General features: G+C 45.3%; 1 protein-coding gene across 2 annotated transcripts; it reads left to right on the forward strand.

Moving 5' to 3' along the window:
* Window positions 1–1,646: 1,646 nt before the first annotated feature.
* On the forward strand, window positions 1,647–60,449 carry MGLL (monoglyceride lipase). Of its 2 annotated transcripts, none has more exons than XM_030956928.1 (8): window positions 1,647–1,962; window positions 3,014–3,152; window positions 22,533–22,639; window positions 47,520–47,656; window positions 49,160–49,270; window positions 53,213–53,302; window positions 59,061–59,276; window positions 60,201–60,449. In XM_030956928.1, the coding sequence occupies exons 2-8, from the start codon at window positions 3,028–3,030 to the stop codon at window positions 60,324–60,326; spliced, it is 912 nt and encodes a 303-aa protein (XP_030812788.1). In that variant the 5' UTR covers window positions 1,647–1,962; window positions 3,014–3,027; the 3' UTR covers window positions 60,327–60,449. The 2 variants fall into 2 exon arrangements, with proteins under 2 accessions (XP_030812788.1, XP_030812787.1); XM_030956927.1 differs by having other exon boundaries at window positions 1,845–2,428.
* The last annotated feature ends 8,175 nt before the right edge of the window (window positions 60,450–68,624 follow it).

Raw genomic sequence — 68,624 nt, forward strand, 5'->3', positions numbered from 1 at the left:
CCACAGCAGGACAGGAGCCTGTTCCTGGCATCAGATTTCATGGATGGCTGTAGGGAAGCAGTAAAGTGTTCCTGGCAGATAAACCCTGAGTGGGGGAAGAGGCTTCTTTCCTTCTTTCTTTTCTTCTTAATCCAGTTATTATCTGATCGGTATCATTTAAATAATTATATATGTTCTTGCTTCTTCCAACTCTGGAGCTGGCTTGTGATAGCTCTTTAATTCCACCCATTCATACTTAGATAGTAACTGGCCTAGCAAATGGTACAGCTCCAGGTACAGCTCCCAGGGCTCTGCTTAAGAGCCATCTGACCTAAATCTCACTCATTATAAACAATCATAAATGTTGGTTTTGTTCATTTTTTCCCCAAACAACAGCAGTTACAGGAACATGTAATTTTGCTTTTGCCATTTATAACTAACACTCCCCCTAGGCATTTAATATAAATGACACTGAAAGATGAGTAAAATAAAATATGGTTTTGATTTCCTTTTTGTTTTTTATATGGCCCATCTCTGAGGTTTTGCATTTACCGTTATTAGTGTTAGCATGTATTTCTTTTCTTTCTTCAACCTTTGTTCACAGATTTACACTTGATGAGCACATTGCTTTGCTTCAAAAATAAGGTTAATAGCTGCCTCTTCTTAGAAAGGCTTGAGATCTCTAAGCATATGCAGGCATGTAAAAATGAAAGGAGCTGATGAAATGTAAAAGGCATGAATCTGTGCTCAATCAATGCTAACCACTTAGCAGTATTAAATGACAAAATTCTCTATTGGGATAGCTCCCCTTAAAGCTGGGGAGCTATTTTGGCTTCAGGGAACCTTGCTGTGACAGTTTTTATAAGCAAGTATCACATACCACCGAATAGATCTCACATTACAGAGTAGCAGCACATGTATTGCATATAGTCTATAGTGACATAATGATTTATGTGATTATAAATCATATGCTGTGTTTATATATGGCCTTTACCCTGAATGAGGCTGCAAAGCTTGGGCACTTCTCTGAACTGGTATCTGAGCCATCTCCCCGGAATGGCTTCAAAGCCTGAAGAGGTGCACTTTAAACGCAAACAGCGAAGTTTGGTGCTGGGATGCCAAGGAGCTGTTCGGACCGGGATGCCCAGGAGGCAGCACGGCTCCACGGTGTCCTGTTGAATTTGCGCAAGCCGCCCCCCCCCCGGCTGTCTCCGCTGTCCCCACCGCACAGCTGGCGCCCTGCCGTGCCGCGGCTGTCCTGCTCGGCCGCTTCTGTGCCGGAGCCGCGGCCCCCGGGGCGCGCGGGCTGTCTCCCGCTGTCCCCGGGCTGCAGCAGCTGAGCGGCCGCTCCTGTGCCCGGATGCCGGGGCTGCGGGAGCGCTGCGGCCCCTCCTGTGCCCGGATCCCGGGGCTGCGGGAGCGCTGCGGGCGCACCTGCCCAGCGGGGCGGCGGCGGAGCCGGAGCGGAGCCCCCGCGGGAGGGCACCGGGCAAGGGGCGGCCGTGCCTCCGCCCGGGGGCACCGCGGGGCTCCCCCGCTGCCCGCCCAGCCCGGCCCAGCCCAGCCGAGGGTGCGGCAGCACCGCCCGCCCCTCCATCCATCCTTTCATCCATCCACGCGTCCATGCATCCTCCATCCATCCATCCACCCAGCCACCCGCCCACCGCCCTTCCGCCGCTCTCCCTCTCTCCGGGAGCAGCCCGTGCGCACCGTGCGGTGGAGCCACCGCGCTTCGGCTCCGCGGGCGGACGCGGCTGGAGGATGCGTGCGCGGGGCTGGCGACCTGGCATCGCGTCGGTGCTTGGATCCTCCCTCCTCCCTCTCCTCCTCCTCCTCCTCCTCCTCCCCTCCCTCCCGCTCGCCGCCTGGCAGCGCGGGGCTGGGGAAGTTGCGCTTACACGAGAGATGGCTTCGCAGCGGGGATCGCTCTGAGGAAAGGTCTCCCCCTCCCTCGCCTCCCCCCGGCGCCGCGGCCTCCGAACTGTAAGTGGCAGGAAGGAAGTAAAGTTGCAAACAACCTGCCGCGGCAGGAACTTTGTGAGCTGCTCCAGCTGCATGTGTTCAAGGTGCCTTTGATGTACGTGCAGCAGCTTCTGGAAAGTGGACTGCAGCTTTCCCACCCGCCAGCCCTCCCTCTCCCCAACCCTTCCCAGCCTCCCCTCCCACCACCGCCACTTCAGCCCGCACACGCAATTTGTGTGAGAAGAAAAAAAAAAAAAGTGATGAACGAGAAGTGGTGAATTACCCAAGCGACTTTCCTCAAAGAGCGAGCGAGCCGGGGAGAGGAGCCGGGGCGACCCCCGCGCTCGCAGCGCCGGGAGGGACCCGCGGGGCTGCCGGGCTGCGAACGCGGCTCCGCAGCGAGATGCAAAAAGCCTCATCTGCTTGCCTTTGACTTGCGATGCCGGCTCCTCACTAGAATGCAAACCCTTGCACAGGATGAAAACAGGTTTGTGGCAAATTCTCTTGGAAATGTTTCGCTCCCCGCCGCCGCCACCTTCCTGTCTGAGATGTCAGAGAAGATCTTAATGATGACACGGTGGCAGATACCTCTGCTGTGTACCCACCACTGTTCTTTGGAGATGTTCCGCCAGAGATAAATCTTTTATGCAGCTGTCTTTTCATATCTGTAGCGATTGCTGCATAATTTGCTCTTGATTGCAGTAAAAATATTCTCTTTAGGATCCGCTTCACAAAATGATGCAAAATAAACTCAGATGGGAGAAGTGTGGAATAGAAAGCTGTAAATGAAGTACTGATGATGGATTGCTCTTCCCTTCTTCTTGTTCCCTCCCCCGCTTAATGCTCTACCTCTAAATGTGAGCCTTTTCTGAACAAAAACATTTGCTACCTTTCTGTTTTAAAGCAGTGATTTTGGGGGCTCTTTGGCTGTTGTTTTGGGAGCAGCCTTCCCATCAGTAGTACTTGCCTTACTGATTGACTTTCTTGAGTGTCTGTGGCTGCCAAGCCCATCACCTTTTATCTTGTTTCCACCTGTTTTAAAGTATGTCTTGTTTCTTCTAACACCTTGCAGGTCATTCTTCCAGAATGCCAGAGGAAAGTTCGCCAAAGCGGAGTCCTCAAAACATCCCATACAAGGATCTGCCCCATATCATCAATGCTGATGGGCAGTACCTCTTCTGCAGGTATTGGAAGCCAGAAGCATCTCCCAGGTGAGCACTTTGAAGCAAATGTCCTTTCTACTATCACTAGATCTGACTCTGTTAATGCAATTATTATTTATAGCTTGACTGGCATTACAGGGCCACGTACATGGAGCTTTGTAGAGCCCCTAAGAGAGTTTTCTCTCAACTGAGAAAGTCCCTACTGTAAAAATTGCATTCTCCAAACCTTAACTTGCTCGAGTCAGCCTTGCAGGTATAAAACGTGGAGCTGCTGTCATTCCGTGCACAGCTGGCTTGGTTGGCAGTTCAATATTCTACCAAGTGGCTCTGGCAGGTGGCTGATGCCTATCAGCAGTAAACAGCTATCCCCAAACTAATAGCACAGGCAGTTAGGGAGGGCACGGATACAGGCTTTGGAATGTTCAATCTTGCTGATTTTCTCGGTGTCAACAAACTTAACATCAGCATCTGAGTTCAGTTTCAATAGTAATAGCAGGGCAACAGGCAGAAGGTTTGACCGCATTGCTTTTTGACTGGTTTTAAATTATTTATACTTAGTAAATGATTCAAGGAGCTCTCTCACTGGCAGTTGCAATTTCAAAACTGACCTGTGTAATAAACGCAGACATAGAATCAGATAGAGAATTTTTTCTAATATTTTGTCATAATTTAAATAATCTCTTTAATAGCTTTCTGTGCTAATTATGATCTGATGTAGCTCCCGTAGTTATGATCTTTCTTCTTCCAGTATCTGCTGGCTTGGCATGTATTTGTGCTGCCACTAGTTATGTAGGTATCTACTTCATAAAAATCTGGATATTGCTTAATTGTTTACTTTTTCTGCAAGCCAACAGGAAGAGCTGTGTTGATTTTATATAGCTAGAAAACAGTCACAGGAACAAGTTGTTCAATCTGTAGTAGGGAGTTAAACTTTATCCTGATGACCCAACAGGTTAGACACCATCCTCTGCCCAAACCAGCCTGGTAACTGCTCTGAGAGAGGGATACAGGTCCAAGTTAGCTGGCCTTGGGGTTTATGCCTACGAAACTAAGGGACAGTGGGAATAACATAGGGCTGGGTTAGCACTCAGGTAATACAGAGGGTGGGCAAGCACCAAAATGTACTGGCCCCGGAGAGGAGGACAGTGCAGCCACCCCACCACAGCTCCATGGCCCAGGCTGGGCTGTAGGACGGGGGTCTGGGTCAAGATCTCCTGGTCTACAGAGCAGTTTATAGTTGTTTCTACTCACTGCCTTTCAGAAACAAGGAGGAAGGTTTTTGGCACTGACGCATTACATAGTCTTTGCACCAACTGAAAATTGCCTTTATGGAAAAATAATGCTATGAAATCAAGGTTCTACAGTGAAACCAGGCTGTTTTGTATTATAATGGTAATTAATCATTAACTACCCATAACATTTGTCACCTAGTTGTGGAACTGCTTTTTTATCACATTTAATTTCTTACCAAATTAGTGGTGGGTGGATGGATCTTTGTTCCAGAAACGATAAGGAGCTGACAGTGAAAACTTGGTGTCTAAGTCCTCTGGGTAGTTAATTTTTTTTAGTGGTCTGTGCACCAAGCAGTTAATTAAGAGTGAACTTGTCCTAGTTTTGTGAAAAGAAAAGTGGATGGGATCAGTGCTGCTCATTTACAAGGAGCTCCTGTGTGTGTGTTTGCATGTTTGTGTATAAGGAGGGGGCATTGTTTATTATTAGCTCTTCGTGAATTGTTATATATGAGACATGGTAAGTGACTGAATAACAAGTCAGTGCCTGGATCCTGTGATCAAGATCGCTCTTGAAGTGCTTTGATAGGCAAACCAAAAATACATTACTTTGCCCCCTTTCACTTTACATAAGAAGCTCTGCTTTTTCTTCTTCTGTGTAGAAGCTCAGCAACTTTCATCTAATTTTAAGCATTCAGCAGAACCGATCTCTCTATATATATGTATAGGGAGAGAAAGAGAGACACCTCAGGGGACTTTTACAGGCCTGTTACAATTTATTTCAAATACTGAAAGCAATTCTTTCAATCTTCTGACTCAATTGTTGATTCAGGTTCAAATCTTAACGCTAATGAATGATGCTATAACCGTCAAATGGTGAGATCTTTCATTGATCCATTATGTGCCTAATCCCAGCTAGAGCTGTGGAAATGCCTCTTCACTGCAGATGCCCAAAGATTATCACTGACTTGTCTTCTATTAGAATAGAACTTATCACCCTTGATCCCTCCCCCAGGGAGGGGGAAAACCCAGGATGTCTAGCAAAGGAAATATTAAAAAGTAGCCCTAGCCTGGGCTTGAAGAGCAGACAATGGCCAGGAAGTCTCTGAAAGTGGGGGTGACTGACAGACACCACCCCTTGGAGCTGGTGCTTCTTTTTTATCTTGTTGAACAGACTCATAAATGTGGATGAAAGTCTGTAGCAGATTAATGTGTTATAGCATATTAAAAAAAAACAAAAACCAAAAACCAAAAAACAACCACCAAAAAGCTATTTTTTCAGGAAGATGGAGAAATTTTGAGAGGCATTACTGCTTCATGCTCACAAATACTCAGGCTCTGATCCTGTGTGGTGTTGATCTGACTGATCAGCCCATACTGGTGCACATATGGAAGCTTTGTTATAAGTGCCACTGAGGCCAAGGTTGTCCTGCCAGTGAAAGGCACCTGTTGTGAGTTCCTCAGCAGGGTCTGCTTTGTTTCAGAGAGGGATTTAGGTGATTACTTCGCAGGAAGCTGACACACAAAGGCACTCAGATGTCATAATGATTATATGGGGTAGATGGAGTAAGGAGTAATGGGACTAAGGAAGAAGAAAGACAGTGTTCTCCACTTGTTTTTGGAGTGGGAAGTCACTCCCAACAGCAGAGCTGGGGCCTGGGTGTCGTCTTCTCCTGCTGCCTGCTGGCAGCAGTGCAGGTGCAGCTTGCCTGGCCAGCAGCCCTGCAGGCTGCCCAACTTGTTGAGCCAGCTCCATCTTAAAGTAGGGAAGAAAAAGCATTGTGTTCTGGTGTCGTTTTCATGTTTTGTGCCAGCAGCAGAACTTGTGGACCATGAAAATGGGCAACTCTTTGGCACCAAGTGCTCACTGCTGAATGCAATGCTTAGGATCTGGGCAAGGCATGGCACTTTCAGGACTTTGTAATGTTGTTTGAAGGAATTAAGTCATTAGAACCAAACAGGACTGATCTCATGCCTATAGCGTGTCCCAGTAGCCAAAGAAACTCTACTTAATGGGAAAGCAGTCATTGTGTAAACATAAGCAACAGCTCCATGCAAGGCTTAAACTCTGTCACCACCCTGAGCACTCTGAGACAAAATATGAGGTAACAGGAGGTGAGGAATTAAGAAACCAAGTTCTATTCCCAGCTCTCAGACAAAGCTGCTAAGAATAGATGCTGGTGAGGAAGGGGAAGGAAAGCTGGGAGGAGAAGTAAAGACATTTCCTTTGAGGCCCCTAAAGAGCCTGGGGAACTTCAGAGGTGACCTTCTTCCTCTGTGGTCTATATCCCTGCAGCCTTTTCTAGATGCTTCCTCCATTCTTGTCACTACCTAGATAAACACAAATAGTTTTTTTGTGGGGCACTTTTAGCCCCTCTTCTTGACCTCAAGTAAATCCTGTGAGATTTATTGACTCAGAGTAATTTTTTCAAAGGTGCTCATAGCTGTGCCACTGACTTCAGACGGAATGATGCCCAAGTCTCTCCTGGCAGATCAGTCACTTTAAGCTGGACACTTGAGACCCTTGAAGCTAAAGGATGCACTTGAAAATGTGATTTCCAGACATGTATGAATGTGAGCTTCCTCAGTCACCAAAGAGAAACCATCACCTGGCTAGTTAGCATGGTGCTTGAGTATCTCTCAGTGGTCTCTAGGTGGACTTAGGGGGTTGCCTGGATCCCCTGTGGTTCTCTGCCTGCGGGTCACAGAGGCATTCCTGGGCCATTGTTAACTTACACTGCAATGGATTGGCTCAACTTCAGACATGGTGAGCACAGTTTAAGTAAACAGAGCTGCAATTGTCTGGGTAAACAGTGCCTTTCTAAGAGTTCTTTCAGTTCTACACCTGAGATGTGTTTAAAAATACAAAATTAAACAAACAAAAGGCACCCACTTCTCTATTTACTTTTTACATTTCTTTTAGTCTTTGAAGAACGCCTGCCATTCTTTCTGACTTGTTAGTAATTCAAGGCCAAGCCAATAAGGAGAAAACAGATTTCTCTGTTCTCCAAAGATTTTGCAGATGTGCCTGTGGTGCAGAAATACAAATTGCTTTTGTATTTGAACTGACCCTTCAATTGTAAATATTGCCTGATGGTTTTGGCATCTCATTACCAGCACTTCCATGCCATTTCCAGAAGAATAGTGCAGCTCCCAGCATGAGCAAATGACAAAATTGAATTTGACTTTCAGACCTTTCCAAAGTGAATGAATAAATAAATAAATAAATAAGGCAAAGTGAAGTCAGAGCAAAAGAAATCAAGTCACTGATTATAATGTCTTTAATTATAGTGCATTGTGTTAGTCTCTAGAAATATTTCAAGCAGTTTCTCATTTAGCATCATTCTTGAAGAACGCTTTGTTTGTACTAATGAGGTCAACTCAAAATTAAAGCCAATCTGTAGGATGCAAAGTGACTTATGTCAGCACAGTTCGCTGTAGGACGAATTCAGCCCCCTCTGTTTTTCTGATCCCACTGCACACACTGCAAAGGGAAATGACAATGATCATTGTCAAATCAACATTCCAGGCTTTGCTTGCTGTATTGCTACTGCCCGAGTTTCTAAAGCATCCCTTCTTCTCATCAGCTGTGTATGTGCTCCTTTAATGCCTCTGTTATCTCTGCTCCATGTGACTGTCTTGTTCACTGTGAATGGGGGCATCCTTTTATGATTCCTTGTGTGGTTCCAGAGGATGGGCAAATTAGCAAACAGCTTTGTGTGAGAGAGACTCTGACAGACAGGGGAGCTGCTTTGGTTCTCACTGCAGATACTTCCAGCAGGCTTCTTCAGTATCATAATTTTTTTTCAGTCACCACAGAAATGTCCACCATGAGCAAATCTGCCTTGTATTCTCCAGAAACCAAGGGAAAAGATGAATAGCAAATGGAATAACAATTGTAACTAAACTGTCCCTTTTGCTCATTGTCCTGTTGGGATCTGCTTCAGAGCACAGGTGTACAACTTTGTGACATCAGTGTCTGAGAACAAGGTGACTTTTGGAGTTCCCTGCTGTGAGTCTCAAAGCAGCAATATTTCATCCTGATCCTGAGAGCAGCAAAAGAAAGCAAAATCCGTGTTGGTTCTGTGTGCCACCTGATGAATTGGAAACATTGCTGTCCAGCATGGTGAATATAAGAGGCAGAGGTAGAAATAGGAGAAAAGAAGAAAAATGGTCTAAAGATAGTGTTGTAAAGATAATGTTTCTGCTCGTTATTCTGGCAGAGACGGAAGGATAAGCAAACTTGGCATCTGTAAAACAAACAGTTCATTTGTTTTTAATTGGAATACAAGCGTGATGATCAGTACTGGCTTTGTGCCATGACTCCAATGGATGCCCAAGTTGGTAACTCAGCATTTAGAGATCTTTAACCTGGGCAGACCCTCCACTGACCTCTCTTCTTCAGCTCATCAAACTGGGAATGCTCTGAACCAGCTATTTGTTGGTAGTGACACAACAGCTGAAGCACACAACTCAGTGATCATAACAGGGTTCCAGATGCAAGAGCACTTTAATTCACTGCTACAAGGAATATACAGGTTTAGTGAAAATAACAAAAGAGCTGCACACAGTTCCTTCCTTCAGTTTCTCTAGCACTCTTGGAACATCCCTTGGGAACACACAGCAGCTCTTTTAGATCACTGTGAATACATCTACAAGAACTGGCTGTACAGCTGTTCTGGCTGGAAGAGGCTATTTTTTCTAGATGTCTATAGCAGAGGAGTTGGCCTTGCAAGTTCCCTTCAGACTGCTGTGCCTTTGTCCTTTTTAAAGTCAGGGTGAACATCTGACCTCTTTGTTCTTCTAGGGAAATGGCATTGTTCTAAGAGCTGTCCCTGCAGACAGATTTGGCTGAGCTGCCTTCCCTAGGTTCAGCCGTGTCATTGTCCTAATGTGTTCCCACTTGAATGGAAGCCACCAGAGTTTGAGCCCTCCTATTGTCCCTCATGCAAGAGATGTGACACAGCCCTGATACCAAATGGCTGATTATTCCAGGTATCCAAGGAGATAGTGTTGCATCTTGCTATGAGATCCCTAAAGACATGCTTAGGCAGGTCCTTTACCTCATCCCACCCCAGTTACATCCTTAACTACACCCAGCCATCCCTGTCCTGTCCTCCACAGCACAGACATTCTGGCGCTGTGTCAGTATGACTTATTGTCCATAACAGGAAAGAAGGAAATCAGCAAACATCAGGGTAAGTAAGGTTTTTAGACATCATTAGGATTATATCTCCTCTAGGGTTTCCTCTTGCAGACCAATACAGCTTCACTTATGTTAACTGAAAGAAAAATACTGGTGCAGCAATCCCAAATACCAACCTTGGGCTTGTCCCAACCACAAACATCTCCTAAAGCAGCCAGGCTTGGGGGAGTCACTGGGTGGTGGTGGCAGGAAGGCATCCCCAAGCTGACCAGACTCACTGCCCACACAGTGGTACAAGGTGTGGCCTTGGAACCAGGAAGGGAACAGCTGGTGTGGAAGCTGTCCTGGTGGCCACAGCACTGCAGTCAGATTTACCTGCCTCCAAGCTTGCTCCTATGGGATATCTCCATCACCAAGAGAGGGGATAGGTCTTGGTCTTGGTCTTTTTCTGCTTGGGAATGTGCTCGTTCCTCTCAGGCAGATGCAGCATGTTTGTGTCTGAAGGGAGCCTTGAGTAACACCAAACTTCATGAGGCACGAAGTTTGAGTAACACCAAACTTCCACTGGCATGAGAGTCCCTCCTTCTGTGTCAGACACAGGCTCTGCAGCCAGGAACTATCTTTGTTTCTGTTTGGCAGGCACTCACTTGATGATGGAAGCCTCTGAATCCTTCCATACTGAGTGGTGGCAAAGGCAACTTGCTAGACCTAGAGAATTTAGTGTCAAAAAACAGAAAAAAGGATGCAATGAGGAGCAGAGAACAGGCAAAACATGATCAAGACAATAATTAGACACAATGACCAGTGATTTACAGAATCAGACTTAGAATTTATCCATACTTGTTTTTCCTTGTCTAAAACTGTGTGTAGTCATCCAGTCAAGTGATACAAACTGGGGCTGGAGTGTCTAGATGAAAGTTTCCAGAGAAAGTAAGTTATTTCTTGAGCAGCTGGTGGTTGAAGAATGCTTGATGTTTGAAGAGAGATTTTAAATAAAACCTACTAAGCAATGAATTAGTTGTTCTCTGCTGAATTAGTTTACTTCTGCTGCAAGTAAATTGTCTCAGTGGCAATCATTGAAAAGAAAGAACAGAGAAAAAAGGGAGACAAAATATTGACAACTGGGCTAAAGCCAAACATCCAGCAGTAACAGGGTAGTTATCATTTGCTCTGGTGTTGTGTACAGACAGGTGAGGAGAAAATGTACAAAGTACTATAGATTTGGCGTGCAAGAAAGATTGCTGATCTTTTTGAGATGTCTGTCTGACCTGTGATAAATGTCTTGCTCTGTATGTTTTCTTTCTTCCTTGCTCAAGTTTGAAGCTTGTAGAGTGAGGGAATAAGACCTAAATCGTTGGCCTTTCTTTAAAACAGAATTTGGTTTAGTTTGCGGTACATATCAGCAGGTCTGTTGGTTCACCAACAGCCAAGATGAGCTTATTTTTATAATTTTTCAACATAGTTTTAACTTCTATTTTCAAAACTATCTCAGCGGGCTTTCAAATTCAATTGTCAATTCCAGAAATCTGCAGTGGTTTAATTTGCTGGGTGAAAGGCATTAGGAGTGACAAGGAAGCAGTAAGTAATTAAATTTCTGTAAGATAACATCCAGCCGACTTAATGGTCAAGCTTTTTCTTCATTTTTTCAATTTTATGTGAGAGCTAGTCTACAATATTTGGAGCATTAAAATCTGTATTCTGAGCAGCATTCACAACCTCATGTTATTAAAAAGACATTCAAGCAATCAGCATTCAGTCATCCTCTGTCTGTCCCCAAAAAAGAGATGTGGAACATCTCAACCCAGCTTGTCCTGAAAATGCACAGAGCGTCTCTCTGACATTATTAGATGCCCACAAATTCATTAGGACAGAAAGATTTTTTAAAATTTACTTTATTCCTTCCAGGTTCACTGTGGCCCCCTTCCTGGTAGCACAGGGAGCCCATGGTGATATCTGAACTCTGGTGTTGAGCTCCTGCTGGCTGCTTTAGAGTCAGGTTTTTACTCACACTGTGTGTCCATCCTTGCCTCTGGCATGCTGTGCTGCCACAGGAAAGGCTTTTTACCTCTGTGCTTCAGTTTATGTGGCAGTGGGAAGAAGGGTTGATCCTTGCTTGGGTGGGGAAATGGATCAGAGAATGTCTTGAGGTGCCACTCATCTCTGCCTTGTGTGACCTCTGCAAGCGGCCTGGTTGCACCATTTGTAGAGCATTTTGGGTTTTCTGTATGAGGAGTGTTGTACAAAAGCCAGCTGCTGTTATTATTTATCCTGTTTATTTACTGGTCACATTTCTCAGAGCTGGGGAATGGAAAAAAAAACAAGCAATCAGCAGATTCACTTTGTTTACATTTCATTTCACTTTCGGTGTTTGGGGAATGCTGATTTGTTAAACTCTATTCCTTCCTTTGAAGCCTGTAATTTTGCATAGTGGAAACATTGCCTCGTTTTTACACACAGGTTTACATTTCTGTTCTGAAGCATTATTTAAGGGTCCTGCCCATCAGAGGTTTGCTTCCTGCTGGGCACATTCTCCTCCACACCAGCTCTCACTCTTTCTTTGCCAGGAATCGAAGGAGTCGAAGCTGGTGGGATTAATAACTGTGGTATTGAGAGTATTTGGTCTGGATGTTGTTGAGGCTTTTTGAAAATGGTCAGAAATATGTGGTACAGTCTCTGGTGAAGTGTTCCACATGAAACACAGCATTCCTGCAGCAGAATAACAGCTTGTGGTTTAAATAAATGTTGTTATTTCTGCTCTGCTGTAGGTGTACATGTATGTTTTGGTTCAGTGACTGCCAGATACTGTAAATGAGTATTGATTTCCTTTTCTATTTTAAGCTTTTTCTGCAGAAAAGACATCCCATATGCCTTTGGCTTTCTTTGCCTGTATCTGAAATGATTGCAGCCAAGGATTCATCTAGCTAAATACTCTTTTTTTTTTATTGTTACCACCCATCTTTATTCTAGTAGTTGCACCTCCAGTTAGACAGGTCCCCATTCACATTTTGGAGCTTAAAGCTATTACATCCAGCCCTTTCTGAGAGCAAATCACCAGGGCAGTGATTAAAACTCAAGGCAGGTAGGTTCCTTATTTGTGTTAGCATGGCAGCCCTTACTGAGAGAGGTGAAGCTGCCAGGGTCTTAGAAATAAAATAACATTTTAGGAACCAAGCCTGCAGTAGCTAAAGCCTTTGGACACCCAGATTAGCTCAGTGCAGCCCAGAAATAACACATATTGATTTGGCAGCCATAGGCTGAAGTCTGTATCCAACTCTTAAGTCATCTGTAGGTAAACCATTGCACCTCACCTGTGACTAAAATTCACTTTGGTCCAAAACATGAATAAACATTTCAGCCTTTAAAGCTCCTGTTGCAGGGATCATTGTCTTAGCAGCATTCCATGCCTCATGTAGAACTGCTTACATTCAACTTTCCTCCCTACCTCAGGTCTACAGCAAGCATGGAATAGTAAATTAATTGGAACATGCTGAAAGCCTTGGCAAATGCTTTGCCTGTGACATTCCTAATTTCCCAGAGGAGTAGCTGCTGATATTGATTTTGACAGAGCCTGTAAAGCCTCTTGCTGCAAAGATTCCTCTCATAGCTGGGCAAGGCTGAAGTGCAGCACTGGGATGTGCCAAGATTTCGCTGGAAATTAATGTGTTTAATCTCAAAATATGTTAAAATATACATAAGCCCTTTATGATTAAGAAATAAATCCCTGAGCTTCTAAGTTTATGGGATAATTCCACCCCAGATTTTGGAAAACCATGTGGAAAAACTTGGCAATTTAGAGACCCATGCTACCTCTGACATCTGAACTTATAATGAGTTTGTCAGTTAGTTAAGGAAAACCAATTAAGATCTCTGCCAACACGGAGGACTGCTGACAAAATTGGATCAGGAAGGTAAAAGTGAGGATGGGCAATTGACTCAGTGCAGGGAGTAATCAGGAGTTCCACATTAGGAGTGGAATTGCCTGGCCACTAACAGTACTATTGGGTCTAAGTATTTCAGGGAATTGAAGTCTTTCTTTAAACCATCGCCATACAACTAGGAATTGCACTGACAGTGCTTCATTAAAAAGTTGTAATAACATAGCATCTTGACTTCACAGAACAGGTAAAGTGCCATCTCCTTTCTTGCTCCTTCTTTATTCACAGCTCTCTTCCTGGAAGGTGTCCCTGACCATGACAGGGGGGTTGGAACTAACTGATCTTTAAGGTCCCTTTCAACCCAAACCATTCTATGATTCCAAGCTAGTGAAGATTTGCCCACATAAGCCCCAAATGCCTGATCAAAGTACTTCAGGAATATGCAGGAATAGCTCAGAAATGTTCTGACCCTCTTGTGCCAGGTGTGGGCTTTTCAGTCCCTTCCCTGCACAGGTGCTGGGGTGCTGAGCTGAATTCTTCCTGAGACAACTTTTTCAGCACTGCTGGTCATGAGTTGTCTGTACTACCACTCCCTGAAGTAGCAACTTGAGGCTGGAGGTGATCAGAGTCATGCTAGTCTGAACCATGGAAAAGCCCATTTTTAAGAACCATTGATTTGAGGGGGGGGAATTGACTCTGAAGAACCTCTGGTGCACCTGGGTTCAGAGTATGAGTGATGTCCTGCATAAAAATACCTTGCAAAAGATTTGAGGTCAGAAGAAGCCTCCAGACTTGTCTTACAGGACTTCAGCAGGTGCCACTTAATATTTAGATGTGGTATTCTCTGGAGCACTTGATTATTTGTCTCACACCACAAGCCCTTCTTAACAAATATTTTAAAACAACCAAGCAAGCAGCATGTTCCTAAGGACTTAAACATTACCATGTACTTGTGTGGATCTAACCAGGGGGATGGCTTTACTAAATAAAATAATTTCCATCATTTGGAAGCTACAGGGGCGTATCTAAAACTCCTCACCTCAATAACTGAATACTGCTGTCAATTTCCATCTTCTGTGCTATGCCAAAAAGTGAGATTAAATTGTAAAAATGTGGCTGGGATGCCATGTAAGGAGCACTCTTGCGTGGCTTGAGCTCATCCCTCAATGAAACACACCTTGTTCCTTTCTAGGAAGCTTCCCTTCTATTAGGGTTGAGTTGGATTTCAGGCTATGAACTTTCAGCAGCAATAATGACTTGTCACTGGAGCAGGTTCCAATGCTCTGAATATGCCAAGACTTCAAGGGAGTTCAGTAAAAAGGAACTGGTTTTGCACAGCTACTTTGAAACAGAGACATACTTTTATTTTAAAACCCCCTTTTTTGTTCAGAGAGCAGGTGTAGTACTGAACTAGTGAGTAATGCTGAGTTTCAGTGATAGTGACAGTGCAGAACATTCTTGCCCTTCAGCTGCAGCTTTCTCATGCTTGGAAAGGACAGTCCATCTCACCACACAGGCCTTCCTATTTCCAAGGCTTTGGCTCACTAGGCAGTGTCTGCATTTTGATTTCAAGAAGAAACTGCTACACGACTGGCTAAACACTCATTTTTGTCCCTTTGGAAATCATTAAACATTCAGTGCAAGTGAAGAGGAGGGAGAGTCTGTGAAAACTGTTCTTGCTCTTACTCCCTGTCTGTTGGTGCTCCATTGAGAGTGGTGGCCCTGCAGTGGCTGTGCTTCCAAGTCAAAATAAATTTTTAATCAAACTAACCAGAAGTACTTTATTTTTCCTGATTTCCAAGGGGATCTGTGCCAGAAACTCTTTCGTTTCTTGCCATATTCTCCCTCCACACCCTAAAGCTAATCTAAAAAATTTGGGAGCGGTTTCAGGTTGACTTCAGATTTTGCAGCTGATGTCTTCTATTTAAGCAATGTTTTGCACAGTTTTTTTAGACAGACACTGACTACTTTGTGCATCACTCCCTGTAGCTCCCCTTGGGAGATATGACCTCCATTTCATCTCCCTTGTAACCCTTGTACTGAGCAAGGGCTGAAGCAGACAAAGCACAGGACTGGGATATCCAACTCCAGCATTCCTCCCAGTCAGGTCCTGGGGCAGTTCTGTCCCCCCACATCATCCCTTCCTTGGTCCTGTGTGTGTGACAATGCCTACCCCCTTTCTTGTTGGAAGCAGAAGTCATAATCCTTCTTTGCAGGCTTCCTGTGCTCTGTAGAATGGCAGCAGCCACAGGAAAGCTCAGATCCAGCCCTGGGTTGCCCAAGCCTCCAGGGATTTCGCAAGGCAAATCCCATCTCTGATATCAAAGTGGAGGAGTGTCCCCCCAGAGCAGTCCATGGAACCCTAGAATCCCTCCTCCTCTGTTTGATTCAAGAACGGGGTGGGAAGATCCAACCCATGAATTTCAAGCTACACACCAGGCATTTCACCTCTGATTTCAGCTTTATGTCCCCTCAAATACTACTCCAAAGCCTCCTTGAAACTAAATACAGCTGATCTCAAATGATAACTTTGCAGAGATTTAGCCAGAGCTATGCAGTTGCAAGGACCCAATAATTCTTTCTCTGCCACCCCCACCTGAAATTTCCTTCCTCCCTTCTCCTGGTATTAGACCTCTCATGAGTTATTCTCAGTGAGGGCTTGCTTTTTGAAAAACTACAATAAATCAGCTTAAACTATTTCTGCACATTGTTTTGTGCTGGCTCTAGCTGGATCCTGTTGAACCTTTTGTTATGAAATATATTTGTACTAACCGGATCTGTCTCTGCTCTGCTGATTTATGATGTCTGCGCTTTCTGAGGGGGTTGGAAAACTTAGCCATGTTACTCCTTCTGCACAGTTTCATTCCATGGCAGTTCTGAAATGTCCTCCTAACTCTGTTCTTGTGAGGAGTTGTGATTTTGAGATGTCTGATGAGACCAGGCTTGCAGACACGTTGCAAGAGGGTTGCTTACAGGAGCAGGCACAGGTTTTAAGACTGAGCCCTAAATCTCTATGGTGTAAGACAGTACGATGGGGCTTAAACTAACAGCAGCCCCTTTGGAGGGGCTTGCATGGGAAATTCCAAGCCTGAGGAAATGAGGAAAGAAAGCAGGAAGCAGAGCTTGCTGAAGAGGTTTATTTTTTAAATACCAATTTAAGATCTGGACAGGAATACAGCTACTGATTCTACTAGTCTAGATCAAACCACATCAAACACCACTGTACAGAACCCTCAAGCCCCACAGGCTCTGTATAGTCAAGCAGAAATTGTGTATTGTGAGCACAGTGAAGGTTCCTCTGACAGGCTCTTTCATGCATAAAGGTTTTGCATGAGATAAACTCCTCCAGATTCAGAGCTCTGTGAGGCATCCATGATAATGCTGTATGGTCTGTGATTTGGAGAGAAGGTTGCTAGAGACTCAGCTCCAGGCTACTGACATTCTGATTTGCTTTTTTCCCTGAACTGGGAAAAGCAGTGATAGAGCTGCTGGAGAGAGGTGGCTCCCCAGAGCCTGGGGAGGAGGGCAAAGCTGTGGGGCAGGAGGGCAGAGGCTGAGAATGCAAAAACCTGAGCAAGAGAACCAGAATTGCCCTTGGGTGTAATGACTCCTTGAAACATGGATTGGAATTGGGAGAAAAGTCACTCCCTCTTGCACCTTCAGGGGGACATAGCTCAGATGTTTCCTAGAGGCAGAAGGATGCCATGAAGGGAACACCTGACTCCATAAATATTCCTGTCCAACTGGAGACACTAGGCTGAACTCATGGTTAAGTGTGTAGGTCACAAGCATTCATAACATGAGTGAGGTTACTATAGCTTTTTGTAACCCCTACACATGGCCCAAGTTTTTTCAGGGTTGTCTTGGGGCACAAATCACCTCCAGAAAAAAGAAGGCAAAAACTGACTCGAAGAGAAGAGACAATCGCCTTTCCAAACTTCGGAGCAAGGGCCTGAAGAACCCTCCAGAAAAGGAAAAAAATCACCGATAGTGAACAAAAACTTTATTCTTCATTACATGTTCTTGTAAAGTATTAGCTGGATTTTTTCTTTTTTCTTTTTTTTTTTTTGTAACCTTTAAGCAAATACCAAGGGTAGAAAATTAGATTGACACTTAAACCTCAACAGATCTTATTATATGATAGATAGCTAATCCTCATAGTGAGGTCCATTCACCCAGCTAACACAAGAATGAGCATCTTCTAGTGACTTTCCATTATAATATACTTTGGAAGCAAAATACACACATAACATTTTTAACACACCAAAAGATCTGTGAGTGACTATCCACTTGCTTGTCCAAAAATGTCACCAGGTTTTGGTAAATAAAAATTAATTGTTCAGCTACAAAGGGACTGATAAATCAGCTCAAACCACACAACAAAATGTACTTAAGCCAGTCATTTTTCTGGCAGCTCAGCTGGCTCAGAGCTTTCCTGTCAGTTTGTTTTTAAAAACTACTTTAGGAATTCAGCGTCTAGAATTCAAAACTGTGCAAGTCAGATGTTCTTTGTTAAAGCTGATCTGGTTCTGGTAACAACATCCATAAGACCAAATGAAAAGCACAGTTGCCTAACATAGAATAACATGGTATATGCTTAAGTTGTGAGGCCTTGCTTCAGGAAATCACTTCTGTGTGTGATTAAATCAGTCCTTATTCCAGACAGCATTTATAAATCCTTTTTTAACTTTCATCCTGTACTTGGAGAGTCCTGTTGACTTTCATGTGTTGAAGAAAGTTTCCTGAGGTTAAGGCAAGTACTTAAATATTATTCTGAAGAGGGATGCTATTGAATGGGGTGGAAAAGATTGCATTTTTCATATCTGCAGTCATAGGAAGCTTGTCTTCCGTTCTTTGGTTCAGCTCTAATGTTTTGGGTTATTTTCTGGCAATAAAAGAGCAAGCATGGGGTCCCAGAGAAGTGGCTTTGTCCCCAGAGGACACAAAATGTTAAAGTCACACCATCCTGCTTGCAACCTTCTTTGTCTAGCTCAGTTCCAACATGAATTTTGTTCAAAGCAAAGCAAGAACATGGGTCTTTGCCCAGCAGGACCCAAGCCCTGAGTGGTGTTTCAGGCCTGCAAAGTGTCACAGCACAGCAGCTTTCTGGGTGTGTTTTCAGTTATTTTTCTTCTAACAGTCTTGGTTTAAGAAGGCTCTTGCTCATGTATGTTAAGTCCAGTGCTACAATTTATTTTACCTAGAATTGTTCTCCTCCAGTTGACTGTGGAATTGTATCTCTGAGCAATTGGCAAAAAAGACAGCAGAACAGAAAGTGAGAACCTTTAAACCTGGTAGTGTCTCTCTACCTAGAACTGCAATCTAAAGCATGACCCTGCCCTGCAAATCTGCTGCTTACACAAGAAGAGAAATATTAGTTGATGTGAAGCTACAGTGAGAAATAGGGATGGCTTGGACACAGGTAAAGCTTGGATCAGGTGGTGACCTCTCCAAGAGGCAGGACAGAAGAGAACAAGGAGTTCATATGAATTTGTGCACACTGACTGTGTTGCAGCCTGGCCTCCATAATTCCCACCCTCCCTAATAAAGGACAGGGGGTGTTTGCAGGTGCTTTGTATTAACTGCAGGTGTGGCATTGCTGTGTTTCACAAAGCTTAACAGACTGCAGCTGCAATATAGGAGGGACTGATAGCAGTCAGGGGAGATGTGGGAGCAGGCCCAGGTCACAGGTGCATATAACCTCATCAAGGAAGAGAACTAAATACAGCCAGTAGTTGATTTGAATATTAAAGACAAATATTATTCTGCCTTCTTGTTGTAATAAGCAAGTGCATCTGTTTGCCAAGCTGTGCAGTACCAGGAGGCAGAAACCTGCAGTGGGGAGGGGGCAGGAGGAGGAGGTGATAAAGGCCATGGGAAGGGCAGGAATCTGCAAAAACCATCTGTTGCTTTTGCAAGCAGCAGTCAATAAAGTGGTTTCCTCCAATAGCCCGTGATTGCTGTTGCAGAGCTGGGTGAGAGCAGGAGCGTGGGACCCAGTCACACCCCACTCACACCTCAGCTTTGTGCTCAGACCCAGCCCAGCAGCGGGGCAGTCCTGCTGCCCTGGGAGGAGCTGCTGCCCTGAGCAGGTGCCAAAGCCCTGCTGATTCGAGGTGTTGAGCAACCACAGTTCCACCAGCCAAAACCAGCTGAAGCATCCAGAGTTACATGAGCTTTCTGTGCCTGTGGTCAGAGACATTAGAACCAGCAGGGATCCAGGCACAGGTCACTTTGCAGAGGGCTTTGCAGGCTGTGCACAATGTTTTCTACCTGCAAACTTGCCAGGATTTCAGCAGCACAACTGCAAGAGCTGGAGGTGAAGAAATTTCTCCCCTTTTTTGAACAAAATTCTCATTCTCAACCTTTTTTGAACAAAATTCTCATTGAGACTGCACAGAGAGGCACTGCAGTCCTGCAAAACCACAAACACTGCATGATCCATATTAATTTTAAATGACTCTGTTGAAAGCAATCTCTGATAATCTGTTATTCCAGCCATTGTGGCAAGGAAAAGGAAGACTGTGACTTAAGAGTAGGGATATCTGCAAAAATGTTTACATACAGGAAATAATTGCTGTCAGTCAATCTAATAGTTTGTTGTATTTTCCTGGCAGCTTGCTAGTGAAAATATGTTCAATCGTATTTGTTACACTGCCTTCAGGTATTATTTGCCAAGTTTTAACTTACTTTGTAGTGGAAAATTGGAGATTAAGTGAAAGAGCCAAATCCTTCAATCCTTGTTCAGATGATACTCATACTAATTTCAGTTTTTGAAGGTTATGTTCAATATGTGGCCCTTGTGCTTAGACCTGAAAGCTGGAGCTGAAGAGCTCTGTAGATGTGACCTAGTTTTTAGTCAGTAAAGCCACTCTCACTTTTTACTGAACAACAGGACAGGCTGATTTTGTTTCAGTGTAACAAATTGGAAATTTTATGCCTTGTTTATGATTATTGATAGGACAAAACTTTCAAAAGTATCTAAATCCTTTCAGCAGCTACTGTCATTGGAGCTCTTAAGGCACAAACAGGCTCAGGGGTTTTATTTAGTATTTTGCAGACAAATAATAACCCAGGTCTGTTCCCTGTGGTGTGCAAAGGCTCAGTTCTGTGACACCTGGAAATTGTGTTCCAGGTGGAAGGAGAGGTCACAGGAACACCTTGCCTCTCTGAAGCTTTGGGTTTTTATCTTTTCTCCCTTGGTTTCACATAAAGTGAGGGCTCTTAGCATCTAGAAGGATGCTGTATCAGTGTGAATAAAAGCAAAACAAGGACTTTGCTGTCACAGGGATGCAGAACTAAGAATTTTCTGGAAGAGATCTCTTTGCCAGCTCCCCATTAGGTTTCATTCACTCAATGCCATTTAGTGCATTAATTCAAATAATATTTCTCTGAGAAATGAAGGGCTTTATTCAGCTAGCCAAGGTGCACCTTTATCTCTGTGCCTAGTCAGCAGAACAAACATAGGTCCCCTAAAGAGCTTAAGTAAGACATTGAGCAAGGAAGCTGTCATGCTTGAAGGTAGTAGGAGGTGTGGGAGTAGGAGGTGTGGCAGAGAGACTTAGCCTGGCTGAGTCTGTTGCATATCAGGGCAATGGGCCCACAGGAAGAAAGTTAATATTCTCCACTGAGTAAGCAATGTCTCACTTTCTTCAGTATTTGGAGGTATAATTATAGATCCTGCACTCCAAAAATCAGTCTGTCTGCCAGGTGCATTGATAACTTGACAAATCAATTGATCAGGGCCAATGACAAAGGAAGGAATGGCTGCTTCACATGGATTGTTTTGCAACCTTCAGTGACACTAAAGAGGATTTGTAAGGCACAGCAAGTTAAATATGGTACATGACCTAATGTCACCCTTGCTAATTGGTGTTAGACAGATACCAGAGCATCTTTGCCTTGTTGCTTTTGTGTTTGCAGTGGACTCTGTACAGTCCTTCTGGTCTAGATGGATGCTCTTTTAAATTGTCCAGCTGGGCAAATGCTTCAAAGCAAGTGCTAATTAAAGAGCTAGGACAGGAGTTTCTACATCATCCAACATGCTTTTTAAGTTAAATATATTTAAGACCTAAGCAGTTCATTGCTGTGAATACACTATCTAAAAAGGGATTCAAAACCTCAGTTCAGATAAAGTTGAGGAATTCCCTAGCTGTTAACTGCTGTCATTGTTTTATGTTGTCAGTTCTTGTAATATTTCACTGTTCATGTACTGAAAATGTCAAACTTGTAGCCTTCAAATGGTTTTGTGGTTGCTGATGTTGCAAGGACAAATGGTCCTTTTAAACAAACAAGTTATGTTTATGTTGCTAAAACTAGGGTTTAAATAGTTACCTGTCAAATCCAGCAGAACTTCTGTAATCTCATTGCTACTTCTGCTATAGTCCTAGCCCAAGTCTATACTTATTTTATCTAGCAGAAACACTGGGGAGGTTCAAATTCAGTCATTTCCATTTGATGACATTCCAGTAAAAGTAAGGTATTATTCATAAAACTGGAATATTCAAATATAAGTATTTGCAAAAATAAGTGTCTATTAGACTAGTTTTAATTATCTTGGTCTGCACAGTGGCTGTGTAAGAGTCACTTTAATCAGAGAAGAGAAGCAACTGTTTTGGGGCAGAAACTGGAATGGTAAAATTACCATAACTGGGTCAAAAGATAAAATTCCAAACTCCAAGCAAAGTGCTAGAGACCTATTCTTTGGCTGAAATTCCACCTTAGATTGTTCTGGAGCATCAGACAATGTTTGAAGTTACAAAGGTAAGGACAGTGTTGGTGTTTGAATCGCAGAGAGATACCAGTCCCAAAATAAACAGATGGCATCACTTACCCTGGAGAAGCCATGTAGAAACTCAAGCCCACGGAGATATCCAGCTCAGGGACTGATGCTGATGCCCACCTGCATCTAGAACTTGCAGCAGTCCATGGTGGCTCTGGCCCATGAGCAGTTGCCTTCCCTGCAATCCATCCTACAACAACCTGTTGAAGGCCATGTCAATGGCAGGCCAGGGTGACAACGGTTTCCCCTGTACACAAACTCTGCAAATTCTATACCTGCCTGGTGTTTGCTGATGTCTGAAATGCTGTTACTGAATTAAATGGTTTCCCTTGCAGCTCTGCAGTGTTTGCAGGGTGGTTGGCACGTTAATGATCTGTACATTGATGCTCCTTTCAGAGCCCTGGTGTTCATTGCCCACGGCGCTGGGGAGCACTGCGGCCGCTACGACGACTTGGCCCAGAAGCTGACAGGACTCAACTTGTTTGTGTTTGCCCATGACCATGGTGAGTAGCCTAAAACTGTACTTGATTTACAGCAGCTCAGGCCTTTGCTGAAGTAAATGCCATTACAGCTACTCAGCAGTGAGAGAAGAGCCAATAAAATATTTACAACCAGACATAAATGAAAAAATGATTACCTGTTGCTTTATCAGGATCTGCATATTTAATCTGTAAAAGCTATCCCTGTTTGCTTGGAGTTTTCCTTAGCCGTTTGACCTCACTCTAAGGGATTATTTCTTCTTCACCTGTCTCTTGGGGGTGAAGTGGTATTGCCCACTGTGGAAGTGGGAACAGGAGCCATTTCTGCTGAATTCACAGTCAATGTCCTAAGTGATCCCAGAGGGGAGGCTGAAATGTCAGCACAGCTTTCATATACTGATACAATGAGACAGCTGCACCCTTGAGACATGGAGAGGAAAGGAGGTATCACTGACATCTTTGAGCACATCTCCACACTCCAGCAGAGACTGGAGCTGGCTGTGCATGCCTCAGCTCTGAGAGAAACCCTCTGAGGAGGGTGCAAGGCTGTGACAGCACAGCAGCCCCCTTTGGCCCTCAGCCAGCAGGGTGGGACAGTGCTGGGCCAGGTGTTCCTGCCTCTTCTTGCTGGAAGGGCTCTGCTTTGTGCCCCATGCTGTGATGGAGATGTGCTGGGTGTCACCAGGTCTCCTGCAGTGCATGGATGGGGACATCCCAGCAACATATTTGAACCACCCATCCTGGTTCTCTGGTAGCCTCCTGTCACACATAAACCCTTGCAGCTTCATAACTTCCTTGTGCTTGGAGATCTTTGCTTTGATTTTATCATTGCAGACTACTGCTCCCTGTGACAGCCATTCCATCAGTATCAGTATCAGCAAAATGAATCAATGGGATTGATGATGGCAGCAGGCAAAATGCAAGGCCAGATTCTGAGCTGACAGGGTGAAATGGGATGAATCTTGGTGTAAATCTGATATCCTTTGGGCAGATTATCCACTGACATTGGGAAGTATACTGCAATTTACTTGGCTGAAGCCAAGAATCAAACCTGCCCCCAAGGTCTCCTCAAAGACAGGACTGTTTAACTTGAGTTTGAAGATCCTGAATCTACATTAGTCATTGCACTATTTATCTGTGAGAGGAAAGGCAAAACCTCACTTAATCTTGGCACCAAGGCTTTCCCTTGCTCTTGCTCTTGTGACTCACTTTTAAACACAGCACTGCACTTGATATGCAGAAATGACCCCTATATTTTCTCTGAAAAAGAGAATATCTAGCCCTCAAGACAGCTTGCAAGAAAAAGAAATAAAACCCATGTGACATTTATTTTGGAACAATTGATCACATGCCATTTTTGAGCTTTACAAAGAGAGTTGACCTGTGCAGAACTATCCTAACTCAGCACTAGGTTTCTTTCTCCCTGTGTAGGCAGAGTGTTTCTGAGTGTTGATTCATTCATTTTGATGCACTTCCTTCTGAGCTGGAGGCAGGCTAGCAGGAGCCTGCAGTAATCCCAGTAGGAAGTGTCTCCATCCCCCTCTGTTTGTCTGTATGGCATAAAGTTCATGGGAAGGGGGATGGAAGAGGCCACATGCTGCTCCCCCTGCACCTGCTGTTAGCAGACCACAGCCAGTCCATAGAAAAAGTCACTGAGCTCCAGGATTGCAATTGCTCTCTGTTCTTGTTTAACACCATGCTTTAGCTCCTCATTCCCATAAAGCTTGATAAAGGTTTTAAGAAGTAGAGTTAAAACAGCATTAGTTGAAGCAACAAATCAAGAAGAAATTATAAAACATTTATTTACTGCATGGATTTGATACAGAGAATGCTTCCTCTGTTGATGGAGAAGAATCTTTGAGATGTGTGTTCCTGTCAGGCATGTTTTGTGCTGTGTGACTATTTGCTCTCTTTTTCCTTGAACATCTTTTTCACTGGAGAAACATAAGTATTTCTTGGTGTTTGGGGCTTTTTTTTTTTAGAATACACTAGTATTGCTGGATTAAACAGTGCAATTAGTACAAATCTGATTTCTTGGGTCAGTTAACAACTTTGTTCTCCCTGTCAGACCTACAGTTTTGATTGTAAATTCCGTTTTCCTGATCAGTAAAGAGGAGAGGGTGAAAAGGAACCTGAAAGCAGAACAATGGAAACACAGTTGTGTTACACAAAGAGCTGATGTAACTGAGCCTTGATTCACTGTAAGTTAGAAAGACAATTAACATCTTTTAGGCTCTGTATAATAATCTTTGCACTTAAAGAGGCAACCACGAAGGATAAACTTTGATGAAATACAAATTACATTCTGAGCTAAATGCCAGTGAAAGCTGAAGGACATAAATGCCTCCATTGCTAAAACTGCTCTGGTCAGACTGGGAGGTTTAAAATTTTCCTCCAATATTTTATCTATTCCAAATCACTTCAGCAGTGTGTTCCCTTTTGTGTCCTTTCCTTTGGATATCTTTGGGTAATATCAATTATTCAATAGGGTTAGCACTATAATAGCTGTCTGTTCCCTACCTCATACCATGGCTCTTAGTCATGTGAGCTCAATGTAGACTTCGTGACCTGGATATTTGTTCAGGTTCTGGTATTCTCATGGATAAAAATTCCCAATACAGGTGCATTATCCATGAGATCATTAATGCAGTTCCACAGTGTGGCAAGCGAGATTTCCCAAATGACTCGGGAAGTTACCAGGGTTGGAGTATGTGTGGCTTGATTGATTTATGTTGTGTCTATCCTTCAGTCAAAAGAAGGAAAAATAATTTCCATTTTTATTGCTGACTCTGTAGGAGCTCACACATGGGCCCTAAATCTTGCCAAAGGCTGCTCTGCACCAGTGTTTCCTCTTATGCAAGGCTTGACCCAAAAGGTGCTTCACAGAGTAACAAACACTGTGCACTCCAATTTGGGTTTTAGTCTTGCCCCTCAGTGTAAGGTACCTCTGGCTCACTTTTCTCAGAATGTGAAGATTTGAACATTTATTCTTTGGGATATTTCATTGTAATCACAAGACTGCTGGACCTCATAGATATGTATTAGAAATTTTCCATGGTGACGGTGGAAATTGAATTCCAGAAGACCTCTTAACCTTACCTTACATCTAATATTATTAAATGGCTTTGGTTTATATCAGCCCTGTGAAAGAGGAGAATGGAATTTCTGTGTAACACAGCAATTTTTTTCCTGTGGTCTCTTATAAGGTGTTTTTAACAGGCAGGTAACTGTTTCCCATGATTTCTGGGTTTGCTTGGCATGCAGCTTCATGATGGCAGAATTAAGACTGCTGGGATCACCTGGCTATTTCTGCAAGTTTAGGTATTTTGAAACAACATCTCACCTTTTCAACTTCATTTCTGTAGTAATATTATTTTTTTATGGCAAGATTCTGATGACAGAAGAAAGATACAAACATAGTAGGTTATTGGCAATCAATTTAGGAAAGCTCTCAGAAAGAATAACTGTGGGGGATTCATCAAAGTGGAGTGATATTGCAGTTCTTCAATCAGCTGCAGATTGCAGCTCCTTTAGTTTTAACACAGTAATTTTAGGGATCTGTAAAGCTGAGAGCCAAGGAAAACAAGAATAAAGGCTAGAGAATGTGGCTTTGTTTTCTCATACCAAGCATTTTGAGTTGGTAAAGCACATGATGTTCCAGCCATCCTCGTCTCTCTTCCTGTAACATCTCATTTGCTGAGATCTAATGCTCTATGGTTGCATTACGTGGCCAGAGCCCAGAAGAACCATAATTTCACCTTCAAAAGTACATGTCAACTAATAGCAGTCAGAAACACATTTGCAAGATACAGGGACCACAAAAATGTGTTTACTTTTTTCTTACACTTTTTAATCATAGTTGAAATTAGCCCTCTTTTTCGTTTGCACTTGCACTTGCTCATGCTAGTTATGGGTATTGTGTGTGTTTTACATAAGGATGAGGAGGATGAAATTCTCAGCCCTAACCTGGTGGCAGTTCCTAGCCACCAGATGCACTTTCATCCTGCTTTCTCCACGAGGAATAAACCCTCTACCTGTCCTGGTACACGAAGACCTTTGACCCTGTCACCCTTTTTGAAGCTGTTGAGTTTCCCACTCTCGAGTTATGTTTAATGTCAGATCAAAGCAGAGGGGAAGGTTGCAGCTCTAACAGCTTATTCACATTCCTTAGATGTTTCTAACTGAAGTTCAGCTTGCTCTGGCAGCCCTGCTGCTGCTGCTTTGTGTGTGGTGAGCATTTCTGATGGGTTAGCAGGTCCCTCTCAGACACCCACTGGTGCTTCTTCTCTCCATTAATTTTTTCACTGCTTTCTCTGTTTAATGAAGGATTTATTTCTAAAATGTAGAAAATAGCTGGAGCAGATATTTTTAAATGCACCAAATATTAGCTGCTTTTGTTTTGTTTTTTTTCTAAGTGATTGCTATGTTGTTCTTGCAACTGTTAAAAGACCATTTTGTTGATGAGAACAGAAGGCTTTTATTTATTCATAGCACTGGGAAGGATTGGTCTACACAGAAAGATTAAAAAGAACTAAACATGGTCAAACTGGGAGGGGAAAATGACCAAGAAGGATGTCAGAATTAATAAGAACAAGAGTTAGCACTGTAAGTGTGAAGTAACAGCTCACGTACATTAGCACGCAGGAATGTTCTGGACAGCAGCATTCCCTGACATTGTGATTGGGCAGGCTTCAGGGCAGTCTCCAGGGATGGAGTCAGGAAAGCCTTGGCAAGTGTTATTTGGAGCTGGTTTGCCCATGGAGCAGCAGCACTGCTCCTTGGTGCTGGTGTGGGCCCATTAACCCACGGCAATCTGCTCTCTCTGCTTCCTCTGGATGAGCCCATTGCCCCAGGGCAGGGAAGGTTTGAAGCACTTTTCTGCAGATCTGTGGGGAAGAATGGCACTCACTGTTTCCTTTGCTTTGACAGGAGGCTTACGAGGGGATGTGGGCATTTTCACTTTTTTCCAGCTGAGAGCTATAGGTCCCTCTGACAGGGGACCCCAGAGGAGATGGCTCTTTGCCCTGGCTGGTACAGTGTCGCCGGTTGGCCACAAGGTTTTCGGGGTGAAGGAAGAGACGAGATGGGCTCCATGATCAGAAGGCTTGATTTATTAAGTTATGATATAAACATCTATTTAAACTATACTAAAAAGAAAAAGAAAAGGAGAGTTTCCAGAAGCTGCTAGCTACCTAAGAATAGAAAGTAAAGAATGAATAACAAACCTTGCTCTCTCGGACTGTGTCCGAGAGAGCTCAGTTCCGGATTGGCCATTACCTCCAAACACTCAATCTGGGCCAATCCAGAACTGACCTGCTGCATTCCACAGAAGCAGATAACCTATTGTTTATGTCTGGTTGCTGAACTTCTCAGCTTCAGCAGGAAAATCCTAAGAGAGGATTTTTCACAAAAGAAATGTCTGTGACAGTACAGCACTGCCAGTGCTGTTTTATCCCTGTTTTGACTCCCTGCTCAGTGCAATCCCAAACCTTTCCCTGCCTTTCCTTCTCCAGATGTTGAATGAAGGCAGCAGACAGGCTTATCTGCCCCCCAGGCAGTGGTGAGGAATGCTACCCCTGTGTGGGGCACACAGGAGCTGAAACCACAGCATGCAATTGCAGGGTGAGAGTTCAGATGCTGCACTACACCATGGAATTCCTTAGGCAGCGAGACAACTCAGAACCTGGAGAAAAGTCATCCTATAAACAAATGTCTAGTGAGTAAACTTAGTTCTGCCTCCTTCTCTAACTCTGTTTTGGCTGTGGGGATTCTCATGGAAAGAGATGAGCTGGGATACAACCCTGCAGCCACCAAGGAGATCCAGGCAAAATGAAATCAGCTGTTTATAACCTTCAGCTCTTCTGGAATCACTGATCTTGTAACTCTGGATCTCAGAGCAGCAGTCACAACTTGCTGAAGAAGCTGGGTTGTGCTGTTTTAGCCTCTTTGAAATTACAAAAATGATAAAATTATTGCTACAGCTAAGATACAACTTTTCCCATGCACTGAACAAGATTATGAACACAATCTTTCAACTGGACCATCTATTTCCCCTTGCTTTCTCCCAGGTTGCTGCATGAGCCTGGGTTCTTTTGGTGGTTGTGAGATGGTACCTCCCAGAGGGACCACAGCTCATGCAGGAAAAAGTCCTCTGGATACACCTCCTATAACATAATGATGCTGAAATGTGCCCATAACTGTATCATAACACCGTGCAGCCCTAGGGGAGTATCCTGTGGCACAACAGGCAGTTGTAAGCACTTTGAGATGGGCTTTATTAAATGGAGGTTTCCACATTATTCTTGTTATTTTTGAGGAGATCATAACAGGCTTTTGCAGCCCAGTCTTGCCCTGGTGAAGCGATCTCTGCTGTTTTAGCCCTCACCCTTCATTCACACTGGGATCACACGGTCCCAAATCTCTGCATGCACCACATGGCATCTTTCAGGGCAGTCAGAGTTGTTTCCATTTGAGAGGAGCAACTACATAACAGAAAGAACACTCTGGGTGAGTCAGGAAAGCACATACCTGTAGCATCTCTTGCTCTGGAGGAAGACAGGACTTAGAAAGCAAATGCAGCCTTTGTTTGGTTTTTGGTGGGTTTTTTTATTTTTTTTATTTGTCGTGTGAAGGCAGATGAAACAGCACTGTGGGGCCAGGAAGCAGCTAGACCACAGCAAACTAAAAATAAATAAACAGTAAGGCTCCACAGAGCTGATGTGTCTGATGGAGCACACATATGCAGCAGTGTAGTATTGTGCTTTAAATGTTTGGGTTAGGAAAGGTGCAGGGAATACTCAGAGGTGTTTCCTCTCTACTCCACTCAGGGGCATGAGACTTTATTTGTTTCATGGACTTCCCTGCTGATGTAAAAGTGGGGAAAACATAGTCTTGCACCATTATCTTTTAGGCAAGGGAGTTTGGAAATTGTGCAGACCGGCTACACCTTTAGCACAGATGCACAGAAGAAAGAGCACCTGAAATCAGACACGTAGTGTCATCTACTGTGAGCTATGAAAACTTGCCAGCCGCACCCAGGCTGCTCAAAGCAATCTATTTGTTTATCTGACCCTGACCAATTATTATTTTTTAAGTCAGGTTTAATTGTGGTACAGTCAGTGAGGTAAGACAGACAGGTTAGCTCCATGCTATAACCCAGAGCTGGATGCAGGCACTGTTGGGATGGGGGAAAGACAATGCAGATGTTTCTTCATCACTGCCCCTCTATGTGGACATCACTGGATGATCATGTTGGGCTGCAGTAAAGTTTGCAAGAGAATGGTTGTGATTTCCTCAGTTACTGTGCTCCTCCCAACTGCTCAACCATTTCCTCACTGCTTTGTATCCACCCTGTAACAAAAGGTTATTGAGTAAACAACGTCATCCAGTTGAACAGGATCTTTGGCTCAGGCCCTGGCTGAACTGAGCTCACTCATCATCCAGCAGAGATGGAGTGTGAGCTCTGAGGGAAGCAGAGCTGGGACACATCTTAATCCAGTCATGCCCCATCCACCTTCTGGCATGAGCCAGTCTCTTTCCTCACTCCATCAGGTGATGAGAAGAAGGTGCTGCAGAGCCAGCTCCCCTGGCTTTGTTTCAAGCCCACTTTATGAGGGAATCCCTTTTGGGGCACACTGGGGTCTGAGGGCCTGGCTTTTTACTCCAAAAGAAATGGGCCAGGCAGCCCACCCCAGTTCTCCTAATAATTCACTGCTTACTAAAGAGCAGGGGGAGAGATGTCAGTTGGTCGTTCCATGAGACAGGACATCTTCTCAGCAGCTGCTTCTTGAACAAAGCCTCGCTGTTGGCCTTCACACAAGGAGGCGTGAGGCTGGAACAACAGTCCCAGTGAGCGTGGACACGGCCGCAGAAGGAACAGAGAGCTCCCTTTGACACAATGTCAGCTCTGCCCACTGCCCAGACCGTGCTCCTCAGCTGTCACTGCTGACTGTTAACTGTTGAGAGACAGACAGCATGACAGAAGAAAGATGGGTCATCCATTCGAGGAACTTAAAAGGCTTTTCCTTCCCATGAGGGTTGAGTCCTTCTGGCTTCCCTTCCACAGTTCTGCCTCTCAGGTGAGAGATACACTCCATGAGGAGAGGGGACTATTAAATTTGTTTTTCATGTGGTGCTGAAAATGTTGGGCCTATGTGATAGGCATTTTGAATGAGTGGTCCCAATAATCAGGAATAAAAAAAAATTTGTCCTTTTTGGACAAAAGTTTCACTTTGGTGAATTTGATAAACGAAAGGGAAAATAGCCCTGGTGAACTCAGCTCATTTCATCTTACAATCATCTTACTTTCATCTGTTGTTCCACTCTTGTTATTTCAAGATTCTGTGCAGTTGTCAACTGTACTCAGCCTTTACCTGTATAAATCAATCCCCAAATCAAGGGTCAAACTCTGCTTTCACAGCTGCTCATATAAATTCACGATAACCCTGTCACTATGTCAGAAAGCAGGTTCAAGCTGCAACTTGTAATTGCATTTTGTGTTAGTGCAGAAGGGCTGGCAACCTCCTGTAATGTTTTCAACAGCTTCCTTGCTCTCCCTAACCAGCTCTGCAGGCTGTGGGCATATGTCTGCATGCAAGATGCTGGAGGGTGGAGGGACAAGGACCAGATGGTTATTAGAGCTAAGGCTGAGAGAACAGATCCTTTCATGTTCCCAGCTATGTCTGTTATCTGTGGCTACTGGACAGATGTCAAACTTGCTTCAAACTTTGTTCCTTGACTGACTTCTGTGGTAGGACATTAGTTCATATCATCAGGGACTTTGACCTCAAGAAGCATCAGAGGAATCTGTATTCTTCAAGGGAAAGAATAACAAATCAGTGTTGCTTATAATATCAGTGGATCCTTTCCATTAGTGGTGTGGATGATGGGATGGAGAGCACTTTCAGCCAGTTTTCAGGGTGGAAATGGAAGGCTGCTTTTCACAGGGACCTTGACGTGCAGAAGAAAGGGACTGGCAGGGACCTTGTGAAGTTTCAACAAAGGCGCTTGGGGAGTTCTGCATCTGTGGTGGAGTAACCCCATTCAGCATTAAAGGCTGGGCACTGAATGAATGGAAAGCAGCCTTGCAGAAAAGGACCTGGGGATCCTCACAGACAAGCTGAACATAGGTCAGCAGTGTGACCTTGTGGTGGAGAAGGCCACCCCATACTGAGCTGTATTGAAAGATTATAGCCAGCAACCAAAGAGAAGTTATTATTCTCTTCCATTCAGCAGTTTTGGGGCTACATCTGAAACACTGGGTCCAATTTGCTCCCCAGTGAAATGAAAATATTGACATTCTGGACCAAGGCCAGAGGAGGGCTGTCAAAACAATTAGGGTACTGGAGGACAAGATGTGTGAGGAGAGGCTGATAAATCTGGGCTTGTTTAGCCTCAGAAGAGAAGGAATCTTTAAGAAGCCTTATTTAGGCTTAGAGGAGGGGATCTTGTTGCTGTCTACAAGTCTCCAGTGGGAGCATGTGGTGACAGCAGAGCCAGACTCTTGGAGGTGCCCAGTGATGGAATGAGAGGGAAGTGACACAAGTTACAGCTCAAGAAATCCCAATTATGTACAAGGAAAAATGTCTTCACCACGAGGGCAGTCAAATGTTGGAGCAGGACCCAGGGAGGTGGGGACATCTCTAGCCTAGGAGATATTTAAAAGCCAGCTCAATAAGGCCCTGGAAAACCTGGTTGAATGGGAAACACTTTGAGGAGGGGCTTGAACTAGGTAATCACTGTATGTCCCAGCATCAATTATTTTTTGTGAACTAAAGAGCATTCTAGCTGCTAGTATTTGGGATGTTGCTTCTAAAAATAAAACATAGAGGGTTTTGAAATGGGTGAAAAAAACTACTTTCTTAAAAGCAGACTTTAATAGTACCTATGGTTAAAACCAGCTTAGTCTTCAAGGAGAGGCTTTTTGCCATTGTTGCACTATGAGGAAAAGAAAGCACGTTTATTTCCACCTTTACAGGAACAATTTTTCCATAGCAACAGCATTTCATTAATGTGCTTAGCTATCCTATTGTTTTTCAGATGTGTTATTTGGATGAAGTTTCAGAAGCTAATTACTGTTGATTCCTCACCTACAAGTGTATCTTCATACAGGTGTGGGCTTTGTCATCCAATTGAGTTACAAATGACTGTTCCAAGTTACTGAACACCCTTTGAAAATTAAAGGGAAAAAACATACTTTGTTTATATAACTCCAGTTGGATTAAACCATTATTTGGATTCTTTCAGTACCTTTTTAGATAGATAACACGAGTCAAAGGAGCACAGTCCAGCTCAGATTAGTCCAGCTCAAATTAGTGCCTGTTTCAGCTCTAACCTGGAGAAGAGCCTTATTAAGGAGTGGGGTGTGCAAAGAGAGCTCTTATTTGCATGAACAAAGGCAAAGGACAGGCAGATTTACAAAGAGAAATAAAACACATAACCAGTCAAAAATGGCCTGAACCTGCAATTTTAATTTTGTCTTCATTTTTAATGCTCTTTGTGCCCTGCCTACATTGGAAACTGAGAATAAAATCCTTCCTGCTGAACTGAACAGTCATAGTATCATAGGGGAAACAGTCATAGAACCATCATAGGGGAAATGATTCACTAAAGCAACAAAACTTTCCAAAACTTCCAATAAGAGAATGGTTTTTCCTTATAACCTCCTTCTGAAGTCACAGGAAACCTCACTTAAGTTGCATTTATTTGTGTGTTTTGATCAAAACTGTGACACTCAGCCTATTTTTCACCAAGACTTGCTATTAACAGACTCCCTTGGCCTCCTCCAGGCAAACCTACCACACTGTGTGTGTTGGCACAGTGTGAAATGCCAGGAGCTGGTGCAGGGTCTAAACCAGCTCCAGGCTCCTTCTAGGCATCAGCCTCCTACAGCTTCCTGTTCCTTCATGGCCAAGCTCTTGAGTTCCAGAGCTCCACTTGACAAAATAAAGATGCAGAAGCAGCCCATATACTGCTTTTCATAATTTGCAGTTCCAGTGTTCATTGTTTGTTTATTTGTTCATTCATAAAGTGTGGCATGTTGTTCCAGAGCTGGAATTTCTGATTCCAGCTGGTGGATTTTCTCCCTGCTGATTTTCCTGGGAGTAGCTCTATTTGTTACAGACTGTGAGTGGAACTTCTGAGGGACTCTCAGAAGTCCTAAAACTAATAGTAATTTTTTAAATAACAAAATATGTAGAGCTTTTTTTAAAAAACAGAATGTTCTCTATCAGTGCCTCCAAAGGAGTGCATATTGCAGCAACAAGCCCCAGAAGGAAAATAATTAGTGAACAATAGGAAAATTAATCCTTTGTTCATTCACATATTCAGGTTCTTCCCTCTTCAATAAGTTCAAGTGTTGCAGAGAAACAGATTTGGTTCTGCAGTGTCTGGTGGATTTAATTTAATAGTGCTTCTCCTATTGCACTTTCATTTTGAATGTTAAAACAGGGCATTCATTTTATTAATAAGACATACTCCTGTTAGCAGCAGGGGCAGAAAGACACTCCTTGCATTATCTAGGCATTTGTTCTTGCAAACAGCATCCTCTGTCTTCTTCACAAGTGGTCAAAGATCAGTTTTTAACCAAGTTTAATTGCCAGCACACACTGTTGCTGCTGAGCAGGCTGTTCCAGGCTCTCGCCCCTGTGACTCTTTGAAGATCTTCATTTTTTGTCCCAGTGTATTCCTGCCCACATTAGGGCTGGATGCCAATGTTTTTCTCTTCTCCATCCATAGTTACCCACAACATGTTAGTTCAGAGCCTTTCTCCTTTGGTTGTCTGGGGAGCCTGGCAGAGCATTAATAACATAAACTGCTGTCATTAGCTGATGTCTTTCACTTCTGTACCACACATCCCATGGCCCCTTCCTGGTTCTGCCTCTCCTTTCCTCTTTGAGACATCAGCTGAGGGATCAGATTTGCCCCCCTCTCCTCCAGGGGTGGTGCCAGTCCCTGTGTGCCAGCTCAGCCCAGCAGCCTCCCATTTCTTTCAGAATGCCTCTAACTTAAAGCCAAGTTTATCATGTGATTCTTATGTCGTTTGGGGATTTATTTCTTAGTTGCTTGAGCCTTAATTGCTTCTGTGCTGCTGCACACAGAATACATGCTTGCATCCTCTGAAGGCAGTAGCTAAATGCCACTAACTTCAGTAGGACTAGGATTTGACTCATAGGTTTTAAGGCTTTTTTCCTATTTTAGTAAAAAACTTGGATATCTTGAACTATTATTTAGAGAATAAAATATCATTTTAGCATTTAAAGTGCATAGGGAGCTATACAATCATAGCTGGTGCTTTGGGAAAATTATTTCAGAATTTTAGGAAGTTAACCTTGATAATTGAAAGCCTCTGGCAGTGTAATCCTCTTCACTTCGGAGGCCATTGGTAAAGCAAAGCAAAACATCTGGTTAACCTCTGGTTCATTCTGCAACCCAGATGAGATTCTCCAGCCTCCCAGTAACACTCCTTTTGGCCTTGAGCCTTCTTCAGAATAACAAAATGAGGATTGCAAAAGATCTTACAAAACCCAAGGCCACCTGGAAGAAGTTTTACCTGAAGATGTGTGTGAAGTTCACTTTGAAGTCTTCTGTGCATTCTGGCAGTGAGGGAGAACTGCTATGGGGGGATTTTGGTTCCATAATGTACTAAGACATCAAATAAGGACTCATCAGCCCATTTCTGTAAGTACCAGCCAGTGCTCAGATGGCAGCATGTCCTGTCTGTGCCAGCTGTGGCCAAATTTTAGTGACCTACACTAGAAAAGCTCTTTTGCTTATATTTCTGAAGACTTCCCTGGGTTTCACATCACTTTAATCTGGCCTGTGTTATGTTCCAGCAGTGCTGCAGTTCTAGCTGTGGATGTCTCTTGCAGGTTCCCTCCCCATTGATCAATCCTGTGTGACTCAGACCAGGATGTGGCTCATTCTGTAGCACTGTAGTAGGCTGTGCAAGAAGGTGTTTGGAAACTGCCACTTGGCTCTGCCCCAGGTTTGGCTTGGCTCTCAGGAATGACACTTCACCTCAGTGTATCTCAGGTTATTCATGAAAACATCTGAATGTGATGCTGACCCACTTCCAGGGAGCGTGCAGCTGAGCCCTGAGCTCCAAGAATGCAAAGCCATCACTGTGAATGGTTCTTCACAGGCTGAGAGGAAGATTCAGCCAGTGAATAGAGCAACTTAAAATAAAATATCTCACCAATATTGAAAGGGATGAGGCAGAAAAATAAGAACGGTTAAATTGCACCTGTATAGCTTTTCCTTCTACCCAAATTCTGAGCAGGTGCTTTCAGAGCTGCTAAGCAATGGGCTGTGGAGGGGGAAAAAACCAATCAGATGTCAGATAATTACAAGCTGCTTGACTAGTTTGGTAGTTACACATCCTTTGGTTGAATTCAGGATTCCACCTGGAAACTTGACCACTTCACCAACAATGCAGGAAAGTTACTGTATCAGCCATTCTAAGTTATTCTAAGCCTGTGCTTTACTCCACCCTTCATCAGTATTGCTCCATGAATAGGAGAAACCTGTTCTAACCACAAGGTGAGATTTCCCAGATCATCAAAACTGATGCTGCAGAGCCTGTCCTGTGGCACTCGAGGGTTAATGTCTCTGAAGATACTGTCTGCAGATTCAGTTCATGGGGAGAGCTGTTATACCCACAGCATCTCTAATGCTGGGATTTATTCAGGGCTTGGCAGTACTCTCTAATCTGAGAATTCTTGCTTAGCTACCAAAATAAAGTTAAAAAAAAAAGTGCTGAATTGTAGATGGTACAAAGACTAATGCTCTCAACCCAGATCTCTTAAAATTGACATTCTCCATGCTACATTTATTTTCTGGTTCTGAATTTATCCAAGACAAAGCCTGCTGACAGATCCTGGCAGTTTTTCGAATGCTGCAGAGCAGGCAGCCTGACCCGTGGTGGTGCCAAGTTCATGCTCAGCTCAGCAGAGGGCTGGGGGAGGGAGAGGAGGCAGAGGACGCTTGTGAACTGACCCTGCCTGATACCACCTGCACTTTTGGCTACAGCCCTGTGCCTTCTCATGCACCTTGCACCTCTCCTGCCCAGATTTTGTAGAGAGCTCTCCCAGAGCTGCAAATACACCCTTGCTGGCTGATGGTGAAGTAGCTCTCGCAGCCCAAAACCAGCATTTGGGTCTGTAACCTTCAATAGCTCAACACTTGTATCTGTGCATTGTTTACTGAACTCTAGACCTGCCAGCCAGGATTCATTGCCTACTGTCACCCAGCCATGGCTTGAAATGAGTAATAGAGCACAGAAAGCAATAACCTGCCTGTTTGATCCTGTTTTTTTGGTAAATATATATATAGTGAGGAGAATTTCAGAGTTGCAGTGGGGAAAGATACAGAGAAAAGGGTATGAAGTGGTAAAAAACAACCACAACACTAACTTTGAAATCAACCTCTACCAGGAAAGGACAACAGCTTTGCTGCAAGACAGATTTAGGGAAGCTATTTTCTGCCCTGCCACCTCCCCGTGACTTCCCCCGTGCACCATCTAAATGCCACCCAGCCATGAGCCAACTGGCAGCATTTGTGCTCTGGCACACTGGGCAGGCTTGACCCACCCAGGAATGCTCCCTGCCAGGCCAGCTTCATCAGGAGGTTTTTTCCTTAATTGTGTTGCTCCCAGATCTGTTAGAGTTTGAGTGAGCTACGGCTCTGTGCAGAGATACCCTTCTTAAAAAAAAATTTAAAAAGCCTGCCCTTATTTCAAATAATCCACCTGCTGCTCACCCATTGAGCTTGTGCAAAGTGGGTATAAAAAGCTATTGGCTCTGGGAGAGTGGTATTTCCTTCGTGCCTTGTCAGGAGCAGGGACAAATCCCATCTAATGAGGTGGCACTGCCATGTGGCAATAGGAAGGAGTGAAGTGAGAAGCAAAAATCTTTTTAACTCTGTGAGAAAGCTCCCTTTGGACAGGGTGATTGAGAACTGGAAGTGCAACCCATGGAGAGAGCTGACCCTGAATGAAGGGTCTTGAGATCTCAGGTTTGTTAATGACCTTTTGGCAGATTAATTGGTAAAACACCTTACTGGTATCCTAGAACACGAGTCACTCTTTTTAGAGACATCATTATTCATTTGCCAGTTGCTTAAAAAAATTATATAACCAACAATTCTGTGCCAAGATTGCTTTGGAATAGAGAAATGCTGTTCTCTGGTGCCAAGAATCTCACAGACTAAACAGAACCCACTGGGAGCCCTTGCTCTAGATGGGAACTCGTGTTTATTTTAACATGTAAATAAATTGGATGAAAAATGGGTCTTTTAAATTCTTTTTGTTGTTGTTGTTGTTATTGATGTGGGTCCCCAATGGGTGGTCTGCATGGAGAGGAACCTTTTGAAGGGAGCTTGAAAGGAAGCTGTGTCCATCTCCCAAGACATTCCTCAGCAGCATGAAGGGAGCTCTTACATGATCCAGCTTTCATCTTCTTTTCTTTGTGGTGCCCAAGCTACTGTAGGCAGGGAAGAATTGGGTCTGTCTTTCCCAAAATTAATTGATTTGATTGTTGGTTGAGCACAGAGCTACGCAAGGCTCACATCTGGATTTTGCAGTTTGTTAAGGAAAGAAGTGGAAATGTTTTCTAGTTGAACAAGCTGTCATTTAGGAGTTAGCAGCATGTGCATGTTGGAGAGGCAGCACACATGCTTTGGAATAAATGGGCAGGGAAGGGGAAGGGGAGTGTGCAGCTCCACTCCAGCACTCCAAAAATTTTCTTTTTCATTGAAAATCCTGACATTTTGAATTGGTGTCCCAGCTGTTTTAAAACTGCATAACAGAAAGTTAATGCAATTAGATTTTCATCCTTGTTTTCAGCTAGGAAAAAGTACAACTTGCGCTTCTTTTTTTAATTTTTGGGATTGAAACAAGAGAAGAAAATTATATATTTGTTAAAGCTAAAATAAAATACCAAGGGAGAGATCCCTTGGCTGCTTGCCTCTTCCACTGAAGGTGAAACTCTAGCTACCATTAGTGATATCTCAAGTCCTATGTGGAGAGCAGAATAAAAGCTCTTCTCTGCTCTTAGATCAGCAGCATATAGATCAAATGAACTTGTGAGACCCTGGATTAACTCCAGCAAAGTCCATGCATTTTTTCTGTGGTTCTGGGCATTGACATTGGTTCTATGTCATGCCAAAATAAGCCTTTGAAGACAAATTCCAATACTAAATAAAGTCACCTCACCAATTCTTCAGGAAATATGTGCTCCTCATGAAAGAGAGCAAAATCTCAATGCAAAACTGCAAGAATAACAGTTAAAAATTATAGTGCCTTATAAAAATTATAATAGGCCCTAAATAAAATCCCTTAGTGCTTGATTAGTTAGTGTCTCTGACTCCTTAGAGACACTGTAAGTTGTGCTTTGCTGGTTATATAACTTATATTGTGTTGTCATCTTCATCCCATAGGAGAAGAGATTAGACAGGAATAATTTCATTCATCAGCAAAAGAAACTCTTTTGCAGAGGAGCTTAACAGCTACTCAGCCATCCACACTGGGCTTTGTGCAATGTTTTCAAACCATTGATCCCAGCAGCCTGGTAGGAAAGGATTTTTCTGCCAGCTGTCTTCTGCTTTTATGTTCTTAAGGGCTGGCTTGGGAGGTGGCACTGCAGAAGGGCCTGAGGAAGAAAGTGGAATACTGTTGTGAGTGTGCTTTGTGGAAGAGGATGTGGGCTCCATATTCCTCTTTCATGGACCTTGCCTTCACCAGCCACGCCACAGCAGCTTCCTGATTTTGTGACAGGGATGACAAAGCTGCCCCACTGCAGGCAGTGTGGGAAGTGTGGGACATGACCATGACATGTGCAGGTTTTCATACTGCCTTGGCCCCTTCATCTCATGATGAAGGAGACACAGGTTTCTAGCCTGGCCACAGTGACTGCTGTTTGTAAATACAGCTCCTTCTTTTGCAACACAAACACTCAGATGGGTTTTTTCATCATGTTTGCATGAGCAACATAATGTTCCAGGAAGACTTTTAAGGAACTGCAGTTCAGAGCCAAATTCAGCAACTGCATTAGAAATGGGCAAGTCTTCTAAAGCCAAAAGAACCATGTTTGTATCCATTAGGGAAGAATTGGCTCTCAACATTGACAGAAACAGTTTGCCTTGTTAGCCAGAATTAACGACTGCTCTGATACATACCAGGTCATTTTGTTTGTCATCTCTGGAGTACAGAAAAGATCTCAAATGGCTTTAGCAAGATGACTGGTTGTCTGCTCCCTAGCAATAAGGCACAAATAATTTTAGTATAGAAAATTGACTGTTGCTTTTTTTCCCTAACCAAGACAACAAACAATATATCTCTGTGTGCACTATTCTAAAAATATCTCATCTCTGCAAATGTGTCTCTGATGTGGGAGGAGAATGCTTTCAGTTTGCTGCACTCTTTGTGTGAGGCAAGTGAATAAAAACTACCCAGCAAATGCTGAAAGGAAAATTATTTTCCTAACCTTGGAAAGGAAGAGGGAAGCTGATGGATTTGTGCCTTCAGGACAAGGCTCTTTTTTGGTCAGAGTGAGGCAGAATCCACCGGTAGTTCTTAGTTACATGCTTCATACATAAAACACCCAGGGGAAGAGGTACTTCTATTGGGTACCATATCTAGTGGTTGTATAATGTGCCTGTGTGGGAAAACCCAGTGTGTTCACTGCTTCTCTGCTGGAGGTGCTCAAGAAGGGGTGCCCAGGATTACCCAGATGTTGGTAAGGGTAAGCATATGTTGAGCTGTATTTCAGGTTCTCAAAGAACATAAAAGTGGAAGCGGTGGTGAGAGAGAGTCTTCTCCTTTTAGTTCCTAATGGCTCCCATCTGATGTGAAAGAAATCTTCCTGGGAAAGACCACAGGCTTGTGTCAAACTGGTCTTTGTTCCGTGGAAACCAGAGCTGTGGGAGAGGATGAGTGCACAGCTGAGGCTCAGTCAGGTGGACCCTGAGACATTCAGCTCCAAGGTAAAATAAGCACAGCAGCTGACCCAGAGGGCAGCTTGATCAGAGTCAAGGGAGCATGACCTGTGTCCTAAATCCCAGGAGAGCTTACCCTGCTCTCTTGTGGCTCATGTGTCTCTGTCCTGGTGCCAAAGCTCTCCACATGCAGCAAAAGGAGGAGTAGGTACAGATGGAGGGCAGAAATTTCCTAGTGCCCTCTGTGCATCAGACTTGGTTTGGTTGAAGACTGGGGAAATCAAACAGAAACAAGCTCCCTTACTGTGATAAGTCTGTTCTGAGGGCAAGAAAGATGCTTTGTTGAGCAGGAATCAGCAGGATGATCTCTGAGGTGCTTCCTCTGTGTATTTGTTCTGCCAGTGGAACATTTGCTTTATGTGTTACTGACAATACAGGCACAGTCTGCTGACTTTTCCAGATGTTGATTGTCCTGCTTTGAAGATTCTTCCTGTTGTTTTAGTTGTTTGTGTGTCTGAATGGTGGATTAGATGTACTGCTTGTCAAACAAATAATTAAACATTGAGAGCTTTGAAATTCAGTATGTTTAATTAATGAGCTTTGCTCACTTGATGAAAAAGATGTGTACTTAAATCATTACAAAACAAGTATAGTTTTTTAAGTAGTGAACTGTTATGACAATTTGAAGTGTTTACTATTTCATTAATAATTTTTTCATTAAACCTTAAAAAGTCACCAAGCAGAAAATCAAGGCTTCACATAACATTTGCTGTGTTGCTTTGTGTATTGTGTCCCCCAAATTCTCCATTTATGTGCTTTCTCCAAACTCCTCCTCTGCAAAACCATGCTGCCTTATAGCCTCGGTTTGGAGTTAATTATTGCTTTTAAATCTTGCTGTACCTTGGACCAAGGTCTCTGGTGATGCCCTGTGGTGCTGGTGCTGTACAAGTGCTGGTAAAAAAGGAAAAAATTTAAAGAAGCATTCCCTGCTCAGAGGAGTTTCAGTAGAGCTCATAAATACAAGCATCAGCTGCAAAGCCTTGTGACACGCTTCATTAACTGCTGCACTGGCTGCTAAAGCTGAAACACTCTGGGAAATTGTATCTGCTGCATCTTGTGCTCTAAGTTTTATCTCCAAGTCTGAATGTATTTTGTAAAGGGCAGAGGCAGGCAAGGGCTGCTGTCTCCCTGTCTGTGGGGTTTAGATATAAAATGAGCTGCTGAAGTGGTGCTTTCCCATGGCCCTGGGGCCTCAGGATAGGTTGGGGCCATCACAGTGAGGTGCCCACCTGAGCAAGCAGCTGCAGGCTCAGGGAGATCGTGGGTGAGGGTTTAGGCTGGCACATTACATCTTGTGCACCAGGAGAACCATCCACATTTCTGTCACTGGCATCTCCCTCCTGTGGGCTCCAGACCCAGCATTGTTCCTCTGCGTGAGTCACCTGCAGAGGGAAAGCATCCATGAGAATTTCTAATTATGTGTTTTATTCCCTAAACCAGACAGCAAGCAGGATACAACTATGCTCATGTCTCTTACCAGCAGCATGGCCTGTGGTGGGGTGAGAACAAAAAAGGGTGAGGTAGGCTCCCCTTCCCACATGTGACAGTGTCCAACACTGGTGAGATGTCCATTCCATCTTCAATTTTGGGCAGAAAATAGAAGCAGAGGACTTCAGGAAAAAAAAAAATCTTTCCAAAAGCTAATAAACACAAAATGGCTTCTTTTCAAAAAGCCATTTGGGCATTTGCTTCAAATGAACCTATCAGATTCCAACAAGCTTATTGATGAACAAGGCAGTAAAAGAAGAGGATCAGCCTGATCTTGGCTGTGGGCTCTAACACAAATCCTTCTGCTGCACACCACAGCCTGCTGCCCACTGCTGTGGCAGTGCCAGTGCTAAAGCAGCAAAATCACCTTTTCTGGCCTACAACAGCCCTTTGGGAATTGACTCACATCATGCTCCAGGTTATTAAATCAAACGCTCCAGCACCAAGCCTTGCTAATGATGGCCCCTCTGCCATCACTAAGACATTTCTTTCCACTGTGAGGCTCTGAGGTACCAGAGCTGCTCCTCAGCTGTTTCTGGGAATCATTGAATTCACAGTGGTGGCACTTCTCACCTTTAACAACTGAAAACTCCTGACACTCCTCTGTTAGTACCATTGCAATTCAAAACGTTCTGTGCTGAGAGAGTGGTTAGCCTGGAATTCCTGACCTAACCCCTGGCTCTGCCTGTTCCTGATTCACCCACTCTAAAATCTTGGAGTTATACCTCTAGAGAGGAAAACAGACAGTATTGATGAATCCTGAGGCAGGAGTCAAGCTCTGCATTCCTCTTGATTGTTTCTACCATCGGCTGGCAGGGGAGAACATCTCATCCTACAGTGGTGGTGTTCTCACTGCAATAAAAATGGATCCAAACCATCCCCTTTCCCCCAAAGCTGGAAACACCAAAATATGTGAAAAGCCAAGATACAAATTCTTCCTGAAAAATTACTGTTCCCTAGGCAGATTTCTCCTGTCCTCTGTCTTTGTTTTATGGCTTTTCCATAATAAATAGGGGGCAAAGGCTGAAAAAACAACATGGTGCATAATTTCTGCTTTCCCATGACTGTAAGCTTTAAGGAGCTGCCCTGAAATTGGTGAATTTACAGCACCATAGCTGAACTCAACATTTGACCTGCATTCCCATCCCCTCATTTTCCATAGCAAAGTGTTCCTGCTGAAGGTCAGAGGGCCAATTCAGTCCTTGCTGAGCACCCAGGGTCGGGCTCCACTTTTGTCAGGAGGGTTGAGCACTTGGAAAGAGAAACAAATATGCATGGTGTGTGGCTTCTGTAAAAGTTAGTGTTTAGAACAGCACCAGAGCAGGTGTCTGAGGGTGGGCAGGGCGTGCTGCCACACTCACCATCCCCAGGGTGCCTCTGAGGGCTGAGGCTCCCACAGTGAGCAGGGGCAGGTTCTGCCAAGCTCTCGTCTCTGCCTAATACTCTGCTGCTCTCCTTTACTGCATTTAAGGATGGATTTCTTCAGCTCTGATGTGGCTCCACAGCCCCAGCAAAAAAGCATCGTGCTGGTGGAGACCCAGCCCAGGTCCCCTGATCAGACTGAGTCTGCCCAACAAGCCCAGAGCTGGGCTGCTCATTTCTTCAGGCAGTTCCCATTTGGCTTTCAATGAAGGGAAAGGAGTGTCAAGTTGGACTGGTTTTTATTTACATGTTTTTCAGGATATCTCCAATCTGAACAGGACGTAACCTGTTTTTGAGGCGTGGGAGCCAATGTCAGCTGAAGAGCCTGGCTGCTTTGGAGTAGTTTTCAAAAGCAAGCCCCACAGCATGAGAGAATATGGGATCTGAGGAATGAAGGGGCTTGTAGATGTATTTCCAGGGTCACAGGGTCTGTTATGCTGGCAGAGTCATATTTACATGGTTATAACTGACTCCCCAGAGACTTCACACCCTCAAATACTCCATCCCTGCACTCTCAGCTTTGTCTGCCTGTGCAGGCAGTCAGTATTATTTTATCCAGAGAGATGTGTAGTTCTGGAGGATCTATAATCATAGGTGGAACCACACTGTGAAGCCATGCTCTCTGACAGAACTGACTGAGTTGTTTGTTGTTCTCGACTCCAGGGGCAGAGCCACAGTCTGAGCATGCTCATGCTGAAAATAAAGAGAAGAATTTAATAACTGTGACATACTGGGCCAGATGATCAGCCTTTATTCAGATTTTGATTGGGCAAAGTATGTTATTTTGCAGAGATGTGTTTGGTTGGAAATGGATGCTTAAACCTCCTAATTCTAGACTTGCAGCTTGAAAATATGTGGTTTTGATTCTCAGTTTTAAAGACTCGTGGAAAGGGTGCCTGCAATTAGGTCAGTAGACACAACCTGAAATGATCACTGAGCCACTGCACAAACACAGCACTAGCAGTGAACCACAAGCTGGGCGTGAGGACAGATAGATGGGAAACAATTTAAAAGCTTTTGGGTGCTGTGGGGATGTGCACCAGCAGTCACAGCTCTGTGCACTGCACCTCACACTGCCCTGCTGAAACCAGGGGTCCCTGTGAGAATGCTGGGATGAGGAACTCATGGAGCTGTGATTCTTGGACACTTCTCTGTTGTCACCCTTGGTGTTGTGTCACTTGGGTGTGGAGCAGTCTCTGGGTAGTCCCAGTTGCTAGGGGAAGGTGGTTCCACTCCTCTTGCACCCATTGTTTTGCCACTGCCACTGTGGAATCACTACAGCAGATTCATTCCCAGCAAAGCCCAAAGATAATAGCTTTACATCAAGGATGAACCTGACCTTTCACTCTTAATAGCTCTAAAGGCAAAAGATCAGAGAAAAACACATCAATACTCTTGATTGTATTGATGTTTGGTTGTGCAAATATCTTTCCTCTAATAGAAGGGGTCTTAGCTCCTCACCCCGAAGTTTGTCAGCTGGGGAATTCAAACTTGCAGTATACTCATTCACTGGAGGAACAAATTTGGTTTCTTGGAGGGGAAGAATGGAAAATAGTAAAATAAAAGACCATGAGCTAGCAATGCCCCCTGGCTAACCTTGTGCAAGGGGCAGGGGGAGTATCAAAGCAAAGACTTGCATGGCTTTCCTGTCCCACATGTGCAGACAAACTGCTGCTCAGGCTTTGTACCATCTGAGTGGGGAACAGGAGTTTGGTATTTGAAACTGGGGTTAAAAGGGGGGGTCATTAAGTTATTAATAAAAAAACCTGGAAAAATTTGAAGAGGAATTTGTCACAGCATTGCACAGGTATTCCTTGGATTCCACAATAACTGCTTTGACTGTTATAAGCAGTGTCACTGTTATGTGGTAGGAGCAGGGGAAATTCTTCACACTGAGAGCCAAGGAGGCTTTCCAGACCTCCCTCAGTCTCATCCAAAAATAGGCCAAAGACTCCCAGTTCCAGAGCAAGGAGTCATGGCCCATTGACAGGCCTGGGCCACGGGGGTTTGCTGTCTCTGCTTGCACAGCTGCCTGAGCACTGCAGAGAAGGAGAGACTAGAAGCAAGTGAGGCAGCACTGGAGAAAATAAAAAACTGAAGTGCAGAGCTCTGTTAGGGAAAATGTTCCTCTCTCTGGACTGTTCAACTGATATTAACCTGCTACATCTGGAGTTGAATAGTAGGCAGATAACACATTTGAGGACCATAAAGTGAGTGGACTGAATGTGTATAAAAATGTAATAAGCTCACTTTCCATCTGTAACAAAAACAAGTTTAAAGTCAATAGTTCCTCTAGCCACACACATGGTTTCACTTCTGGAGATTATCATGACTTGTATTTTAATTTGCTCTTCAATTTGTTTCTGGTCACTGATCCATGGAGGATGCTTGCTGCACCATATTTTGGCAGGAATTGGAGTGTGTGCATGGAAAGTAGAACTGGTAATATTTATTTATAATTGATCAGCATGACATGTATGGGTTTTTATGGCAGCCAGGGTGGCTGATTGCAGCCTTCACTGCCAAAAGACCCAGCCATGGAGACCACCTGACAAAAAAATAAGTTTGAGGTTCAGTTTTTCCTAGATGGAGTGAATTTAGTCCAGATTTTTATTAGAAGTTCTGCCTAATTTGCAGGGTGATTTTTTGGGTGGCTTACAAGAAAGTTGAGACCTACTGATTCCCACTGGTATGACCACTGCCAGCAGATGTGACTGACTACCTTTGCGGCTGTGTCAGTGGTGCTTTTCTTGGCTGATCACTGCAAGGGGAACCATCCAGCATGTCAACAATTATCAGCTTCACCTCCTTTAACAAGCCATTGTCCCTTTGCGTCTATAAATGTGCCTCAGTGCCCACTGGAGAAGGCCTAAGGAGACACCCAGCAGGAGGGAGATGTTTAACACCCCCTATACCCTGACCTGTATGGGTGGGATGCATTTTCCCCTTCACAATTTTCCTTAACAACCTGCATGGAACAGAAACAAGCAAAGGGCTGTTTCAAAGGACAAATCCTATTTGTGATAGGCAATAACATGCATGTGTAGTCAGGTATGCATGCAAACTGCTTCCCCAAGGTGGTATTAATCTCAAGCCTTTGCAAGCTCAAAATTGCCTGGGGCTGTGTTGGTGGTGATGCTGGCTCCACCTCTGCCAGGGATGCCACAGTTCCCATGGCAACTCACCATCTCCCATTTTAATCTTCCCCTTCCCTTCCATTAGGCAAAATAATTCCCAGGCACAGAGTGAGGAAACAGTGTCCAGGTGTGGTACAGTTGGCATTAACCCTTGTTTAGGAGGAGGATGCCACTGGATACTTGCCCACTGCAGGCTGTTGCAACCTCCATCCCTTGACCCCTTACCTCACACAGAGGAGGTTTCCAGCCCACCCAGCACTGCAGGGTATCATGAGAAAAAGTAGGACTGTGAAGCTTGTGCACATTCAGGCCATGGAAAGGCAGTGTCCATGGTCCATTAAGTTTATAACAACTGTATCTAGTCCAGAATCTTTCTGTTTCTGGCTGAGATGCTACACAGCAGTTACAGCTGTACGGTGAGCCACCAGACCCAAAGCATGTGATCTCTGAGGCAAATCCCCATTTCACAGGATGCAGTGACCTTGGGATCAGCAAGGCAAGACAGCCCTTCCCCACCCTGATGGTGGAAGTTGCCAGAAGTAAATTGGTACTCTTCGTTTTGAAGAGCAGATAGAAACATGGGGGAATAGAAGTCCAAATTTAGAGGCCCCTTGCAATCCCTTAACATTCTATGATTCTATGATGTTTTTTTAAAAAGTCAGGTCATGGACAGTATGGCACTTGACAGCTCTGTGCAGTTTTCATTTCTGCAGCACTTTTTCTGTTGAGAGATGACTGCAGGAGAAGGTCAATTTAGGACAGAAAAACAGTCCAACAGGTTTATTTCTGCCAGTTCCTTTCTGAGTGTAACCAGTGCTTCCAGTGACTTATCTGTGTGCTCTGTGTGCTCTGCTCCTCCCCTGCAGTTGGCCACGGGCAGAGCGAGGGTGATCGGATGGTTGTGTCAGATTTCCACGTCTTCATCAGGGACAGCTTGCAGCACATTGATCTCATGAAGAAGGAGCACCCCAGACTGCCTGTTCTCATCCTGGGGCACTCCATGGTAAGCACCATCCCCTACCCCTCCCAGCAGCACCCAGGACATGTGTCACAGCCTGGTGCTACTCATGGGGATGGCAGGAAACAACTCATTCCACAGCAGGAAAACAAAACTGCAAAGAGCCTTCCCTTCCATTTCATTCACTGATTGATTTGCCAGCATGCTACAGCCCTGAGATCTGCCTTGTGTAAAGACAGTCCTTAACTTTCTACCCCTACCATGGCCCTAATTAGCCATTTGCAAGGAGGAGCCTGCTTTTTAACACGACCATTCACTCCCGTGGCTGTGTGGTAAGGCTCACCAGCTCCCTGCAGCATCGGGTTTCCCCTTTCATTTTAACCAGTAACCAGGAGGTTAAGCCCTCCAAGGCTTTGTGAGCAGCATGGGGATGAAGAATGAAAATACCCTGTAGCCTTATTCTGTTAAACAACCTAACAGGAAAATGTACCGGGGATTAAGGCTGCAAAAACAAAGGCACTGATTTGGTGAACAGATCTGAAGCCTGATTCTGACAGCACGGGCCAAATCCCTTTATTCAAGCTAACAGTATTCCCACTGATGTCATTGATCTGCCCTCCCTGCCTTCCCAGAGGAAAGGAAAATGAATGAGTACTTTGGGATTCAGCCCATGCTCAGATAAAGAAGTGTTCTGGCATAAGAAGGCATGGCATGCTCTGAAGGGCTCCTGTGCTCCAAAGCCACCGTGTAACAAGGAGCAATTTCCCACTGAAGCCTTTGAGATGCTTCTTGCTGCTGCTCCATTTAACAAGCCCCTGGTTCTCCAGAAGTGTGGAAGTTCACCAAATATTTCCCTTGGCAACTAATCCTCTGCAAACTTTCCCAAGCAAGCCCACGGGATCCCTCCCATCAGCACCCCTCACCATCAGCCCGTCCTCGTGCGGGATGGCTCAGCCTGGCTCTCATTTAGCTCCAGACCATGGGCTGGGGGTTTGCTGCCAGGCCCTTGGCACAGTACTGTGGGGTTGGGGACACTGGAGAGGAGAATATTTAATTCCCATTAATTAGTGATGATTTTCACATGCCAGTGGCAGCATTGCTGTTGCCCGGGTTACCAGTGGCACAGCACGGGGCAAGCCCAGCTTCAGGGCACCTTCCCCATGCAGCGCCAGTCTGTCAGGCTGATAAACCTCAACTTATTTTTCAAGTCCCACCTGAACTACCACTTCAGACATTTTCTTCTTCTCAGTCCTTTAAAGTAAGGAGGACACAAGGCATCCTGGGGAGCTGATGGACGTTGCATGGAGAGTTGAGTTGTGTGACAGGAGGGTTTATAGCATGAGAACAGAAACCAGATCTCTTCCCCCCACAAAAACCAGACACTTCCAGTGCTTCTACTCCTCCAGCCTCCCTTGCTGTCCCCACTGCACTCTCAGTGGGGCAGAAGTAATGGCTTGCTTGGACTAAACCCCTTCCAGTAACAGGATTACTATACAAACAAGATGTTGGCACCTGTATTAAGCTGTGGGCTGTTATTTTGCATTGCAGGGGGGAGCCATCTCCATTCTGACAGCTAGTGAGCGACCCAGTGAGTTTTCAGGCATGCTGTTAATCTCTCCTTTAGTGGTAGCCAGCCCAGAAGTCGCCACTCCCATCAAGGTAAGAGCAAACACACCTTGCACATGGTCGCCTTGCTCTTCTGCACAAGGAAAAGTGTTAACACCTCTGGCCTGGAAATGCAAAACCCTGCTGAGATCTGTGCCACCCTGAGCCAGCCAATACTTTTCTTCTAAGTGCCTCCCCCACAGTTCCACCTACTTTTCAGAGGGGAAGTGAATCCTGAACCTGTCCAGAAAAACCTGTTTAAGCAAGAGTTGGGTACTGGTGGTAGCAGACTGTGCTTTCTTCACCTCACCCCGTGGCAGCCCACACAATGCTGTCCTTTCCCTTCCTCTCCTACAGCTTTCTTCCTGACTCATGCAGAGTCTGGTATAGTTGCAACACAGGCTGCTGGCTAAGTCAGGCCAGGGTTATTTTTGGCATTTGGGGGATGACCAATTTCTGAACAGAGCTAGAGCTCCTCAGTCCCAGAAATCCTTTATGAGCCTCAAAAGAGGCTCCCACTAAAGCATCAGTGCCCCAGCTGCATCCCATTTGGCCTGGTACCATAACTGGTTCTTGTCCAGACCATCTCTTTTGGTTTGCATTTTGGCTTTATCCCCCTGCCATTTCCATCTGCCCTCCAGAGCTGCTTCTGATCCACAGTTGCATTGCCCAATTTGCCCTTCCCCAGGGAAGCTCTGCAAAGCAACTGAGCCTCAGTTCTCTCCTCCTTTTTGCATTCTAAAAAGAATAAACAACAATCCTAAAAGAAGCTGGAAGCAAAGGGAAGGAGCAGCTAAACCAGCACGAAGGACAGAGCCTTTCATTCCCACAGGACTCCTTCCTTTATCCTCTCTCCTTAGACACTTCTCCTAGGGCTAGCTTCTTGTTTTAATTTACTTCTAAGCTATTTCTCCTTTTTTTTTTCTGTGAGGAAGGAGACAAATTGCCTCAGCTTTCAGTATAATCCTGTCCCACTTTCTGCTGTAGCCAAAGCCATCTACAGACCTCAGAAATCATTACAATCACCAAAGGGTGCTTTCTAATTACCTCTTTTCCACTGAAAAAAATGCATTAAGATCTCTAGCCTTAAGATGCAGAACCCTGCTGAGATCTGCACCACCTGGATGCCAGTCAATATTTTCCTTCTAACTGCTTTCCCATAGTCCTAGCTAATTTTAAGAGCAGAAGTGAGTTCTGAAGTAATCCAGCCCAAGTAAACTTATTTAAATCGGAGCCAGAGTACCAAAGTCTGGTTTTAGGAGGCTGGTTACTGATTCTTTGTATGAGGCTACATCTGGCATCTGTGAGCACCAGTGTCCCTGCTTTTTCTTATCTGGGAAAGCAAAAAAGAATAACTATTAAGAAAAAATAATAAACAGTCTGCATATGAGAGAGACTGTTAGCTTTTTCTTTCTAATCAAGGGAAATAGAGAACAATTGCTGTAGATTTACCTTTTGCTAGATGCTAAACCCTTTCTGAAACAAGGACTCACCAGTTCTGTGGGAACTAGCATTACTGTAGTCTGCTTTGTTGCAGATCTGTACCAGGTGTTGCTTTATTTCTGTGCAAGAAATAAATGCAATGATGCATCATTTAGGTAGGAAATCCTCTTCTCTAACTGATGTATTTTGGAGGTTTTTATATGGTCTCTTTCCTAGAAAGTCTCTCACATGCAGTATTACAAAAGCAGTCAGTGCTTTGTCTTTCAAATCTATTGCATCTCAACACTGATAAAAAATTAATTATGCCTGAAATAGCTCTGTTCTGTCACACTCAGTTGAAATCATTTTGGGAGTTGAAAAGGTATTTGCAAGAGGAAGGATTGCAAACAAGCAGAGTATTCCTGCATAGGCCACATTTTCCCATAAAGCTGTGTGGTTTTTTTCCTCTGAGAGTCAAGAAACATTTCATGGTGATTGTGCTTCTGAGGAACAAAGGCTTAGTTTTCCCTTGGAACTGGTATGACTTCTCAGCCCTGGGCCATTTCCCAAGGACCACTGCATTCATCCCTTTGCTGGGGAAGTTTCCAGCTGAGCAAGAATTTACCTTGGCCTGAACAAATGAGGGCTCAAGACAACAATAACAGCGAGCCAGATGACACACTGGGTCCTTCAGACCCTCTCAGAAATACCTTCCCTGGCTGCTGAGCCAGCCCTGGCAGCAGCAGAGGCACAGCACGTTGCAGGCTCAGTGCAGGAAGATCAAATGCTGCTCTTTGCAGAAACAATTTCATCAGTGCCCTATAAATCCTGCGTCCTGATGGAAGCATCCAGTTGCAAATCCAGTTGAGTGAGAGGGACCTTGCTGCCTTCCCCGTTTTCTTCTCAACTGACCTGGACAAAATTCAGCTCTGAGTCTTTGCAGTTTCAAAGGCTGCAGAGACAAGAGTCACATATGCTGGCAAAGGGCAGAGCAGGGGTGAAAGAGCATCTCCCTCTACATTTCTGCTATTGAATGCTTTGAAATCAGGTGGGCAGGACAACCCCTTAGGAAATATTCCCTGGTGTTTAATCCTGTACTGACCCTCAGCCTATTGTTTAAGGACTCACTACACCATATTCTCTCTTTACCTTTTGTGTTTTCACCTCTTGCTGATCTTTTGCTTTCTAACCTGAGCAGACATCACTTTGCTCACTGTCTTTCAGCCTGAATCTGCACTCAGTAACCCTGCAAAGGACTTTTCCTAAGGTGTAATCAAACTGAAAGAAAATACTATATTAATTTTTATTGTTGTTGCTGTTGTTGTTGTTGTTGCTTGATTCCTTTACTCTGTTCAGTTTAGCAGAGATGATAATCATCAGGTTCAGAGTCCATAATCCTGCCTAGGATACACGAGCTTAAATCACCACTGCTGCAAGTTTACATGAAATGAGAAAAGCCCCATTCCTTCTTGGATCATCATAAGCTCATACCTGCATTGTTATGTAGTAAAAATTAACTTTGCTGGCACAATGTCATAGCCAGTGAAGGGCTCAGTGTACTGGCAGTGACACTGGTTCCTGCTCATGTCTACCCCAAGGTACACACGTGTTCCCAAACCCGCTGCGAGTCTTTACTGCTTTTCACTCCTCAATGACTTTGACTTCAACCTTGTGTTATTCCTCTAATATCATAATTAATCCGTCATGTGTCATCTGTGATCTGAAGTGCCAGGGAGTGCTTCAGAAATGATTAGGTATCTGCAGAAACAGAGGGCATAGGGGACAGCCTACCTCCAAGTGTTAGCTGTGAGCACCACAGCTCCACAAACCAGACCAATGAACACTGTGTATTTTCTCACTTAAGCAGTGATCACTTAATTAAAGGCAGCTATCAAAGATCAGAGCAGAACTCTGGTATCAATGTGCTTGTAGTGCTATTGAAATAAAAAATGTTACCCTTTCTTCTAGCAGCAGTTTCCAGCCTAGGCTGCTCAGTGCTTTTGTGTGTGGTTCCCAGGAGATGTGTGAGCAATGGATTCCTTTAGGCAATGCATGCACACTTGGCTGTTGTTTATTTACAGGTTCCCTGGAGAATATGCTTATCAAAATGAGTGCAGCCTAGGCAACTGCTGCAAATGGCACCCAGCATCACTTATGCACTGCAGCCTGAGATCAGAGCTGTGGCAGCAAGGAGAGGGCAATAAAACACCAAAACCCAGCCCTCTCAGAGCTGGAAATGACTTTTTCCTATCAAAGTACTTAACCAAGGCCTTTCAGAAATTAGCTGAAGAATGAGGAAAAGCCCCAGTACAATGAAGTTGTGCTGCTGCATGTGGACGGACAGCTGACAGCATTTCAGTCTAGCACACCCACTCCATGCTCCCAGGAGCAGTTTAAACACTTTCCTCGTTAAGAGAAATGGTTTAAATATAGGACAGATCTTTCTCCAGAGTTAGCTGACAATTCTCAACTGTTTAACTCCTGTACTGATTTCCATCAGCTCAGGATTTGGGCCTTTATGTTCCCTCTCTTCCTCTAACTGGCTCTTTGACTGCTTCCTTTCCTCTCCCACAGGTTTTTGCAGCAAAAGTGCTCAACTTTGTGCTCCCAAACCTATCACTGGGGTCCATAGATCCAAGTGCAATTTCCCGGAACAAGAAAGAGGTGAGAACCTTACTGCCATTTTAACTCACAGCATAGTTGATGTATCTTGCCCTGGCCCTGCCATTTTTCTTTTAGAAAAACCCACAAGTGTTTCGCTGAATCAGGAGGGCAAAATCTGTGCTGGTGTAGGAAGGTGACATCTCTGAAGGCAGTGGAACTGACTGCTCACAGAAGGCTGTGGGAAACCAGCTGCTCCTCCCTGGGGTGCACCCACAGCTGCTCTGGGTACCAGACATGACAGAGAGCTACAGGTGCAGGAGGAAGCACGTGGGAGCCACATCTTTGTCTCTGCTACATCACCACCACTCATCACAGCAGCAAAACCCAGCTCAGGTAGCAACCACACTGCTAAAGTCAACTTTTCCACCCCTGCTCTTTGCAGTGAAATCATGCAAAACCCTGCAGTCCTGGGGATTGGTATTCCTGCTTCCAAACCAGGATCACATCATGCCAGATGCATTCAAGCAGAGCAGAAGAGCATGCTTGAACCAAAGAACTTGTTCCAAGGTCTCCTGGATCACACTCTGACTCTGCTACAGCCTTTCCAAACAAATGATATATCCATGCTGCTCCCAAGAATAATACTTTAGGGAATTGAAGCAGCTGTTGTAACAACACAGCTCCAGCCCCACCACTGTGAATGTGCATGGAACTGTCCTGGGGTTGAGTTTTTATAGTGTCACAATAGCCTGGGACTGGTTTCCCACTCCCACCCACTCCTGGGGATAAGTGTGTCAGCCTGTCCATGCCATCCCTGCACAAACAGGTGTAGCTGCAACTGCTGCAACACCACCCAGCGAGGGTTTTTCCTTCTCACCACTGTGGGAGGAGTGAGAGGAAATAATCACAAACCATAAGTGAATGAAGGTGCTTAGACTAGACCCAGAACTTGGTGCATTTCAGAAAGCACCATTTTTTCTTGAATTATAGAAAATGGTGCTCAAGGGTGTCTCAAGAGCTTTGCTGGTGCAAAGTGGTCGCTTGTGTCCTGCATGCTCACATCTCACTGACAGATGCTGTAATTTTCCCTGCTGTTCATGCAATGGTTCATACTTTATGTAGGAATTAATAAATTGCCTTTTTCTGGGGAAGCAGCTTGACCAGCATTAGAATTGAAGCTGAAAGGATCAGGGTCAAAGACAGTGCCAGCACCTGTGTGAGTGCAGTGCATTTGGCTTCAGCATATCCCACATCTTTGGCTCACTTATTCAGAAAACTGGAAGGCAAAGAGTTTCCCAGAATAGCCTCAAGGCTCAGGGTTGTTTCTTGGCACTGCCAGAGGGGTTTTTGTTCCAATGACTTTCAGTTCACTTATCCTTGAATAGAGCATAAGATTTCACTGTGTTGGAGGTGGAAAGATCCAAGGAGCTGAGGAAGACAGGACTAGTGTGGAGTGAGATCATGTGCATCCGCTGATGCACCATGTGACATATGCTCCAAAGTACCAGATGAGGCTGCACAAAATATCTGCCTGGGAAGAAGGCTGAACTCCAATCTAGCTATAGAAACCTGTTCTTAATTGCATTCAGCTGCCATAACTCGTTGCATATAATTCAGGGAAAACGTTTAAATTAGACAATCAATTCACTAAAATGACATAGAGGAAAGTTTTCACATCTACATTTGTATTTAGAGGATAAAAGCAATCAGTGCTCTGGAGGGGGAGAGGAATTGGAGAGCTTTATTCCCTACCTGAAGAGTGAGCATGTCTGTGACATGTGGGTCTTTACTTGCTTCTGCTCTGATTCGTTATGTGACACCTGAACTCTGCTGCAGCTGCCTTTAAAGGATGTTTTCAATTTAAAACATTTAAAGATGTTTTAAATACACCTCCAAGACCTGGATCCTCTGCTGGAAGATGCAACTGCTGCACTCGATAGCTTTGTAGGAGAAAAGTGATGATGCAGGGACATCCTGAATAATAATACATTTCGGGAAGTGTCAGAGAGCTCCTGAAATTGGCACACAGTATTGACTGAGCCCTTCCATGTTGTGGTGATGGTAGGAGTCACCACAGCAACCACTGGACATAGTTTATAATAATTGCTGTTGTGTTGTCTTTCTAACCACGTATTTGCTGCTGCTTCGTCTGTTCTGTGATGCTTCAAGTCTCTAAAGGTTCCTTGGAGCGTTGTTTTGCTCTGCCCTTTCCCTCTCCATGGAGGAAGGGAGAGCCTTTTGCTGTGGATAAAGGTGTAGCTCTGCTTCATTAGAGCCTGCCTACAATGGAGATGTTTTCCAAATGAGACTCCCCGTGTGCTGTGCTGCCTTCTCACCTACACATGAGCACACAGCTGACATAGCAGCTGGGATAGTGATGGAAAGCACTTTCCTGACCCCCTTCAGACACCGGGATTTGAGGGGCCAGGCACTCACTGAAGACAAGACAGCATTTTGGTCCTCTGCCTGCCTCTAAGCACACTCCACCCTCCTTTTGGATTCAAGACACTCAGATTTAAAGCACACAATGTGCTGGAAACATCCATTATTTATATCTTACACATACTCTCCTGCCAGACCAGCTTTCTATTCACTAGAAATATTTTTGGGACAACATCCAAGAATTTCCTAATGAGTTTGTGTTCCCAGAAAGCTGTCTTCAGGCTATGGGGATTGAAATATGGCATGATACAGAGATGTTTGTTTGATGTTTGCTGTACCAAACATAAGAGAGAAAAAAGAGAGCAAGAAGCAACCTTAAAAGCCAGTCCTGTTATTCCAAAGAGGGATGACATCACAGTGACAGGAGCCTCTTTACCCCAGTAATCTTTGTTAGCTGCTGTTGACTTAGTGGAATGGTCCCCCGGATTCAAGCCTTGTTCCTGCCAAGCCCACATGGGATGGGGCTGCAAGAGGAGGTGCAGACCTCTAAACAGGTCAATGTGATGCAGCAACCTGATGGTTGCTTCTGTCTTGGAATTACATAAAGATAAAAACAGCTGTTGTGAGGGACCCTGGAGAGCCTTTGCCTGGCAGTGTCTGGAAGCAGTCACAGGCTCTCCAGGGATCACCTTCTGTTCTTGCTCCCTACCTCAGAGCTTGGTGCAGCAACAACAGTTTTGGGCTTGCAGGGTTTGCAGATTGTAGCCTGCAAAGCATAAAACCCATTCCCTCTCTTTCCTCCTTCCCCAGAGAGCTGCTGCTTGGCACTCACCCCATGCACTGAGCATTACTCTGACAAGGATTCCTGTTCACTGACTACAAACAGGAATACTGCTCCTGCACTCCTGATCATGTTGGGTTGGGACTGGATTTGGTCTTTTTTTTTGCTCCTGCCATCATCTACACAAAAATATTTGTTGGCTGCTCAGTAGCTAAAAAATCCCCATTCTTTCAGACCACAAGAGAAAGAAACCCTTCAGGTCATTCTTGTAGCATTTATGGGGCTGGGGCAGGAGCCAGCTCACATGAATTCATCAACACTGTTTTACTCCATGGGAAGGGACCTTCTGTCAATCCATCCACCCATCCCTCCTGAATCCCTGCTGCAAAATCTCTTATTAATTACATTCAACTAAAAAAACCCAACCAAACAAACCCACCAAACTAAAAAATAATAAAACCATTTCAAAACTCTGTTGCTTTAGCATGGCACTGTGACATAGGTCCAGATTAGGCTGAAGGCAGTTGCTAAGTAGCCAATGCACACGTTTTTTTGCTCAAAAAGCTGATGAGAGTCACCATGTTTAGCTGAGCATACCAGGGTGGACCCAGCTGCCAACAGGAGAGTGAGCTGCACCCCACCAGGCCCTTGGTGTTCTGAAAGTCAAAGCTGAACTTCTCCCACGAGCACATTCACAAGGGAACAATTTCTTCAAAACACAGGCAGCTTCTTGCCCTGTTTGAAAGACTTTGGAGAGCAGGGAAAGTATAGCTGAACAGTGCAGGGGATGAAAGATGCAAATGGAGATTTCTGCACCAACAAGCTGGTTGGGCACTGGGATGGTCCATGCAGAGCCAAAAGGACTGTGAGCTGCTCGGTCTCTGCTTCCCAGGGCTGTTAGCAGGGGCAGAGGATGTTTACCATGTCTCAATGTCTTAACCACAGTCTCATCTTTGCAGTTGCCTGCAGTTTTCCAGACCTTCAGCAAGCACATACTTCTTTGAAAGGGAGATGGTGTGTGTAATAGCCTAATATGATGAGCTGTGATGATTATCTTTGTCTCCCTGCCAAAAATTACCCCTCACTTCAGAGCAGACATAATCTTGCACAGACACCAAAATACAACAATAGCCTTAATCAAATCCTAGAAACATCAACATTTCCAAGGATCCCTAAGTGAGTTCTTTGACAACTTGAATTTTTTCAGTCCAACACAAAGTGGAGTGGCTGTACAGCTGTCCCTCCCTGGACCATCCTCAGTACTGTGGGCTGGGTCTGAATGGTGTCAGCCACTAAATAGTCCCAAATTTCCCCCCACATCCTTCTCTTGCTGTATGTAGGGATAGGAACCATGGATTCAAGCAGTGGGAGATTGTGGGGACTGGAAGTAAGAAAGTGATGGGAAAAGACTTGTGAGCATCAGGGTGCCTCACTGCCACCTCCATTTCCAGTGTATTGTGCTCCAGCTCATTTGAGATGACAACAGGAGAAACTGCCTTCAAACCCTCTGGCAAGTGAATGCATCCAGGTGGGAAAGGCCCACCATGTTCTGCCACCCTGAGAATCTCATCTCACGGGGAATCGAAGATAGAATCCACCCCAAAACCTTTCTGTCCTACAGTGCCTGCCTGTGCTGCCCCTACACATGGCCACGTGTCCTTGGGTGGCCTGTTGGGTCACCTCCTACCCATGGTCCCCTCAGGCAGGCACAGGCAGAAGCAAAAGGACCTCAAGCTAATGCCTTCAAGGTAGAATTTGAACAGACCCCAGTGCCTGTGAGGAGAGGAGGAGACTGTTTTCAGCTAACCTATAAATAACCATCATTTCTATAAACATCTGCCAGGGTTGGGAGAAAGTAGAGGCTGTGCCAGAGACCAGCCCATAATCAAAGCATTCTGGCAAATATTGCAATAGTGGGGTCTGTGTGGGCCGTCTCCACATACAGTATACAAATATTTACTGTAGATTTGCCTGCTGCAGTAACTACTCCTTCCTAGCAACTTTCTGTACCAGCTCTTGAGCATTTTTATCCCCTCACAATCTGGCTGAGCAAGTTGTTGACTACTTTTTTTTGCCTACCACCTAATACCATCATTTGCTGCCTTGTCTGTCATGCTTTACAGCCAGAGATGAGCCCTTGGCTTTGCAGCCACCTCTGCCAGCTGTCTGGAGGTGTAGGTCATGGGCACCACCCCCAGACGGGGAAATAGAACACTTGAGTCCTCAGCAGAGAGGATACTGGCCTGGAGAACATCAGCCTTTCAAATAACACAGTCTGAAGAACCCTCTGTAGAAAAGATATCACATTGGAATGACAGAAGGGCACAGCAGAGGAGAAAAATGCAGGCAGGAGCCCCTGTGGGAATGGTCTTTGTCCAACACTGGTTGTTTCCCTGCAGGAGCTCCTGTCAAAGAGCTCTGGCTTGAATATTGTCTAGTGATGTAAGAGGAAAACATGCAGCAAAGAGCATGTCAGGTTGTGTGAGCAGTGCTGGTAAGCCCCAGTACCTTGCCCTTGACTGATGGCCAGATGTCCTGAGAGAGTGGGGAATGACTGTGCAAGCCAAGGGAAGACTCTTCACTGCCAGCCTGACCTGCTTTTTCTCTTATGCATGAAATATTGCTAATCTTAACCCACCCCTTTCTCCCTGCCAGATGGAGTCTTACACATCTGATCCCCTGGTGTACCACGGTGGCATGAAGGTGTCCTTTGTCATCCAGCTGATGAACGCCATAGCCAGAATCGAGCGAGCGCTGCCCAAGCTGACCCTGCCCATCCTGGTGCTACACGGCTCCTCCGACAAGCTCTGCGACATCAGGGGCTCCTACCTGCTCATGGACACCGTGCAGAGCCAGGACAAAACACTCAAGGTCATCCTGCTTTCTTGATTTCTAGGAGATTATGCTGTCAGTGAGCACGAGTGGCTGTGAGGGGTGGGAGCCTGCTGGCCTCCAGAGAGATGGAGGCAAGCAGAGCTGGTGGATGGGGGAGGCTGGGCAGGTGACAGCCCCTTCCACTTGAGCCCCAAGCTCAGCCCTCCCTGGGCTCAGTGTGGAGGCCTTTCACCAGCTACAGCCAGGCTAGGGGCAGGGGGTGGTGGCTGCATGCCTAGAGGGTGTCTTGGACATGAAGCAGCTTGGTGTAGAAGTAGAGCAAGTCTCATAAGCAGGTTGACCCAAAAAGCTCTCCTGAACAATGCCAACTGTGTGAGCACCAGCCTTACCTCATGTCCCAGCATGTAAAGGTGCAGGAAGGTCTTTCCAAAATGCTGGACAACAAAAGCCACTTCACATCTGCTCATTTCAAGAGAACCACAGCTGATTAACCAATTGTTAGCACATGAATAAACCTGAAAGAAAAGGGAGGGAGACCAAGGGAAAGCTTTTGTCATCGGAAAAATAACTGGATAGTCTGAGCATAAAAGGAGTAAAATTGCACAAGGCATGATGGGAACATCCCCCATTGTCCTTTACATTCCAAGGGCATGATAAGTATTTCCTCCTCCTTAGTGGAATGGGGCTGGGACATGCATTATGTTCCTAAAGGGCAGCAGGGTGCTCTGGTACCCACAGATGTCAGGCAGGCAGCAATGTCAACACCTTCCTGCTTGTTGAGGGCCAGCACCACCAGTAGCATCTCCTTGATTTCATAACCTGCTACATCTTGGAAAAAAACTGACAAGTTGTGGGCAGGAGGTGTTGGACCTGTGGGTGTTGATGAGAGGGGACTGAAGGCTGTTTTGTTCATGCAGATTTAATTTTTCTGTGCTAATCTGTACTTCTCCCTGGTTGCAGGTGTATGAGGAAGCCTATCATGCCCTCCACAAAGAGCTGCCTGAGGTCTCTACCTCTGTCTTCACAGAAATACTGACATGGATTGGCCAGAAGGTCTCAGCAGCTGGGGAAACCAGCCATACTTAAGAGCAATTGCATTTGCAGCTCTTACTGGGCTTTTCTAGGAACAGATGTTTTTCTTACTAGAAATCTCTTGGGAAAAGATCTAACATGGAGGGATTCTTGGAATATTTTATCACACACAGCTTAAGGGAGGGTGGGGGGAGAGGCACAGGGTGGGGCATTATTTGCTGATGTAAATGGCCACTACCCTAATCTGGAGAAGAGTTGATAGCTGTGGGGTGCCCCTCACCCACCAAACTTTCTCCACGGCTTCCCCTTCTCTGCTTTCGCTGTGGTGACTGGGGTGTGTTTATACTGCAATAATTATTGGTATGTAAAAGAAATCAGTATCTTCCACTTCATGGTTTTGATGCCAGGTGCGTCCCTTGTCCCCACCATCCAGCACCTTAAAAACCCTGGTCCTTGAGAGGAGAGCACTAACAAAGGTGCTGGCTGATGAGGAGAGGCTAAAGATGGAGCTGACAGCTCCCTGAAGGTGAAAGGCTGGTTTTCAACATCAGACCCCTTTGGATGCTACCTTTTTAAGCAGACCAGGCCAGGGGATAGAGATGCCTCCCCCACCACCCTGCACATCCTCTGCGAGTTTGCACTTGGGGAAAGCACGTTGAACAGTGCTTTGATTTTCATCATCCAAGCAGGATCCCAGAGGGAAGAGCAGGAATGTGGAATCAAACCCACTTAGCACATTCAATTCCCCTGCTTTTCCCCATGTCAAGCCCCATCTCCTCTGCAAGATTAACTATTCTGTAAATATCCCTAGGGTCAGGGGTTTTTTCCTTCCTCTCTTTCTTTTTTTTCTTTTTTTAAACTCTCCTTTCTTTTTTCCTTTTGGAATTAATCACTTGTGCTACTGAAAATGAAAAAGCAAAGTCAAAGTTATAAGAGAATATAGTAATATAATATATGATATAGAGGTGGCTGGAAGCTGGGAAAGAAATGGGAGGAGAGTAAAGAAGGAGTTAATCATTCCTTCTCTTGGCAAGGAACAATGTTGTCCCACCAGGATCCGGTCCTTTCACCATAACTTTACAGTCATAATCTGTTGTTTTCCTTCATCAGTTGGAAAATGTCCTGAAAATAATGCTAGAGAGAAGTGCAGAGCATCTGGTGGCTGGGGAGTAGCAGTGGGTGTCCTCATGGTCCCCTGGTTTAGCAGGAGCCCCCCAGCAGGAGCAGAGACCCTGTCCAAGGCCATCCCAGTCTCCTCCCAGTCAGCACTGGGGTGGATCGCTGAGGGGCTGAGCTCAGCCCTTCAGGGCATGTGGGGACTGAAGGCAGAGTGAGGAGTGTGATCATCCATCCATCCATCCTGCACCTTGTGTGCTGGGCATCCACAGACCCTGCTGAACAAGCTGCTGTGGAGGAGCCTGTGGACAGGTAAGGCAAATTCTTGAGCTGCCTGAGTCTCTGCTAGCCGCAGGGTGAGAGGAGAGCGTTTAGACCCTGGATGAGAGCAGGGACATTGTACTGGCACAGTGAAAGCTGCACAGTGATGACAGAGTGGCTGTGCAGGCCCATTTATCCAGTGTGATGGCCCTCAGCATGAATATAATTCTTGGCACTATCCAAAGGGAGGGGGTTTAACCTGCACCTCTCCCTCTGCTTTAGCAAGAAGAGAATGCAAATGTTGCACTATAAGAGAGTGGGACATCTCCCCCAGTGACAAACCAGCCCTTACTGCCTTCCCTGGCAGCAGCAAGCACCAACCACTGTGCCTTGAGCTGCTGTCCCCAGGGCTGGATCCCTCCTTTGACAGTCAGGGGGTCACCCACCTCTTCTCCCTTTGGAAGCAGTTCTAGCAAGGTTCAGGAAAGGGACCTCTGTGCAATAACAGTCACAATCAGGGCTCAGTCCCATTCAGTCCCAGCAGCACGGATGGATGAAAGATGTGTGGATGCAGGTTGTATCCTTGTGGTTGCCCTAAGGGGCCCAAGTCAGGGAAGCTCTTTTATACAGGTTGATCCAGGCACTTTGGCATTTGTGTTTTCTTGCCTCTAAAGAGAGGAAAGAGCTGTAGTTCTCCCAGCAAGGTTAGCTTTTAATTGAAATATTATTCCAGTGCAATCGGCTGTTCTCAGCAGCCCCTGTGAAACCTCTGGTGACACTTACTCTGGAAAAGAGCAACGAGAAGGGCACCTGCTTTCCATCTTCCAGCAGCCTGGCTTGAGGCAACTTCTGTTGCCTGAGCGAGCTCCCTCCTGGCCAGATGCTGCTAGAGAAAGACAGCAAGAAGAGAAACACTCCAGCAGTGATAAATCTCACCTGCTCCTTCAGCTGGAAGGGGAAACAAGTGGGTGTGATCCAGAGGTGACAGACATTGCGGGGGTAGTAGCAAGATGATGATTTAAGGATAGGATTTTTGAAAGCACTTTTCTTGAGGAAGTCAGGAGGAGTAAATCAATGCCCACAACTTTTACATCCCTTCCAAAGTGACAAGCACTTTGCAGGAGGGGAGAGGGAAGTGACCCTTCAGCAGAAGGGTCAGAGCCCCTCTGCTCCCTCCAACCTGGCTTCAGGCAGAGGAACGTCAGTCGTCAGTGCCTTTGCTAAAATGTGTCCTTTCACCCAAGAAACATCTGCAGCTGAACAGAAATAAAGGGAAACCAATTACATTGATCTGGGGAAGACTTGTCTTTCAGGCTACAGCTAAACTCAGCAGTGAACATGGCGTGGGGAGGCTGTTTGAAGAAAAGGTTTACAAACAAAACCTACAAAGAACAGCAACAACAACAACAACAACAAAAAAAAAAGCCAAATAACCCCAAAGCCATGGCACAGCAGCAGGTATTACCGCCCTCAGACAGTTTTCTGAAGAGTTACCTTCTGAGGCAATTAACACAGGGAAACCTATCCAAAAGAAGCTGGACACTGCCTGTGCTGACCCCACAGACCCCTGGGCTGGCTGCCGAGCAGAGGGGCCACAGCTCCTTGGCAGGTGGGGAAATGAGTGCAGGGAAGGAGCCAGGAACAAACCAGCCTGGGCCAGGTGAGACAGCGATCTGCACATTTCAGCGCTCTCTGCTGTTGCTGATCCCTTTCCCTGCCTGTAAGCTCCTTTATACTGACCTAGTTAGGTTTCACCAAGCCCCGGAGGAATTCTTCCTTGGCTGACCAGATTAGCAATGAGCAGAGCAGCTGCTGAGGGAAATGTAATTACACTGTATTTCCAGCTGGCAGGTACCACTTGCAGGGAGCACAGCCAGCCTTACGAATGTTGCTGTGCAGAGCTGAACCAGAGTCTGGTCTGCCTTGGAGAACAGGTGGCACCCGTGACTGAGCAATAGCAACGTGTAACTACTGTATATCTCACCACCTGTAGCACTGAGAGGCCATTTCCCACTGCCTAACCCATCCTGTTTTCTATTTAGCCTGTCCTTTTTATACCACTCACCTTAGCACACTGCCAGCACAAACCCCTTGGGATCACATTTCCTTTTACAAGTAATTCCTGAGGTTGTCTCTCTTGTTCTGTTGTGTTCTAGTTCAATAAAATACATTATATATATATATATATACATATATAAAAACATATATACATACACATGTATTTTCAGTGGAAAAACCATATACAAGTTTAGGATTCTTAAAGGAATACAATGTATATTGCAACTAATAATAAAGTTATGTTTTCTGAACAGAGTGTGTCTGAGGGTGTCATTGGTGACCATTCCAAAGTGCTTCCCACACCTCAGATTAAACAACAGTGTAGAGCTGCTGGAGGAAAGGCAGTATCAGGCAAACTCAGCCTGCTTCAGCACCTGGCTCCCATGCTTTTAGAATCCCGTTAAAATGTGATGTTGGTCCTGAACTAAACCCAATTCCAACAGGAAGCATCTGCGCTGTGGCCAGGAGTAACTGCTGATTAAATTCTGCATTTTGACCCCAGCTGTGGCTGCAGATCAGGCTGGGGAGTGGCTCTGATGCTCTCAGCTCCCAGGCAGTGCCCAGAAGCTGTAAGAGCTCCTGGTCCATGCAGAGCCAGGGTTGGTTCTGTCAGAGTGCCCCACACTGCAGAACTGTCCCCCCTGCCCAGAGGGTGGGGCTGGGCCAAAGAGCAGCCTCAAGGTCCCCTCCTGCTCTCTCCTCCATTCACAATTCAGGACAAGTCACTTGTTTGTAAGGGCTCCCCAGCCACTCACACTGCAAACCCTGTGACAGCTGCTGCAGCAGGGCACAGACAGGACAGGCTGCTCCCACGCCAGCCCTCTGGCCAGAGCCATTAGCAGCACCAGACCCAACCTGCAACCTTCATCAACTCATTTCATCTTCCTTATGCCTCAAGTCCCTAAATCAAGAGAAGAGTATTTTCCTTCTGCAGTCCTGTGCAGGCTCTGTCTGATCACACCGCAGCTCACCAGGTCAGGAGCTCTGGCCAAGGGCTTTGATGCACATCCACACAGACAGCAGAGCTGGGGCCTTTCACCAAGCCAGCAGGCACACCATGCTACTAAGGAACATCATTAGTTACAACATGTGCTTCAGTTCTGGCAAGTCCACAGCTCTTTCTTCTGATATTTTGGTGGCTTGTTAAGCTCAACACAGTTTTGAGGGTCACTGGAAGGTGCTTACCATGGTGCTGGGACAGGGGCTGAGCACAGGAGGGAGGGGACAGTCCTTCACAAGGCTGGGAGCAGCAGCAGCACAAGGGAGCTCTTTTGGAGGTGTGCACTTCTCCCAGTGTCACCAGCTGATGGCTGGTGAGCTGTCAGAGCCACAAGTGGCCTTCCTGGTTTTAGCCTGTGCTTCTACTCTGATCCTGCAGGAACCTGAAGCTTTTGCCTTTTTCTCTTCCCTCAGCCTGGTATTGTCCAAGGCTGGCTCTGGGGGTAGCTCCCAGCTGGGGATCAGCCAGTGAATGGTAAAGCAGGAGCCAGAGCAGGGTCAGGGTGTGGGGAGAGTTCCTTGGGAGTCCTTTCCAGCCCCCCTGGCAAGGACAGGCAGCCTGCATCACCACTGGCACATAAGACAAGAGGTGCCACACTCAGTCACAAAGCAGCAGGGACCATGCCTCTGGCAGGCTTCTGACACCACCCAGGCCAGGCTCAGGCACTGAGAGTAGGCAAAAGCTGCAGCTCCAGGGAGTGGTGAAGAATTTAAATCCAGATCTGCTCAGCACATAACCCACAGTGCTCCACTTCCATTTGCTGCTGGTGAAGCATCACAGGAGGGAGCAGTGGGGCTGCACCCCACTGCAGAGCTGCTGCTGGGGCTGAGCAGGGACTCACACCTCACCACCCTGCCTGGCTTCAGGCAGAATTCCATCACAGGAAAAGAGAGATGGAGCTGAAGGGCTGTGCAGGTGCCAGCACACCACCAGAGACCACGGGTGCCACACACACACTGCAGCCTGGCCTCACACAAAACCACTCCTGCTCACCCAGCCCCTGGAGGGGGGGATGTTGATCAGTCATTTGCTCCTCTCTCCACATATGAGCACAAGTCTCCTTTGCACGCACAGAAACAGGGTCATGCTCTCCCAGCTTATCCATCTGGGATGCTCTCTCTCCCTGTGAGGGGGAAGCTGCTGATGTGGAGCTGCCACTCACCTCCCTGCTGCTCTCCAAACAGCTGCTTGATTGAGCAGAACTGCCACAACTGAGCAAACACTGCAGAACCCACATGTCCCAACAGGCACAAGCCAAACAACAGCCTTCCCATGGCCACCACTCCTGCAGGGGAGTGACACAGGATTCATTTCCCTGCTCTCTGGAGGAAACTCTTCAGTGGATGGAAACATTCCAGGAATTTAGATGAAAAACAATTCCTAAGAGATCAATTAAGAGTTTGGATAGATTGCACGATATGTGCTATCCAAAGGGAACTTGGCAAAGAAAGCTACTTGGCCTGGGGGGGAGCTGATGGGAGGGCAACATGTCAAGCATGGAAAACACTTGTCTCCTCAGAAAACACAGAGACAAGAATGGCAGAGGGGAAGGAATGGCAGCTCAGGGGCAAAGGACAAGTGGTACCTTAGGAGGGTCCATGACCAAAGGCAAGCAAACCTCTGCCAGAGCACAGTAAACCCTGGCATGAGACAGAGCCCCAGGAAAAGCTGGGCTTCCCAGACCTCCCAAAGTCAGCAGCCTTTGTGTCAGCATCTTGTCTTCATTTACACAAAAAAAAAACATAGATGGCAACACCAGCACAGCTCTCTGCAGGCTGACACAGTGAACCCTGGAGCAGATTTTTTTAGCAAATAAACAACCCACGTTCCCCATACAGAGAAAAGCTTTTCCCTCTGGCTGGACTGCAGGGTCAGCCTCATGCTGAAATGACAGCAGTGAGCCATTCTCCCTGTGGGCTGCACAGGGCAGCCCTTGTCTTTGTCACATCAAAGCTTCCAGGGTTCACCCCGAGCACTTTTAACACCAAGTCCTCTCCTCCCATGCTGAGCTGATGCACATCCCATGCTGAGGCTGGTCTGTGCCAAACCCAGCCCTGAGGCACTTGTGTGACTGGAGAGTGCTGGATCCCCAGTAAATGCCTGATGTGCCCCCTCAGTGCAGCACCACGAGCACTGCGCTCAGCAGAGCAAGAAGTACTGACCCCTGTGTGCTTTCAGACTGGGAAGACTGATGTTTAATTGCATGCCTGATTGGAAAAGGTCACAAAATCAGGAAACAAGAAATACCACGTTCCCTATCCCCAGCAAGAGAAGGAGCAGTCACCCCAGGAGCAGCATGGCCAGAACCTTGAACAGCTTTGGAGATGCTGTGCCTGACTGGCACTCAGGCCAGAGAACAGCACGGCAGAAAACAACCCACCTGAAGCATTTTCAGCTTTTCAAGAAGAGCTTTTGGAAACAGGAAGGAGACTGAACTTGCCACCAGCAAACTCCTTTTGAAACTCCTGGATAATTTTTAGTTTTAGATCCATGGAGAAAGGGGATGGAAGGAGCTCTGGAGAGCAGATTGCTGCCTCCTGTTACGGAAGCAAGCTTAAGAAAATTAATAGAAATATTGGTAGTTCTGCTATGCTGTGCCAAGAATGTGTTAGAATAAAACCTTCTGAGCAGACAGGAGAGATACAATGTCAACTCAGCCTTGATATGAAAGATCAGCCTGCATCTCCTAAAGCACATCCCAAGGAGCAGTAACTAACACACCAGCCTTCCTTCCCTTCAGAGCAGGTCTGCACAGCCTGCCTCATACAGTTCATCACTGTCACAGTCTTGTACAAAGAGTACTGGGATGACCCTGGCTCACGAAGTTATTATAAAAGAATAAAGAGGGAGGCATTTTTCCTTCCTGGAGTTTTAATGATATCACAGTGCAACACAGGCCAGCTTGGTTTCCTCCATGGGAAAGCTACATCAAGTTATTTTGGACCAAATCTTCCCTGAGCCCTTGAACAGAAGCATCTGGCCACACCACAGCACTTCCTTCACCTCCTTTTCCTAACCCAACATGCCAAAGCAACAGCCTTGCCTTCTGCCATAGCAGCAAACAGAGCAGGCAGACTGCGGCTGTCATGAGCCAGCAAATCCCACTTTCTAATCCTGCTCTTTCTCCTTGAGCTTGCTCAGCTGGTAACAGGAGGAGGGAGAGGAAAGCTCTCACACTCATTTTCAGAGCTTATTTTGGGAACTGGCAGCCAGACCCTTGGGACTGGAGCTAGTTGTTTGCATGGTACTGATTCTCTTCCAAGGTTTTCTTTAATCTGCTGAAATGCCCTTCAAAGCTTGTCCTGCACTTTTATGCTTACAAAGTTAACCACAACCAGGAAAAGCAAAGGGCATGTGTGTGCTCATCCCCTTTGCCCCAGATGCTGATCACATGTAAGCTTGAAGTGCATAGCTTGACTTTGCCTTAAGGATCTGCACGTCCATAGCTGCACCCAAATGTGGCTGCCTAATTAACTGCCCTGCTGCAGCCTTTGTCTTGGGTATTGCCAATAACCCATCTCCAATTTCCAACATAAAACTCTTGAAACCATTTGCAGCCTATAAAAGGGTTCTCTGTCCTTCTCCCTCAGCACTTCCTCAAGGCAGGCAGCAAACCAGCAGAGCCAGCACCTTTATTCAAAACAGGCCCCAACTATAATAAATGGTTTGCTGGTGTGGCCTCTCAATAAATTTGTTCTATCAAATCTATTTTAGCTTAGAAGGTAAAACAAAAACCTGCTTCTCAACACACCCACCCCATGAGCAGAGAACTAAGCCAAGCCATGGTTTGCCATCACCAGCTCTAGCCAGGATGGCTCATCCCTGGGAGCTGGGCACAGACACATTCCAGCTCCCAAAGCTGTGATAGCTTTGCCAGGCTGTCCACAGCAAGGGAGGAGAACAATGTCACCCTGAGC

This window comes from Camarhynchus parvulus, chromosome 12, assembly GCF_901933205.1.
Source record: "Camarhynchus parvulus chromosome 12, STF_HiC, whole genome shotgun sequence".
NCBI classification, from domain to species: Eukaryota; Metazoa; Chordata; class Aves; order Passeriformes; family Thraupidae; genus Camarhynchus; species Camarhynchus parvulus.

Coding starts and splice junctions, on each gene's coding strand:
- MGLL (XM_030956927.1), top strand. Junction 22,640..47,519: donor TGTGTTTGCCCATGACCATG/GTGAGTAGCCTA, acceptor CCTCCCCTGCAG/TTGGCCACGGGCAGAGCGAG. Junction 59,277..60,200: donor GCCAGGACAAAACACTCAAG/GTCATCCTGCTT, acceptor CCCTGGTTGCAG/GTGTATGAGGAAGCCTATCA.